The following is a 71,921-nucleotide window of genomic DNA, read 5'->3' as shown; positions in this document are numbered from 1 at the left end:
CCATACTCTCCCCCTCTGCATGCCTCCCCGCGCTCTCTTCGCTATTGCCGTCTTTCATCCCCTGCAGCTCTCCGCGTTCGCTGTTTGCTCCTTCACTGTTCTCGTTCGCTCGGTTACGCCGACGCCGACGCTCGCCGCAAGAAGGGGCGCCAGATAGTTGCGCTCTTAAATTGCTCGTTACTCCCCTACTTTTCTGTCAACAAAAGAAGCACCAGCGCATTTGCATGCAAGAAGTTCGCCATCGTTCGGGTGATACAGGATCTAGCGTTCTCTGGTTCCTCGAACTTTTGTAAGACAACGCTGTCTTTTTTGACGACGAGCTTTCCTAAACTGCAACAATACTCGCTACACGGCGCTATCCTTCTTTGTAGTGGTGAATCCGAGATCTTGTACGTCTTGCTTACCCGCAGTACGACTGACTATGCCGTGAACCGCGCTTTACAGAGCGCACAAGTGTAGTTGTTTTGGGCGATTCGATACGTTTCGCGGCGTGCTCCGCTGAACACAGCGGTGTCAATATCAAACGACTAGAGGCCGTATTCTATTGCGCCTGAGTCAAACAGTGCTCTATTGTGGAATATAGGGTCTGAACAGGCTATCCAGGTAGCGAAACTCCTGCAGTTTTGGGGGGTTTAATAAACTACATTACAGGCCACAAACTCCTCTGTCGTATATCGCAATTCTCCAGAGCATGTGCACAATGCAATGAAGAAGTACTTTCGTGAATAAACTTATTGGTGAGAGAAAATTACGAGAGTAATTCGCCAGGCACGAGTATTCCATATCACCTGCCTCTTTGCTCATACCCTGTGAAATTGAATTCCCTCATATTTTATGTGAAGTTGAACGCGAATCGCTGCACCTAGCTGTCTCCAAACTTTAAAAAAAGAAAGAAGAAACGTTAATGAAATAGCTAAAAGTAATTAAACAAAGCACAAAGCCGTCTGCTCTGGTTTCAAAGGGCAGCTCATGTCTGAACCGAAGCCACCGCGCACCAAGTAACGTCTCGTGCCTAGTCCCTACGCCACAAATCAATGGGACTCCAAAGTGGAACTGACGTCTCAAACTAGCGTCTCAAAAAGCCACCCATGCGGCGCTTAGCCTTGTAAACGGCGTTTCAGAACGATCTTTCTAGTGGCGCATGTACAGTTGTATCCGCGTGTTGTCTTTCTAGCCAAACATCCTCGGATGTACCTTGTAGTTTCATTTTAACTTTTCTGTTTTCCTTTGCATTCCGAGAAACAGTGGCTAAGAGAAAGTCTCGCGGCGGTTTAGGGATGCTGAGTTAGACAAAGACTGTGATGCGCGACGAGTCTGTCTCACATAATACAGCGAAGTTGTTAGCCTCAAGTTGGACTGGATTTTTCGTGGCGTGTTCAGCCAAAAAACGGCAGCTGGAAAATGGGTTTGTGCTTGAGTTACCGCGTAACAGAAATATCTTTTGTCGTATATTCGAATTACAATCACATGTTGTTATGTCTGCGTGTTGTGGGTAAGTCGTACTTTACGAATTTTCTGAAGCATTTTACTTTGAGAAATTTAATTACTTAAATAAAGCACTTGCGCTAGGCGGAGGGCCTACAAGAATGATGATGTATGCTGCACTTCCTCAAACGTGCGTGCGCAAGTGACGCACTTTATCCGGCCATTTCTTTTCATCCATGTTCCTGAGTCTCTCTTCAAAACTAATCTTGCTCTGCGCTTCTCCGACTTCAAAAGAAGCCCAATCCCGGTCACCTTGCACTGCCTCGGTTGTGGCTGTGCCATGGGCCCCCAAAGCCAGTTGGCCCACCGCCCTCTAGTTAATTTTTAACCCCAACAAGATTTTTATTTATAGCTCAGAATTGCATTTGGGCGAACGATAGCGCTGGCACCATTAAATTTTTCCGAATTCCTCGCACCACCATCGCAATTATTGTAGCCCCAAATTGCTCTACCTTTTATTACTGCTGCATTGATTTTTCCTTTGATTTTTAGATCACCTTGGTGGACGCTTGAGTAGGTCTTTTGTTCGTTTATGTATCACCCAGGCACTTATATTGCTTTACGATGGATATGACTTCCTCTTGAATCGATACCACGTCATTACTCATCTGTTCATTGAAGATCATAATTCCCTATTTCTCTGTGCTAAACTTTAGGCCTACATTCGTCGCTGCATTGCCACTTATATTCACCAGTCTCTGTAAATCCCTTGCATTGTCCGCTAATGGCACTATGTCATCCACATACAACAGCCCTGGGAGCTCCTGTTGCACCTATTGCCCATTACGGATCTAAGATAAATCAAAACCTAATTCACTGCTTTCCAATCGTCTTTCTATGTCCTTAACATAAAACGTAACAAAAAGGGAGACAGAGGGCACCCTTGCTTCAGTACTCGATAAATTTCCACAACTTCATCGTATTCCCGACCTTCCGATACAACTTGTGCTATATCTCCCTGGCCAGCTCCACGAAATCATCTATTCCTTCGTGCATAAACCATAGCAATTCGTGCCATAGCAATTCCCTGTCTACGTTGTCGTAAGCTCCATTAATATGCAGAAATGCTATCCATAAAGGTCTATTCTGAGATATTGGAATCTATATGCACAAAGGTATTATCTTCTAAGTGTCTGCCTGGTCTGAACCCATTGTGTAGTTACCCCACTGTATAGTTGTTTTTCCCCACTTCGACAGCTTTAATTTTATGGCTTGCATTGGCATTCTACAGGTATATAGCACCGACTTTACTGTAACTGGCCTGTACGAGCTCATCTTATCTATATCCCCTTTGCCCTTATAGATAAGGTTCATCCTACTTTCAAGCCACCCAAATGGAATTTTCTTCGTTTTGATCACTTACTCTGTGGCATTAGTAAGTAGTGCCCCGCTCTTTGGACCCGGCTGTCTAATTAGTTGTATTGGGATTTCATTGGGTACTGTGGCCATGTTGTTAGGGACATTTTCTTCGGCTTTTTTTTTCAGTAAACAAAATTTTACGCTATATTTTAATCTCTCAGGCTTCTTTGTTGCTGGATCTCTTTGAGTCTGAAATAGGCTCTGTTTCTTGCTGAAGCTATCCCTAACAACGTCTCTGATGTACCGCCGTGCGTCGTCTCCTTCGAAGATGTTACCGTCTTCATCCTCTATTGCCATTCGCGAATGTTTAGTGGGAGGTACTGAGTGCTCTAACAAGGTTCCAGAATCGCTTTGGTGTGCTTTTATCTTTTTTTATTGCGTATGTCATGTACTGAGTTTTCAGTGGTACCTTTAATTTTCTGAGGCACTAGTTCGCTCGCCACTCTTTTCCTTTCGTTGTACTTGTTCCATCTAAGTAGTAGCCCTTGGTGATGCAATCCGAACTTTTTGGCTTCTCGATGATCCCAAGACGCCTGCTTACGCAATTCTATAGATTGCTTTATTTCCGTGTTCCATTACTTGACTGGTTTTCTCTTTCCACTCCAACGGCTTTTTTAGTCGCGCTTCTCTTATCTCTTGCTTCATGACGTCTACGAGTTCCCTGTAATCCCAGACTGCTGTAGGAGAGCCTCAATTTTCTTCTCTACACATTTTGTCATTGCAGCTATTTGCTTTTCGTTTAGCTTTAAGTAATCTGGGGCTGTTGCTCCTGTCTTGTGTCGGTGTCTCTCCCAAAAGTTAAGGTTATGCGCTTATTATCGGTAACCAGGCTAGCTGTTCCGTGTTCATATACGGTCATTTGGTCTAGTCGTTCGTAAACCGGTTCTGAGACTAAGACGTTAGTCGATACACGGACTGCTTACTTCCGCATCGCCATGTTGCTTGTCCATGACATTTTTTTTCTTGTTATACTTCCCTGTTGACTACCTTCCCTGTCACATGATTGATGATGAGAATTTAATGGCGTCCCCTTTGAAACGGGGTGGCGACAAACAGTCACCTAGCCTGTTTGATTTAATCAGGTATTCTATACATGTATTTATCTAGCATTTTTGTATACATCTCCTTAAGCTTTTTTTTTCTTCAATATCTACCTTGTATCGCTACTTATGACTGTAAGAGATCCGGTTGTATCAATATCTCTTCCCTGATTTTTGTCACCAATACTTCAAACGTCTCTTGCTTATCTCGTCTGCTGACCGCTCGACGCTTTCGTCCACTTTAAACCCAACCACCTCTGGAAGGTGTACGTGACCTGTGGTTCTCACTGGGTCTCACTCCGCGTAGCGTCCTTACGTGCACACTTTGTATTGCAGTTGCATGTTATTAAACCAAGTGGAACGCCATGTAGAAGTTGCATAGGTAGTTGTACAAGGTAGATAGAGAAGGTGTGAGGAAGAAAAATAGATTAAGAAGGTGAGTACAAGAATGCTAGAATGAAAAAACATGTATAACATACCCGCCAAGAGCACTTCTTCTTTAGAGTGAGATGGAATCTAATCGGCAAGAACCCAACCAGCCACTGACCCGCCCACTCTCCCAACCATAGGAAAACATGGGAAAGTAGGCAAAAAACCGCTTCGCTTTAAAAGTGAAATGCTTGGGTCATCATCACCAGCCTATATTTATGTTCACTGCAGGACGAAGGCCTCTCCATGCGATCTCCAATTACCCCTGTCTTGCGCTAGATGATTCCAACTTGTGCCTGCAAATTTCCTAACTTCATCCACCCATCTAGTTTTCTGCCGTCCTCGACTGCGCTTCCCTTCTCTTGGTACTCATGTTGTAACTCTAATGGTCCACCGGTTATTCATCCTACTCATTACATGGCCTGCCGTATCCGTTTTTTTTTCTCCTAATGTCAATTAGAATATCGGCTATCCCCGTTTGCTCTCTGATCCACACCGCTCTCTTCCTGTCTCAACGCTAGTGCTAACATTTTTCGTTCCAACGCTCTTTGAGCGGTCCTTAACTTGTTCTCGAGCTTCTTTGTTAACTTTAAGTTCCTGCCCCGTATGTTAGCAGCGGTACAATGTAATGACTGTACAATTTTCTTTTCAATAACAGTGGAAAGCTCCCAGTCAGCTAGGTTATGCCTGCCGTAGGCGCTCCAAGACATTTTTAAGTCCGGAGCACTTTAGGGGCCCGGGCTGTCGGCGTCGGCATCTGTCGCGTGATCACGCTCAAAAACAAGTGCTCAAAACAGGGTCAGAACAAGTGCAGAATTGATCAAAACTGGTTAAACATAAACTGACATGATTCAGAATAATTCAAAAGACAGGAATAATTAAGCATTAAGCGCATTAATTAACAGAAATTTGTTAAAATAGTTTCCAACTATCATCAGCAAAGGCTTTGGCTCCATGTGCGCTGCGGTTTACGGCCAGTTGTGTCTTAGCACAGGTGTCAAAATGGATGATGGATTGATAAACACAAGATAAACACAGGATAAAACAAGATAAACACAAGGGAAACACCGGCGGATCACTGCTCCGCACTTCCCCAGCTTTCACGTTGAGTGGAACTGCATTACCGCCGAGTTTACCATTGCATTAGTGCCGAGTTTTTTTTTTTTTCTGTAAATTTCCTTCTCATGATCAGGGTCTCCTGATCCTAGGAAATACCTACAAAGGTTCCACAGCGTAAACTATTCTAGGGGAATCATTTGTGGATCTGCGATGGACGACATCTACCACCGAACTGCATAGGCAATGTCCAAAACATGGCGTTGATTAAGTGTATCCGTTCATGAGTGTATTGCGCTTAGTGGTACACTGAGCGCTATACACCTGCCTCACTGAGGCCTGTAACACTACGCGCAATACAATCATGAACGTACACCAACTAGCCCCGTTCATTGCGTTACTAAATGTTTCCGGCGCGTGCAGGCAGCAAAAGCATAGCCTTCGAGATCTGTTTTTGCTACCGGTGGTATCCGCCGCCGCTGGTCCCTGGATTTGGACGGCCGCTATTGTGGGAACGAAACCTGACGCTCTGCTTCGCCGCCATCACGACGCTCGAGTGTGGCGCCATTTTGTGGCGTGCTCTAAACAGGGCGGTGGTGGTCCATGGTCTCCGAGGTACTGCGCGTCTAGAACGCACGGTGCCACGCGAAGTTCAGCCAGTGGTGTAGTGCCGCTGCTCTGCCTCCTTAACCCGACTAAAGGACGGCTGGAATGGTGCTGAAATACTGCTAGTAAACGTCTACAAGGCGACTAATTGGGTTTATAACGCAGCCCCAGCTTCCAAACCTCGCATTTGCCTCCCATCCAGCACCCTGCACGTCGTATCGGACCACGTGTCTCAACAACAAGAACCTAAACTACCCATTCCCAAACTCGTTAGCATTCTTTTCCATTTCATTTTTCTTATTTTATATTGACCTACCCGGCCACTTACGTCTCGCCTCTGCATCTACATTGGCCAATCTCCCTCATGGGTACGTGCCATACAATAAGACAGCAGCAGAAACACAAACGAGCAGTAGGAAGAGACGTAGGCGCGGATCTAGTACAGATCAGTGGATGTAGATGCAACCAAAAAAACATTTCAGCAACACAGTTACCTGTACATCATTAGATATAACTCATTCTCATTACATAAGGTTTTTACAATACAAAATTTACGAGTAATTTGCTTTTTTTTTCGTGAATACAAGCTCAGATTTGGGTTTCTTTTTCTGTCTCCTTTCGAACGTGCAAGCCTTTTTACACTTGAACGTTACAAAAAAACCGTTTATAGTATCAAAGGCCAACGCGAGAACAAAGGCTACACACGACAATGAAACTTTCACGATCCAATCCCCAGTAGAACTCCAGTGGCCGCCTGGCTGTATAGGTGAAGCGGTATATACCTCGGCTCAAAGCTTCCACCCACCCGAAGCATGACGCAATTGGTCGAGAGTGGCAGCAACAGCGCATACGATTGCACGGAACGAGACGGTTCCGGGTCATCTAAAGAAAGTAGCTCAATCTCGTTATCGCGGCGGCTGTAGGACGATAAGAAGGAGGCAGCAATCTCGGAGATAATGAATAGACGGGAGAACTAAGCCACCATGTGCCGCAAGTAACAGCGAGATTGCTTGGATTGCTGTGTAGGAGCACACCGCAAGATTTATCGTAGAGCTTGCGTCACCGAACAACAATGTTTCTTTCTTAGTTTCGTTTTTTTTTTCTTGTCACTGGCATCGTCTGTGCCTCGGTGGAAACTACAAAGCACCGCGCTTGTTACTTACCGCTCTTTCTCTTAGCCGCGTCGTGGTCATTTATTTTTATTGCTGTTTATTTGCGTCACATGTGTTTCTATGTTGCCGTTCTTATTCCTTCATTTCATTTCAGTCGGGTTTTGAGGTTAAGATGCCGCTTTGTACAAGCTCCGAAGTCGAGATTCAAGTACGTGTGAACGTCGAAAAGCTCTTACTCGGGACTGCTTTTTACGATTTGAACGAAACATGCTGTATTTAGGACATGCATTCAAATTCTACTTACTGCGATGTACCAAAAGTTTTTTTTTTATTCCGAGCTTCCAATATAAGAAAGGGATCGGCCACTATCTCTAAACTTTAAAGAACTTAAACACCGGTTTACTGTAATCACTGTGATGCTGCCTCCAACGCGACAAGACGTGCCCTGTAGTTGCTCTGCAACTGCTGCTTTTATTTCGTGTGCTTACGCTTCCACGTCTAGTAGGCATTGCTAGACCCACTTTTGTCAATGGCTCTTTCTTTGTGAAATAATTTTTACTAACAATCATATTAAGACATAGTCAATTTGATTCCAATTGTTAACACGAACATGGCGCGATCCAACGTCGTACAGTCATCTCGCGGGTACCGTTGGAATCATTGAAGAAGTAACTTCGTTTCTTTCAATTGTTGTTCAAGACCTTATAACACAACGCGTGCAAAGTAAACGCATAACTATAGTCTCATCAGAACCTATCATGCGTTTCTTATGCATCAGTTACTAGAGCAATTTCGAACTGTAGTCCCACTCATCTATTGTATTTTCTTTATATTGCCACAACTGTGTTTGAATGTATCATAAAGTCTTGCATAGTGTTGCATCTCGCTCATATTACCGCTGCATGGGTAGTGCTTTTACAGTGCTTATATTATGATTTCAATGCTCTCTATGTCGGACCGTTTTACTTTTGCGTGGATACGTAACCATAACACGTGATACGTTAGGCCCTCTGCGCTAGCGACGCCTCTTAGGGGAACCGCGGATTACATGCTGAGAGATCCACGGTTTAGCATACCATCATCATGTACAGGCCTAAAGCGCCGAATCAAATTAACGCTGCGGCGAAGCATTTGGCTTCCAGATGGTACCGCATCGCCAACGCTTCACTAACGCTAACGCTGTGGCACCATCTACTAGGCGAAAGTACAAACAGCTCACCAGCTTCATGACGTCCAGCTAAGCATCGCAGCATCGTAACACAACAAAAACCTCCACTGGAAGTGCCTAAGTATGCACAAACATAGTACCAATTTTTTTGACCGACATCTAAATTTTTTGGCCCACCACCAAATTTAAGTTGGCCCACCCCCAGATTTCAAGTTAGCCCATCCACAAATTTCAGTTGGCCCACCCCGAAATTGAAGTTGGGCCACCTCCAAACTTAAGTTGGTCCATGTCCAAATTTAAGCTGGCCCACCCCAAATTCTTAGTTGGCCACCACAAGGCCCACCCCTACTATATAAATGAGCTTCCCATACATTTTCTATAGAGCCCTGTTTCTCTGTGATCAACTTTTTATGTGTAAATTGTTCCTTATGAGTTATAAAGCTATCATCTCCATTTACACTATTATAACAATTAAATGTCTTAACTTTGGAAATTACGCATTTCTGTGCAGATACAAGGCATTATAGTTTTCGCGTGATGGGGTTGGGGTACTTACCACAGAATGGTTACGCATTAATATTTCGATAATAACGACAATGCATCGCTAGTACTGTGCCCTGACATTGAGGTGGCACTATGCGATGGCTGATTTTACAATTTATTTATGTCGCAACCAATCGCAGTAGCAAGGGTGAATCCGACTCGAAGGGGGCGGTCTTGGCTGGTCTAGACACTGCCGTGTTGTTACGCAATCACAGCAACCAGCCACGGGAGCCTCTGGTAGAAGGCGCGCATGCCCATTGGACCTAACGTATCACTCATCAGGATAACGTTTCACGCATTTTGTTGCGGTTTGTTGCCACGTTACAGTGATGATAAGAACCAGAAACACTGGGAAAAGTTCGAGTTTCGAAACTAACTCTTTATAGGACGACCTTTTGCCCAGAAAAATAAGCAACACTCTAATCACGGCAATAGCGACCATAGCGGCGAACACATCCGTGGGTCGTTTGAATCTAATCTCAGGGCCGAAGGCCGTCCGGTAACTGTACAAGTGTCAAGGCAATCACTAGTGCTCACGAAGATTTTAAAAATGTACGACGCTGTTCGTGTGACGCGCGCAATCTGATTAAACATGCATTCTCGCCATCGAATTCGTGATAACGTTGGCGTATAGTTAGGGATACAGAAACCGCTTCATTCGCGAGAGAAATAACCCAAAGAACAACCCGTTAACAGCGGCAGTTCGGATAAATAGTCATTCACAAAAACTAAACCCATGACGCGTGCTATAAAACATGCATTATCGTACAATTGCATTATCCCCTGCTATCTCCCTCTTTCTTTGCCATGTCTTCAGTAGTCCAGGATCAGTAGGCCAGAGACGCGCTCTTCCAGACGACATTTCCTCTTTCTGGTTCAATGAAGCTTCTCTCGCTTTCATGTCATATGCAATGCGTGTGGCCCTTTAGTATGCAATAAATGAACTAAAAGAATTGCGTCCGAGTACGTTGCTGTGTAACCTATTGTTAGTATAACTAATACTCGCAACATGTATAGAGAACGTGAGGTTAAATGTTCGATTACGTAAGAAAGAGCTCACTTGTAAAAGAATTACAGGCGTAACGATAATACACCGCTATTGTTTGTGCGCTCATGCAGCATTGATTACAGAACATGACGCAGAGGCTGAAATATTTTAATCACAAACCTGTAAGCAGCCCACTCATTAAAACTACATGGTCTGAGACTCCGCCAGAGCTGCTCACAAACAAGCTAATTACCTGCCGCGCAAGTCTCTTGCGCAAGAATACCTTTATTTGCCGAAGCTGCTTTCCAAGGATTCAAGGGTGCGCAGATTGATGCTGTAGGTTGCCTGCATCTGTGGCTGCGTCGGTGTAAGAAAAATATTGTAATTGCACCCAGTCGTAACCGCAATCATTCTTGTGATACAGCTCGCCCATTTTTTTTAATAGCCGTCTACGTTTATTTGCGGACGTTTTGAAGGCGATTCGAAAGAATACAAATTACTATGGTAATCCAGATTAGTAAATTTACGCCAGCATACGCCTATGAATAATGATTGACTCTACGAAAAAGTTTCGAAATGAGTATCGATAATAAATGTATCTTACGCCACAAGCTAGAAGCTATTTATCTTTTACACGCGTGTTCAGAGGTTTGGAACCGTTTGGGGGCGCTAACGGCACTCCACGCAGGAGAGTATCAGTGGAGGAGGGTAGCCGGGAAAGGGAAAATGGCGCTACCTTCAAACTTGTCTAGCGACCTTGTGCTACTGTATCAAGTCTCACGCTGCTGCGTTTACGGCCCCGGTAAACCCGTTAATCTGTACACGGCAAGAAGTTTACGGCCAACCTAAAAGCTCTGTAGTATGAGTGATGAGCGAGATTGAAGCGTTTTTGCGTACCACAAGACGAGGACGAGAAGCAGACACGAAACACACGATACGCTGTAGAACTAATTGGCTCTACAGTGCTCGTGTGTCTCGTGTCTACTATCGTGTGTTTCGTGACACGAAACACACGATGCGCTGTAGAACTAATTGGCTCTACAGTGCTCGTGTGTCTCGTGTCTACTTCTCGTCTTGCTGTGCGCTAAAAGCTTCAATCATGTCATACGAACATGGCCAAAAGCGGTCACGTTCGTGATGTGCGAGCTCGAACACGTCTACACGCTCGGGCAGGAAGAAAGGAAACGCTCGACCTCTTCGCGGGTGTGCTGAGAGGATGGTCTAATCAGGCACACGGCGCTCTGCTTCACCGAGTCTGCTGTTTCGTGAAACGACCTGAGAGAAAATCCCTTGATTATAATGATTAGCGCGGGTCAAAACGATGCAGACAAAGCAACCGTTTCGGCAAGCACTCTGTAATTCCAGCAAGCACCGCAGCTCTGTAAATTGCGATGATGGCTGTTCGTAGAGGGAAGGGTCGGAGGCGGACCGGCATCTGAGCGGATTGTGTCGACGGAGAAGTTGGAGCTATAGCGTGACCACGTCGGAATTAGTGGGGAGGTGAGTGGGCCGCCCGAATGAATGAATCAATAATGGAAGGAATAACCGAACGAAAGGTTCAGTCGCGTAGTGAATTAATCAGTCAGCGGAACGCGAAATGCTAGTGAATGGAGAAGCAACTGAAATGCACGCACAAATAATTTATTGTGCTTCAGAACTCTAATTAAAACTTGTTATTACGACGGTACGCTGGTGTATACATTATAGCTTAAATTATGCATTAGAGCTGTATGCTGTAGGCATACGAGGGTTCCTTGTCCGAAAGAGTGCAATTCGCCCCCCAATGAGTGTTATACCATGGTAAAACAGCGTGACCGGTATGACCAAGGAGAAGACATTTCCTTTTAAAAGATTCTACGAATAAAGGAAATGCAGGCGTAAAACGAATATACGTAATTTGCAAGATTAAAAATAAAAAGGATGAATGTAAGAAGAGTACAACATGGAATCACTGCTATGTCTTGCATAACAAAGCAAGAATACTAAAATAATAAATACGAAGAAAACGACGCCGAAGTAAGCTTATATAGCAAGCAAAATCAAGGCCCTGATGGCTTACTTGAAATGAGCTTGGAATATGATGCTCAGTGGTAGTAGTGAAGTCAGTTCCCGCAACCAATTTGTGGAGTTTAATAAAGAAAGGAAACGGAGATGGCTTATGTGAGTGGAGACGGAAACTATATCGCAGAAAGGCAGTGATGGTTGACTCTAGCGGAAAGCTGATTGGTTTATTGATTGATTGATTGATTGATTGATTGATTGATTGATTGATTGATTGATTGATTGATTGATTGAAGTCCCAAACCAACCTCGGCTATGACAGATGCTATAGTGGGAGATCACTGTTGAACGGGTGTCTCGTTGTTTTGCATGTACCCAGAGCTCTGTACACAAGCATTTATGCAGGCCGCTCTCATCGAAATACGGCCGCCGCAGCCGAGAGTCCAATCCCGAGCTCGTGCTCACCAGGACAACGTCATAGCGACTAAGCAAACGTAGCGCGTCAGTCGGACAGCAAACTCGTCGACTGAAACGTGGGCAAATAATGCATTTGGAGATATGAACACTTAGCATTTCAAGGCGACGTGGGTGGTTGCAGGGACGAGGTTCAAATCAAGAAGAGTAAAGGCTCAGCTTACAGAAGAAGCCCTTTTCATTCCTTCAAGCTCGATATATTCGAATTCAACATCGTCGAAACTCCTCCTACTCGACTCGTAACGTGTTGGTCTTTCTTATCCGCCGTTACCCGTGAGATGCTATGAAAACTTCCCCGTGGTGGTCAGGTTTCGGTATACTGACCACTGGAGTCCTTTCGTCCCTATACCTAAGTCATCACAACCGATCATCCAAACCACGAAAAAAAAATTCGGTAGAGACATGAGTGTTGTGCCCCCATCTCTTCCCACGCATTGGTTAATGCGCGCGCGACAACTTCAGTGTACACCTTCGCAAAGGCTTACAATTCCCGGGCAGTTAGGCTCAGCGGTGGTGAAAGGTCGCTTTGTTGACTCAGCCGATCTACTGGGTAAATCCATCGCAGCGTGTCGTCAGCGTGCAGTTATGAAGCATAAAAAAAAGGAAGCCTGCTCGCAGCTTCAAACCGACCAGGCGTGACACAGCCACGAGGCACTCGACAGGCTTAACTGTGGGTTAGGACACAGTGTCGTCACGACGAAGTGAATCCTAAGTCGTAGCTCGTACGAGAGCCCTATTTACGTAAGCAGGAATCAAGTTCTTCTTACTGGAATGAATTCAACGTTTTCGAACGGTGAGAACAAGTGCCACGTGCATGGGCTTAATCGACGTACCTGTGCTCAAGAAGATGCCGGTTCTTTTGGGCTCACTGCGCGAACGGGGGTGTCTGACCGTTTTCTTTAATTCGCGCAGAATATTTTTTTTATTCAGGAAATCGTCTGTGACATAGAGCGTTGCTCCACCTATTCAGGCGGAAAGCTATTCTTCTGGAAGGCGCGGAAATTAACTTGATAAATAGCAGTGGCCGGGTAACGAGAAAAAAAATATTAGGTGAGTAAATCAGTAGCCCCGTATATAGGGAGCTATGATAAAATTTAATTATTTACTTCAGAGGACACGTAGCACTTGAGAAATTGAAGTCGAACCACAACGAAAGACATGTAAGCTTAGCGGAATTCCTAAGAAAAGCGCTGCTTTCCAAGTATGCGTTAACATGAGCTAGGAAGCACATCAGGTTATCATCGCAAAGTGACACTTTTAGTGGGCAGCTTCAAAGAAAAATCACTTTGGCTAAATTTGTTGTAGATTAACTGTTCTATACTGTAGAAGCAGTCTCGGTAAGAAATTTGCTTTCAGTAACTATTATATTTTTGCTTACTAGCAGCTTCTAAATAGCACCTAAGCGCAACATCCAATAATGCTTACGGCAGCACCTCTAATGAGATAAAAAAAGCTACCCTCATTTGCACCTAAATAGGATGCCGTCGAACTATTGAAAACCCTCTCATCAAAGCTAACCATAACTGCCCGGCATAACATTGATGTAGAACACTTTTATGGAGTGGTCGCAGCCGTGAGTTAAAACGTGCCCTGGGTTGAAGACAATTCGCGAAAGTCTACTTAGAGATGTGAGATTGAACATTGACCAAGCTGAAGACTGTGAACGATGGATTATGAACAGCACATTCTGTAAGTCACTGCGGCATTATCTGCATGAAATGGGGCTGCAAGCTTATATTTAATTTCCTACTGACGTTATGCCACCTGGCAACCCAAGCGAGAAAAAGAATGGAGCTTATAATTTCCGTCTGCTGCTTGGGTCAAATCTTAGATAATAACGACGTCCTTAAGAGCACCCGCAGCCCCCTTTTTCCAGTTTCCACGCATCATATAGTAACCGCGCAAGTTATACCTAACGTCCCAAAACAGCGTCCACGAACCTGGATTTGAAGCGACCTCTTGTGCATTCGCCCTCCTCCTATGGGCTTTCCACTAGGGGTAATGGCGACAACCACAATGATGACGACGACAACAACAACGGGAGCCATGTTTAGATCGGCAACCGGTGATCTGAACCCGGTGGTGTCGATCCTTCTGCACCACACGGCAGCTTCTGTCGACTCCTCAATGCAGCACACCCAGCACATTCACGAAGCATCCACTTTTTCCCAGGAACACCTGATGTGTTACAAGCGATGAGGTTTCGGAGAATGTGCCGTCGGGATAATTAATTTGATGCCTCTCTCTTATGCGAGGTAACCGTTTTTCAGCGGCGACATGCGGCGGTGAACGTAGGACGCCACAGACTTGGTTGTGCGCCGTCGCTGTATTTTTTTTTTTTTTTCGATGCAACCAACTGGGAGCAGGAAAGTAACAACCGGGAAGCTAATGCACGCAACCCTGTGGAAACTATAAAAGGGACCGGTTCTTCACACACAGCAACGTATCGACGAGTTTCTGCAGTGTATAACGAAATATCAGACCATATATAGCCTCCGAGATTTTCAATGCACCGTGGGTGTCACCCAATCTCGGAGGTCACGTCGAAGAAGAGTTCTGCGTCTTTTTTGCTGAGCGCCAACGACGCCATTCTCTTTTTTTTTTTTTTTTTTACTTTGTATCACAGGTTTACTCTGTGTCAAAAGTGTACATTCTTGCGAGCTTTCTGTGACACATCCGCTCGCATTTCAAATGCTTGATCTCGCAGGGGGGCTGCTGTTTATCGACATTTTCTCAAACTCAGGTTTTTACGTCGTTCAACCGTCGCAATTGGCTTTTCGTGGAATTTTTTCTGCGAACTTCCACTGTACAGCGTATAAGCTAGAAGTATAAGTAACATAGATGGAGCTATAGGAAGGGCTACGCCATCGAGGGTGGCAGAGAATGATGAGCATTAATGACATTAGGACGTCCTTCGGGCATAGGACAAGTTTGCTGGGCGGGACAGATGGTATGCTTCGGTGATCTCTAGGAGATGCCTTCACACTCCGTAGATTTGAAATATAGGCTGATGATTGCTGCTAATGATGATTATGATAATAACGAAACCGAAATGCGGTAAACGCTGCATCGTAGAAACGAGGAAGAAGAGCTAGAACTCGCGAGGCACGCGGTTTAACCTGCTGGCTCGTGAGCGAAAAAGAACACGACGGCATCGCCGAAGACAGGAACGGAACCAGAACCAGAGTACGGTGAGCCGGAAATGCACCACAGTTCTTCGGTTTTCCTGGTTCCACTTGTAACCCACCTGTCCTAGGAGAGACGACAGGGTGAGTTCTCCTCGCGAACTAAGATGTGCAGTCGATAAATTGTCGGCAGCCGGCACAGCTTCTGCGGGAAAGTGTTGGCAGGTTGTTACGCGCAGACGCGCGCAATTGCTCCTGGTGGTATTTCGAGCAGCGGCAACAACCTTTAATTAGTCGGAGAATTAAGTCACCACATGTTGTCCGCGTTGGGTCGTGTTATGCTCCAAGCCCAACTTCGCGGCTGCGGGCACACCATCAATACTGTAGCAACATGCCAGCCGTAGTCACGTGTTAAATATGATCTAAATTGCCGCAATAGCGTACAACGCTTTGTCAGCACTACTCTACTGGCTGGCCATACAATTGGCCCACTCGTAAGGATGCATGCGCTGATTCACTTCAAGGAAGGAAAGCCTTAAAAATCTGCTACGTGTAGCTATTTCTCTTATGTTGAAGAGCCGAAAAGCACAGAACAAAGCAAGAACAGGGACGACAAAGCGCTGTTCTTTCTTTGTCCTGCTCTATTACGCTGATATCAGTTAGATATTTACCGGCTATTCTGCGTCAACGCCCTTCTTCAATCCACTTTTGTGCCCTTGGCGTGCTTCGGCCGTCTAGAGAGAAAGCCAGTCGGTGGATGGAAGCTTAAACCATCTGTAAATTTAGGCGTTCTAAACGCGTCCTGTCTTAGTAACTGAACGGTGCTACAGGCCCGAAGTCGTGTAATATGAACCAGACGGCTATATGCACGGTAGGAAAAAAATGAGCGCCGGGTCAGCAACCGGAGCAAGTGAAGCGAGTTCTAGTTTGGGAAGCGTTTCCGTAAGGATAACCTAATCAAGTGGAACCTAACCTAACGTAATCTTTCTTCGTCGTCATTTCAGGGTATTTTATTTTAACACGAAAGTGTTTTATGCCGGGGTCCACCAAGACTTCACTGACGTATTTCCGTCACGGAAATACGTCATAGAACATAATACAAAGAAAGAAACCAGAAGAAAAATTTCCACAAACATGCAAAATTTGGGAATCGAACCCACGACCTCTCGGTCCGCGACGATAGATCGCCGAGCGTTTAACCCATTGCGCCACAAACGCCTTTGCAGAGAGCTACACAGACGCGCCTTATATATCTAACACTCCTCCGTGTACCCGCGCTCTTGTTCGGGGCGGTGCCGCCGCCTACGAGCAGAAAAGAGAAGTACTGCATTATGACACTAACGCGCACCGACAGTGAACGCTTCGGTGGTCTCACCACTACGACGCCTCGATGCCAGCATTCGAAGGGACGCTGGCATCAAGAAGCACTACCAACGCCACCTAGGTGGCGTTGGTAGTGGCGTTCACCGTACTCAGCACAGCGCAGCGTGGCCTCCGCAATTAGCTCTGAAAATGTTTCTGAAGTTGATCGCGGAGGCTGCAATTACGACGCGCTGTACGCGCTGATTTGACTCGGTGACGATTCAGTTACGTGCTTTGTCTTGCGCGTTGTATTAGTGTGTCAGTTACGTGCTTCGTCTTTCGCGTTGTGCTAGCGTGTGCAGCGTAGTGCAGCTTCCATATGCACGACGGTTGCTCATGGTCATCGACGTTGGTAGTCGTGATGGAGGAGACGTGCCACCAGGCGTCAGCGTGGGTGCATCAACGCCTAAGGGCGCTTTAGCCACAAAACACCAATAGACATTATATATCAATGTGCAATAAACATTACACTACTTCTGTGAAGACACGTTTCACTTTCGTGTTCTATACCGATTCCTATATAAGAGGGATCAACCACATTTTTTTTTCAATCACTCTTCGGCTATCAGGGCTCGCGCTCACACGAATGGCCATGTTGAAGGCAGCGTCTGCCCTCTGCGTGGAAACATGCCGTGGGCTGAATGACTTGCAGAAATTAAATTAAAATAATTTATCGCGTTTTACGTGCCAATACCACAATTTGTTTGTGATACGTTGCGTCTGGTACATAAAATAACTACATGGTGAACGTAGAAAAATGGAACGTTTATTGCTCGCTCCAAAGTGGCATATATAGGAGGCTCATGACGTACACGTCACGTGCTTCGAGTCCCGGACGAAGGTCAGACGCTGCCGCAAGGTTGCTAGCCGAAGACACATCAGCTTGTAAGACGCATGCCGTAGTGGGGGGCTCCGGATTAATTTTGACCTGCCGGGGCTCAGTAACGTGCACGCAATGCACGGTACACAGGAATTTCTTTCTATCCGCGGTCTCCGGGAAAAGCGGCCGGGTTCGAACCCGGGCCCTCGAGCTCAGCAGCGCCACGCCTTAGAAGGAGCGGCGCAAGAAGAGTCGCAATAATAGCTTGGTTCTTGTGAGTTGGTTGATTTTTTTGGCCGCGTTCCCACGAGCGCAAAGGACGGTAGGGAACGCATAGATCAGCGCCCGTCCGGTCGTATGTCTTCCTTTCAGTCCTTGTCCTTTGCGCTGTTATGAAATACTGCCAGCAAGCACAGTCGTTGTCTGCTGTTTTCCACCTGGCGTCGTCGTCATAAAAGACCTAGGTAGCTTATCCCATCGTGCATACCGGCACTACACGATGTCGGTCGTACCTACAAAGTTGTTCTTTACGACCTTTCAGTATCCCGCCGTTTAATGCGCCGCATGAAGCAACCGGTACTTTGCTTTCCCTGTAGAATGCGTTGCTTTTAAGCCTGCGATGCCCATACTATAAAAATATGCCTTCTAATAGTTGTTACGCGGTGGGAATTTTTGCCCGTGTCTTCGCAGTATATGCGGGAGAATTCTGGCACAACGAGGACACTGAGCAGCGTACAACAAATTGTTTTGCTTTTGGCGCAGCCTTGCAAGGGAATGACCACCCGTTCACCATTCTCCCATCCGATGCGGCTGCCTCTCATTGGCCGACCGCTGACCACAGGCCATCCACGGGCAGCTCGGCGTGCTGCCTCGCCACGACTCGCTCATTCGGCAGTCTTTCAAATTGAATACCAGGTAGGCCATCGCCTCACTTCTAATGTCGGTTTTGGTGGTGCATACATCGTCAATGACATTCTGTGTGAGGGTTTGTAAAGTACGCCTTTCAAACATTCCACACGCTCTTTTTGGCCCATGCGGTGTATTGACCCTTTTGGCGGCGATCCCGTGGGCGCTGCCATGTTTGATCACGTGGTGACGCGTCCATTGCTTGCCTCAACTGCCTCCATTGCCTCCTTGTTTACAATGGAAGTGTATGACGCTGGCGCGGCTGAAAAAACCTCTGTTTTCGGAGATATCGTAGACGGTGACTAGGTGGACGACACGAAGCTTTGATCACAGCTTCAGAGAACATGCAAAAGTGCTTTCAGAGCTGATTAAGCTATGTTGAAACGGCGCAAGCAGCGTATATGGTGCTTGTTCTAAAAGCGGGGCTAAATATGTATTCCAAGCTATCCAAGCTTTACGATTACGAATTCAGTCAGAATTAGTGTGTTTTGCTCTTTGTTCTTTATTCGGCAAATATTTTGAAGCAGTGGCTTGTCAGTTTCGGACTCAGTGAAGTTCCTCGGTTGCGGCCACTATCTGATTATTTTCGGCCTTATCGCTCGCGGCTGTGCTCAGTACCGATAAATTTGTTCTTGCTGCGCACAAGGCTTGAAACGTAGCTGTTTAGTACATTGTAATACCTTGTAGCAAATATACAGGTTGTTTCAGCGAACGATTTCAAAATTTATTTAAGGTTGCCTGTGGCAGATAGCCCAATTCTAGTTAATGAGTTGGTCTACTCGAAGAGGCGGACATTACTTGCACAAGAAATTGAAATGCATAATCGAATCATTAACAATAATTCACTAATTAAGTTTTTAACTAATTACCTAATGGCCCGTATTGCAATTTACAAATTGTAGTCGGGGAGTTCGCAAGGCGGATCCACTTGGAATTAATTCTCAGGGTGACACCAGTTTCAAGATATTAATTCTCGAACTTTGCGGAGAAATACATTGGCGTTCCAGTTAATATTGTGCTTGAATGCATAAAGCGACGTTTGCTTAAGATACTAACTGGAACGCCAATGCATTTCTCCGCAAAGTTCGATAATTAATATCTCGAAACTGGGTGTCATCCCGAGAATTCGTTCCAAGTGGATCCGCCATGCGAACTCCACGGCTACAATTTGTCAATTGCAATATGGGTCATCAGGTAATTAGTTAAAAACCTAATTAGTGAATTATTGGTAATTATTCAATTATGCATTTCAATTTCTTGTGCAAGTAATGTCCGCCTCTTCGAGTAGACCAGCTCATGAACTAAAATTGTGCTATCTGCACAGGCAACCTTTAAGAATTTTTGAAAGTGTTCGCTGAAACACTGTATATTACAGCTAGTAACTCGCTTACTCTTGTGGACCGTCACGAAACATTCAGCTTCGACCATTCGTAGTGCCATAGGTGTAGTCCGTCATTTATTGTGCGTATACAGCGCGCATATATTCAAGTGTGCGCCCATTCACTTATTCTTGATACGTCGGCGATAGAATGGGTGTAATTTTTCCTTCCATTTGGGACAGATGCGTATAAATAACGTGCGCGAAGCTTACTATGACAGGTAAGCGGCGCTACTCCCTTTGTCATTATTTAACGAGTGGTACTCACTCTCGCCGACGATCTAGGGCTGAAGCCCTTTCTGTGAAGGTTAGCGATACAACGCTGGAGGATGAGCAAATTTCTGTATCCTCGAGGAAAGCCGTACATCACGAAGTGCTGGTAACACGTTCGAACAGTTGCAGCAGCGGTCCGCGAACTCGGCCGCGCAGATTCATTCCATTCCTTAACATGCCAGTCACTATTTTTGCAGCCAACTACTGCACACGTCTCCAATCCACACGATTCAATCTAGCATGATTGGAGCACAGTGTGTTAGCGAAAACTCAGTTGCATTTCCGACAGCTGTCGCACAGAAGCAAGGTAGAAGCGGTAATGATTTCGTATTCGCGCGCGGTCGCTGAGGAGAGGTATGGCGCGCCGCCGGGAGCTCCATCTCGTTTCTCTAAAACAAACTGCTCCGTGAAAAGGGTCAATACAAGCACACTAAAATGAGGTACTGGAATCCAATCGGGACCGGGCAAGTTGTTTATTAATTTAATAGCCGTGGAAGTGTTAGAACGAGGTGGTCACTCCCAATACTGGTACGCAAAAAAAAAAGGTTCATATTGTTAAGGCGTCATCTTCTGACTTTGGCGCCACTCGTGGCACCAGAGTCAGCAGATGACGATTTGACGTGTCGAGGTGTAATCGGTCTCGACAGGCATCTTGGTTGTATATCGTTGCCTTCCTTGTAAATAGTCTAAATACACCTTTATACGTGACTGCCGCGCCGTAAAGATATAAACACACACAAACCTTGTTTCTTAGCATGCTTGGTGAGCTGTAAGGCTCCTGTAAGATTACTGTAAGGCTCCTGTAAAACTCATGTAACCGGTGTGTGATAGTCACTCCAAGCGAGTATACCTTAACCACTGACAAATCTGCTTTCTTAGTTCATTAGCAATTGTCAAGACTTTCAAGTTAGAAAACTAATAGTAAGCTTTGTTACTTATGCAGCTATACAGCGGGAATTTCAACCTTGCGATTCAGAAACAATACATAGTTTGCAAAAGTTAGGTGCTCTAAAGAGCCATCAAAGATACACCGTAAGCCTAACGACACCTTTACACGTGTAGTTCACACGTGCAGTTGAGTTTCAGCCTGTTTGTCGCTATCTATGAGAAGACATATTTATTTGTGGTAAAAGGCTATAGTTAAGTTAAGCGGCGTATAAAGTATCAATTTTTTTTTCGTTGCTGAGCAAATAGCATAAATAGGTGGCTTCCACGGCGCACTCTCCCGCGACGAATTTTCGAGGGTAACAGAAGCACATACTTCTGAGTACTACAGGTGAATGAAGCAATTGAAGTCGCCGAAAGTGATGTCATGACCGCTATGTTCAGAGCACCACCTACTAAATTTGTACCAGCATTTTTGCACACCGTTGCAGGACTTACTTTATTCGTGGTTACTATATAATGACGTCATACTAGCATGAGTGTTGGACGAAGGCGATGTTGATTACAAGAAACAACGAACACAGTGATGGGACACATAAGGCAAATGTCTTATGTGTTACTTTAGTGCATTTGCCCATGTTTACTGTCATCACCATCGTCATGATCATAATTATCGTCATCAGCCTATTTATTGTCCGCTGCAGGACGAAAGCTTTACAAGCTTTCTCCTGTTACAATTGTCTTGCTTCACTTGACTCAATGTATATGTAAATTTTCTAATTTTATTGCGCCACTTAATTCTCATCAGGCTCGACATGCCCTTCGTTTAAGACTATTTCCAACGATACCAATCATATCTTCTGTCATGTAACAAGGTTGTCAAGTACGGCAGTTGGTACAGTGTAAATAAAGCTCGTCTGACGTGGTCAAGCAGATGTTCTTGCGAAAAAAATGCACAGACCATCATCATTCACGCATGGCCATGCTGAATGCTCGCTAGATGCACTCGTAACCAACACATCCCGAAACAAGCAGCTACTGCTAGGCGATGCTACACAACCGGAGAGCTGTAATTTGCATTCTACGTGAATCGTCCTTTATCAGCGTTTCGTGTCAAAAAGAATGCAGAAATTGTACTCCAGTTGTCGAAGTATGGGCAAGCAAACACCCAAATGCTAAGTTCGCAGACCCCCAAATTTAAGTTGGCCCACACTGAATTTCTAGCTGGCCCACCTCCAATGCTTAAGTTGGCGCACACCCGAAATTAAGTTGGCTCACCCCGAAATCTATTTATTGATACTGCGATCTTTTACAAGACCTTAACAGGGCCTACCCTAAATTACGCTAAATTAACTTGGCCTACCCCCGAATATAAGTTGGCCCACCCCAACATTTAGGTTGATCCATCTCCACATTTCAATTTGGGCCACCCGCGAAATTTAAGTTGGCGCACCCCCAAATTTCAGTTGGCCGACCCCCAAATGTCAGGTGGCCCACCCCTACTATGGTTTCTATGGAGCCCTATGCATCCCTACGGGTATTCTCTGTGATTAATTTTTACAGCACAGCTGTTTATGGCTAGGGTGCAGTGAATTTTTCAACTCCCTAAGCAAAAATGCGGACCGATCCTGGTGATAGTACAGAAAGGGCCCAAGCCACATATACCCCTGTGGACTCCGGTTGGTGGGCTAGGGGACCTGCAAAGCGCCCTTGAACTACCCTTGTCCCCCCTGGGACCCAAAGAAGTCCCCAGCACAAGGGTAAAAAGAGGTTTTTCAAAAAAATTTGGTACAGTTTTTCCAGAAAGATCTGTTCATAAATGACACAAGACACTAGAGTTTTGATGCTTTACCCACCAAACCATCCTTGTGAAATTTGGTGTTGATTTTTGAGCAGGCATGAAGGTGCGTGTTTGTTTAGTGTTTGTTGAATATTGTTGGAAGTTTTTCGTCTGGCATAGAAGTATGTGTCGGCGTAGTGTGTGACCGCCTAGTGAAGTTTATTCACTTCGCGGCAATGAATCTTAGCCCGAAAGGCCGGCCCTGGTCGGCCATGTCTACGTTCACACCACCCTCTCCTTGTCTACGTTCCAAGAACTTCCGTAACCACCCTCTCTTTATCGACGTTCCAAGAACTTCCGTACCTAGTTTCCTTTCTTGCTGCTCTCTCGTGGTGCGGTGCCATCGAACCGTCACGCGTGTCTAGATTCCTCCGGCTCCTCGGGGAGTCGGTTGCATTCTCGTCTCTGTTCCTGCAGTCGCTCTGGGTAGGTGCGTTGCTAAATTAAATTATGGGGTTTTACGTGCCAAAACCACGATCTGATCATGAGGCACGCCGTAATGGGGGACTCCGGAAATTTGGACCCCCTGTGGTTTTTTAACGTGCACCTAAAAAGTACACGGGTGTTTTCGCATTTCGCCCCCATCGAAATGCAGGCCGCCATGGCCGGAATTCGATCCCGCGACCTCGTGCTCAGCATAGGTGCGTTGCTCTTCGGGGGTCCGTACTATAGGCTAATATGGTGAAATTAATATAATAACAATAGAGGTGATACGAAAATGTGTGTGCGTACCTATCGTTACGATGACCACCGACCAGGGCAAGAAATAAAATGTCTTCGCACCTCTGTTCAAAATTCTTTGTAACGTTTGTGTCATGTGTTAAGCAGCGTCGCTGGTCATCCACCTTCACAGAGTGGAATGGCTCCTTTTTTATGGTTTAAATGGTTCCTTATCGCTTATAAAGCTTCCCATCCTCCACAGTTACACTATTATAATGATTACATGTCAGCCTTGCCAATTACGCATTCTTGTACAGATACAAGGCCTTACAGTTCTCGCGTGACGGGGCTGGGGTAATCGCCAAAGAATGCTTACGCATTAAAACTAGCAGCGTATGTCATTCTACTGTGATGTAAATGCAGCCCGCTTGTTTGTGTGGCCGCGATTTATGCGCACTTCGATGGCAGGCAATCACTGATGGATTTCCAACTCACGGAGACGCGCCTGTGTCCCGAGCAGCAGGCTCTGTTCACGCGCATCGGGGCTCGTCCTGCTTTCACTGCCGGTGGTAATCACGACAGTGCCGCTCAAGTGCACCAGAAGCCGTGGGGGCTGGCCGCAGCGGCTGCGAGGGAGCGCCATCGCGGCCGAGCGCTTGGTGCTTCGGGCCGCGCAACTGCGCAACAACTCCCGCCGCGGGTTGCCGCAGCGGCTACGAGGGAGCGCCATCGCGGCCGAGCGCTTGGTGCTTCGGGCCGCGCAACTGCGCAACACCTCCCGCCGCGGGTTGCCGCAGCGGCTACGAGGGAGCGCCATCGCGGCCGAGCGCTTGGTGCTTCGGGCCGCGCAACTGCGCAACATCTCCCGCCGCGGGTTGCCGCAGCGGCTGCGAGGGAGCGCCATCGCGGCCGAGCGCTTGGTGCTTCGGGCCGCGCAACTGCGCAACAACTCCCGCCGCGGGTTGCCGCAGCGGCTACGAGGGAGCGCCATCGCGGCCGAGCGCTTGGTGCTTCGGTCCGCGCAACTGCGCAACACCTCCCGCCGCGGGTTGCCGCAGCGGCTACGAGGGAGCGCCATCGCGGCCGAGCGCTTGGTGCTTCGGTCCGCGCAACTGCGCAACAACTCCCGCCGCGGGTTGCCGCAGCGGCTACGAGGGAGCGCCATCGCGGCCGAGCGCTTGGTGCTTCGGGCCGCGCAACTGCGCAACACCTCCCGCCGCGGGTTGCCGCAGCGGCTACGAGGGAGCGCCATCGCGGCCGAGCGCTTGGTGCTTCGGGCCGCGCAACTGCGCAACACCTCCCGCCGCGGGTTGCCGCAGCGGCTACGAGGGAGCGCCATCGCGGCCGAGCGCTTGGTGCTTCGGGCCGCGCAACTGCGCAACACCTCCCGCCGCGGGTTGCCGCAGCGGCTACGAGGGAGCGCCATCGCGGCCGAGCGCTTGGTGCTTCGGGCCGCGCAACTGCGCAACAACTCCCGCCGCGGGTTGCCGCAGCGGCTACGAGGGAGCGCCATCGCGGCCGAGCGCTTGGTGCTTCGGGCCGCGCAACTGCGCAACAACTCCCGCCGCGGGTTGCCGCAGCGGCTACGAGGGAGCGCCATCGCGGCCGAGCGCTTGGTGCTTCGGGCCGCGCAACTGCGCAACACCTCCCGCCGCGGGTTGCCGCAGCGGCTACGAGGGAGCGCCATCGCGGCCGAGCGCTTGGTGCTTCGGGCCGCGCAACTGCGCAACACCTCCCGCCGCGGGTTGCCGCAGCGGCTACGAGGGAGCGCCATCGCGGCCGAGCGCTTGGTGCTTCGGGCCGCGCAACTGCGCAACACCTCCCGCCGCGGGTTGCCGCAGCGGCTACGAGGGAGCGCCATCGCGGCCGAGCGCTTGGTGCTTCGGGCCGCGCAACTGCGCAACAACTCCCGCTACGGGTTGCCGCAGCGGCTACGAGGGAGCGCCATTGCGGCCGAGCGCTTGGTGCTTCGGGCCGCGCAACTGCGCAACACCTCCCGCCGCGGGTTGCCGCAGCGGCTACGAGGGAGCGCCATTGCGGCCGAGCGCTTGGTGCTTCGGGCCGCGCAACTGCGCAAACCTCCCGCTAGCGGGTTGCCGCAGCGGCTACGAGGGAGCGCCATCGCGGCCGAGCGCTTGGTGCTTCGGGCCGCGCAACTGCGCAACACCTCCCGCCGCGGGTTGCCGCAGCGGCTACGAGGGAGCGCCATCGCGGCCGAGCGCTTGGTGCTTCGGGCCGCGCAACTGCGCAACACCTCCCGCCGCGGGTTGCCGCAGCGGCTACGAGGGAGCGCCATCGCGGCCGAGCGCTTGGTGCTTCGGGCCGCGCAACTGCGCAACACCTCCCGCGCGGGTTGCCGCAGCGGCTACGAGGGAGCGCCATCGCGGCCGAGCGCTTGGTGCTTCGGGCCGCGCAACCGCGCAACACACCCCGCCGCGGGTTGCCGCAGCGGCTACGAGGGAGCGCCATTGCGGCCGAGCGCTTGGTGCTTCGGGCCGCGCAACTGCGCAACACCTCCCGACGCGGGTTGCCGCAGCGGCTACGAGGGAGCGCCATCGCGGCCGAGCGCTTGGTGCTTCGGGCCGCGCAACTGCGCAACACCTCCCGCCGCGGGTTGCCGCAGCGGCTACGAGGGAGCGCCATCGCGGCCGAGCGCTTGGTGCTTCGGGCCGCGCAACTGCGCAACACCTCCCGCCGCGGGTTGCCGCAGCGGCTACGAGGGAGCGCCATCGCGGCCGAGCGCTTGGTGCTTCGGGCCGCGCAACTGCGCAACACCTCCCGCCGCGGGTTGCCGCAGCGGCTACGAGGGAGCGCCATCGCGGCCGAGCGCTTGGTGCTTCGGGCCGCGCAACTGCGCAACACCTCCCGCCGCGGGTTGCCGCAGCGGCTACGAGGGAGCGCCATCGCGGCCGAGCGCTTGGTGCTTCGGGCCGCGCAACTGCGCAACACCTCCCGCCGCGGGTTGCCGCAGCGGCTACGAGGGAGCGCCATCGCGGCCGAGCGCTTGGTGCTTCGGGCCGCGCAACTGCGCAACACCTCCCGCCGCGGGTTGCCGCAGCGGCTACGAGGGAGCGCCATCGCGGCCGAGCGCTTGGTGCTTCGGGCCGCGCAACTGCGCAACACCTCCCGCCGCGGGTTGCCGCAGCGGCTACGAGGGAGCGCCATCGCGGCCGAGCGCTTGGTGCTTCGGGCCGCGCAACTGCGCAACACCTCCCGCCGCGGGTTGCCGCAGCGGCTACGAGGGAGCGCCATCGCGGCCGAGCGCTTGGTGCTTCGGGCCGCGCAACTGCGCAACACCTCCCGCCGCGGGTTGCCGCAGCGGCTACGAGGGAGCGCCATTGCGGCCGAGCGCTTGGTGCTTCGGGCCGCGCAACTGCGCAACACCTCCCGCCGCGGGTTGCCGCAGCGGCTACGAGGGAGCGCCATTGCGGCCGAGCGCTTGGTGCTTCGGGCCCCGCGCACTGCGCAACACCTCCCGCCGCGGGTTGCCGCAGCGGCTACGAGGGAGCGCCATCGCGGCCGAGCGCTTGGTGCTTCGGGCCGCGCAACTGCGCAACACCTCCCGCCGCGGGTTGCCGCAGCGGCTACGAGGGAGCGCCATTGCGGCCGAGCGCTTGGTGCTTCGGGCCGCGCAACTGCGCACAACTCCCGCTACGGGTTGCCGCAGCGGCTACGAGGGAGCGCCATCGCGGCCGAGCGCTTGGTGCTTCGGTCCGCGCAACTGCGCTACACGTCACCGCCATCGCTGCCGAGCGCTTGGTGCTTCGGTCCGAGCAACTGGCCTCAAACCATCTGGACCCCGCGCTGGCTGAGGCAAGTGCATGTTTTCCTATTTTTAACACAGCTTCCACGTCAATATCGTGTAGCCATTAATGATGTCTTGTGTGGTCGTTTGAGAGTAATTCGGCAGCACTTCAATGTCACCGTATATTGCATTGAATGCTATAATTGGGGAAAGAGCAGGCTGTCATAGATATGTTAGCATTGATTACGCACATTGCACCCGGCTTGGTCTAGTATTATAGCGTAGTAGCTTCATCACGTGGGCTCTCGAGAGTTGACAATGCACTGTCCAACAACCAGTCAAAAATAAATGCAGTAATGGTAGAAAAACGATTTGTGGTTGGCGTTTGGGTAAAAGTGGCCCCTTGACTGGGCCAAAAACCAATCTAAGGCAACTGAAGATACCGAGCACACACTTGAAAAAAAACTTTGTGCCCTTCCACTCTGTGAAGGACGACCAGCGAAGCTGTTGTGTGGTTGTGTAAAATGATGAAATTATATATAGGGTCATTTTACTCGTAGTTCAGACGGCTTTGCATATATATGCAAACTCACCGGCTGCAGTTCCTAAATTGCATTATGTGCCGTAATATTGTTACGCGAAGTACGAGTCAATTAGACGAGCAACTATTTACAGATTATATTTAAAACAGCGGTTGCAACTCTGGCCGGTTGGATTCACAGCGCGAGCCCAATTCGTTATGTCGAGTGATAGCGCCCGCGCGCCTCGTTCAAACAACCAAATACAACACGCGTGTAGCAATATAATTAGGAGTTAACGCGTGAACTTAATTCATTGAATATGTGCTTCGATTTTTCGCGCTAGTAACGTCCATCTCTCTGAATAATACAACTCAGGAACTAGAATTACGCTATCTGAAATTTGAAAGCTTCTTTTCTTGAAACTTAAAACTTCTAAAGGATGCCGGGACGAAGGGCATTTGATTCACAGAGGTGTCTATTCTCGCATTTCCAGTAGTTCCGCATATTTGAACAAAACTTTTGCAATAGAAGAAAGTACAAGTACTTATAGAGTGTGCAAAATATGATCATTACACAACATAAATCACTCGTCAGAACACCAAACAATGCATTTCCTAAAGCAACATGACAAAGCATAAGCACATCGCCAACATCTTGGAGAAACAAAACTCAAAAACACATGGTTCGGTATGTACAGTCTACTTCGACACTTAGGGGAAATCTCGGAGCGCATTGCATCGCGATGCGGCGAGCGCTGGAGTCGGGTGCCGGAAGTAGATCGCGCAAGCGCAGACGCTCGAGGAGCGTTATCTTGAACCTCGTCGACTGCTATACGGCGGCGCGCGCTGGCCGCATGGTCGGGAAGCGTGCTACTGTCAAAGGCAGTGCGCGGATTTCATAGTTACTGCTGGAACTGAGCCGATATTCTTAACTAAACGTTGTGCGACGCCAACTTCTGAGCCTTCATTGGCGATAATGGGGTTCTACAAACTTCTTTTGACAGCATCCTTCGTTTGTTCTATCGAAAGGCCGGGGTACTGAGTGCCTGCACGTATATTTCTTCACTGTGTGTGCTGCCGTACTACGCAGCGACAAGAAAGAGATACCAAAATGCGCGCGTAACGTTCTCGGTCTTTATTTCACGCGAAAGGAAACAACGCACTCAGCAATAATAACTATGCATGCGGGTCTAACCCGATGAAACAAGCGGATAAGAATGAAGGAATGTTTTAGGTTAGGACGATAAGCTGGAAGTGATTCTTCTCGACAACAGTTCATTAAACCAGACAGGTGTTCATCGTGTTGGACCCGCATAGTTATTATTGCTGAGTACGTTGCTTCCTTTCGCGTCAAATGCAGACCGAGAACGTTACGCGCACATTTTGGTGTCTCTTTCTTGTCGCTGCGTATTACGGCAGCACACACAGTGAAGAAATATACTCAGTACCCCGGCCCTCCGAAAGAACAAACGAAGGATGCTGTCAAAAGAAGTTTGTAGAACCCCATTATCTCCAATGAAGGCTCGGAAGTTGGCGTCGCACAACGTTTAGTTAAGAATATCGGCTCAGTTTCCGCAGTAGCGATGAAATCCGTGCACTGCCTTTGACAGTAGCACGCTTCCCGACCATGCAGCCAGCGCGCGCCGCCGTAGCAGTCGACGAGGTTCAAGATAACGCACCTCGAGCGTCTGCGCTTGTGCGAGCTGCTTCCGGCACCCGACTCCAGCACTCGCCGCATTTTGATGCAATGCGCTCCGAGATTTCCCCTAAGTGCGAAACAGACTGTACATACCAATTCAAAATGGCACATGTAAAGCACAACATGATCGTAAAGAAAATCGTTCACGTATTAAAAAAAGCTTTATGAAGCAGTAGTTTTCTTGCGTGTTAAACGCTATGGGTCTTAGACAGAAGTCTACATTACCTTCAGTTTTATTCATGAGTTCTGTGCGCTGATATAGAGAACATTGTTTACAGTAAGTTGCCCTAATCTCCAATACATGAAGTTTTTGTTTGCAGAAGAAGAATCGGTCTGACCGTTAACTGACAAATAGCGCGACACACATCTCTGCATGCCTGTATTAAGAGTTTAAAATAAAGAATTTGATCGACCCGAAGCGTAGCCAAATCAGTAAACAATGTAGGAGTTCACAGATTCTTTACAAGGCCAATATAATTAATATAAACGCGCAACAGGCAATTCCGGAAAACCTAAAAATGATCACCCGGTACTACCAACCACTAACACTGCTGCAACCACTCCGCTAGAAGCACCACTACTACCTTTGACTGATGTGGCTTTACAACTGTCTACCCTCAGTAAATCTATCTCTTCAACTACTACTACTACCATTACTGTTATCACTACCACCAACTAACAGGCGTAGCTGGCACTACTACTAGTGTTATGGCACTACTAGTGTAAATATTGTCTCGACAGCAATCTCGTTTATGTATCGTTGCCTTTCTTCTAAATATTCTAAATACATCTTTGTATGTGATTTCTGCAACGTAACAACACACGGGGCATGTGCTGCTATTCGTATGATTGTACAATTGATGAAAAGTGGTCGAACAAGGCATATTGTGAAGAAATCAGGACAATACGCTCGTGCTCCTTCGACTCCTCCTCTCCCAATGAGAGTGGGCAAGAGTGAGCTACGAGTGTATAAACGCTGCTAAGGAAGGCAGTTGCTGGCCTATTGAAGGCCAAGTCCTGTTCTCGCAACGTCGGCTACAGCAGCACTCGCTCTACAGCCACTATTGGCCGCATCAATGTCATGAGCAACAAAATGAAGAAAGAAAGAAGAAGAAAAAACCAGAAGATAAGAAGAGAACAAGAAGACACGAGGAGTTGGTGGCAGAAATAAAGAAAAAGAAGTTAGAACATAAGAGCGGCTGAATAAAAGGAATGCAATATGAAAGTAGAAGAAGAAGCGCAAAAGTGCACGCGCAGCTACGTGGCCAATGGGAGAAGGGACACGTAGCAAAAGAGAGCAGCCCAGCTACGCTCTGGGACGACGAGGGGCAGAAGGAGCTGGAGGCCGGGAAGGACGGTTGGATCACGGAGACGGCGGCAACTCGCTGGAAGCTGTTCTTCAGCTGCCGCGGCCACGACCCGCGAGCTGAGTGGACGTCCCACCGGAAGCCGCAGCTACAGGCTGACGGCACCGCTTCCCGGATTCCCTGCGGCTACGATCCGCAGGCTTGCGGAGTTGACCGGGCGATCCAGGCGCCTCGGTCACCCCACCGTCCTGACCCCCGAACCAGGCCAACCGTGGACCGAACGTCGGACACAGCGACTTCGAGTCTACGACGCATCGACGGGCCCAACGACGTGTCGCTGGAAGCCGTGACGACGAGGTGACGTGGCCTCGTCGATGGACTTAATGTAAATATTTTGGACTTATGAATTATATTATCTGAGGATTTTGGGGATTTTCTAGATTTAACTCGTGTTGTAAATGGTTTGTTTTTTTGCTGTTTTCTTTGTCGCTTGTTTTTTTCAATTATAAATGTTTGTCTTAAACGAGCGACTTGTCCCTGTCTGTCTTTAGTCCACCGAAATCCGTGACAATCAAGTAGTCAATTGTCTTCGCGTATATACCCTCTTGCATGTGTTTATACTGCAATTCGTATTACTGCCTGCGTGCCTTATACTACTGCCCTATGCTTGAAATAATAGCAGAAGAGTATGGTGAGAACATATCACACTTTTTTTTTCTTTTTGAATCGGTCAGTTAGTCTTTGTGATAACGGAAGTAACAAGCATGAAAACAAGGATGAACATAACAAGGCTAAAATGTGAAAGCTTACGGTGTTCCGCACGTGGCGATTCGTTTCATTGTTTGATTCATTGCTTGTAGTGTGCGCAAAGTTAAGTTAGCCCTAACTTACGGCACGGCTTGTCTCACGCCAAGCACGGTCCCGTTATGGTATCTGCGCACTCGAAGCGCATTGTGTTCTTCAACTCATAAGTGTAGCATGTAGTTGTGGTCCCAAAGCCCTTGACAGCTGGCTCCAGCCGTGGCTAGACCATCCTCTTCTCATCCTATAGCTACGATACTGCTTGGACTGGCGCACCTAAATGAGATCACTGCCTACCAAAGCAGCCGTCCCGAGCTTTGCCACGCTCTGAAATGCCACTTTTTGACGTTAACAAATACCACAACGTTGTCACGGTCGCGCGTCAACGTTGTCGCGGTCGCAGTCAGTCGTTGTCACAGTCCGGCCTGTGATTTTGAGCCACTCAGGGAGGCTGAAGCAGCCCTGTGAGCCAATAATGATGGCCAGATAATATGGCGCAATTCTGCCGACGTTTACAGAGCGGAACAGGAAACCAATGATACAGTCACGTATATACAAGGAAGTGGATGATGATGATGTGTGGTGTTTTATGGCGCAAGGGCCAGTTATGGCCAAAGAGCGCCATGCGATTGTTTGTGAGTGTGCAGTGGAGCGATGAATTCTGAGAAATAGATGAAGTGTGGCTGTAAAGGGGCCTAAAAATAATCGCTGTAAAATGCGTAAAAATATACATGCACTAAGATCATGGCAATGACTAATGAGGTGTACTATGAAATGGAGAATGCATTGAGAAAGAATGACACGATATTTAAAATATTGAAGATGTAGTAATTGGAAAGAAGCACTACTGCCTAAACAGAGCCCTTGAACCACAAGGGCCTGGAGGCATGTGCTTATACAAAACTACTATCACAGCAGCATCCTCTGGAGGGAGGATGCGCTATGAATTTATTGGGCTGATAACATGTAGCACAACATCGTTCAAAAAGCCGAGGATTGCTTTGGCGTTAAAAAGTGGTTCTTCACCAATAAACATCATGGGATGAAGAGGGATATGATAGCGGTATGCTACAGGAAAATATTTTCTTCTCTCCGTTTCGGCTTCCCGACACTCCAGCAGGACGTGGAGCACGGTCAGCCTCTCACCACATCTACCACAGGTTGGTGGTTCATCACCAGTGAGCAAAAAATTGTGGGTGCCGTACGTGTGTCCTATTCGGAGACGACAGAATAGGACATCAATTCGTCGTGTTTTCGTAGCTGAGGGCCAGAAACCTAACTGTGGTTTAATCATGTGAAGTTTATTATTTGTTTCAGCGTCCCACAAGTGTTGCCAGTGGCTTCGTAGCTTCTTTCGCAAAAAAGGTTTCAAGTCTGTTGCAGGAACAGCAGTTGTAGGGTTAATAGCCTGAGATGTAACTGATGTGGCCATTTGATCTGCTCGAACATTACCCTCAATGCCTCTATGACCCGGTACCCAGCATAAAATCACATGCTGGTTAGATATATACGCTTTACACAGAATGGAATAGAGCTCATTAACTACAGGGTTTTTGTGTTTACAGAGTGATTGCAATGCTTTCACAACACTTTGCGAGTCCGTAAATATGATAGTCTTTTTGAGTTTTGTTTTCATTATAAACTTTACAGCCGATAATATTGCATAGGCCTCAGCCGTAAAGATACTTGTCTCCGGGTGCAGTACACCGGTTTCCGAAAACGATGGACCGATGGCTGCATAATAAACCCCGGCATGTGACCTAGAAGCGTCCGTGTAAAACTCTGTACATGAGTACTTGGATTGAAGCTCTAGGAAATGCATTTTAATGTGCGCCTCTGGAGCGTCTTTCGTGACCTCTACGAACGATGTGTCGCACTCTATGATCTGCCACTGCCACGGCGGTAACAATTTAGCAGGAGCCATAGGACGATGTTCAAGCACTGGAACACCCATTTGCTCACTAAGATTCCTTACACGTAAAGAGAACGGTTTCCTCGCTGCAGGTCGGTTATGGAAGAGTGCAGCGGCGGTCATATCGTTTATGGTGGAATAAGAAGGATGTTCGTTGTTTGCTTGTACTGTCAGAAAATATACGAAACTGCTATATGAGCGCTGCAGATGGAGTGACCACTGGTTCGACTCTACATAGAGACTCTGGATCGGGCTTGTTCGGAAAGCACCGGTCGCGAGGCGGATACCCAAATGGTGAATGGGGTCTAGTATTTTTAATGCACTTGGCGTTCCGGAGTTATAAACTATAGCTCCGTAATCAAGGCGCGAGCGGACAAGACTGTTGCACAAGTTTAGGAGGCATTTTCGATCACTACCCCATGTTGTGTGCGAGAGAATTTTTAAAAGGTTCATAGTCTTCAGACACTTTGTCTTCAGATATTTAAGATGGGGGATGAAGGTAAGCTTAGAGTCCAGAATTAAGCCCAGGAATTTATGTTCACTGCTCATGGATAGTTTCTCTCGATTGATCGTGAGATTTGTCACCGGTGTCACGCCTCTTTTGTTTGAGAAGAGTATGCATGTACTTTTCTGTGCGTTTATTTTGAACCCATTTACATCCGCCCATTTAGACAATTTATGCAATCCAAGCTGCACCTGTCGTTCACAGATAGCGATGTTACATGATTTGAAACCTATCTGTACGTCATCGACATACACAGAATAAAACATGCTGTGTGGAATGACTGTATGCAGGGAGTTCATTTTTACAATGAAAAGTGTGCAACTAAGTACACCCCCTTGTGGCACGCCAGCCTCCTGGGTGAATGTTCTAGATAAAGCATTGCCCACTCTTACGCGAAACGTGCGGTTAGACAAGTAGCTTTCGACTGTGTTAAACATATTTCCGCGGACCCCCATCGCAGAAAGATCTCGCAGAATTCCGAAGCGCCATGTCGTGTCGTACGCTTTCTCTAAATCTATAAACACAGAAAGTAAAAACTGTTTATGAATAAATGCATCTCTGATGTTTGCCTCGATGCGAACAAGGTGGTCTATTGTCGACCTACCTTCTCGGAAGCCACACTGGAAGGGGTCTAGTATTTTGTTATTTTCTAGGAAACTGATTAAACGCCGGTTTATCATTTTTTCATACAGCTTGCACAGGCAGCTTGTTAGTGCTATTGGCCTGTAGCTGCTGGCTAAGGACGGGTCTTTGCCTTGTTTAAGTATAGGGATGACTATGGCTTCTTTCCATGAGGACGGGATACACCCAGCCGCCCACATGGCATTAAACAGAGATAAGAGTGTTTTCAGTGTTTCAAGGTGTAGGTATCTAACCATTTCATACATGATACGATCACCACCTGGCGCCGAGTTGTTACAACAAGCGAGAGATGCTTTAAGTTCGGCTAAGTTAAATGGTTGATTGTAAGCCTCACTCGAAAAACCTTTGCGGTTAATAGGCTGCCGCTCTTCGCGTTCTTTGAACTTCAGGAAAGTGTCTGTATAATGCGATTCACTTGATACATATTGAAAGTGTTCACCTAGACAATCCACCTGATCTTCCAGGCTATCACCTTGGCTACTTACTAAGGGTAGAGGATGTGACTCCCGGCCTATTAGTTTATTTACCCTACTCCAGACTTTTGTTTCGTCAGTGTATGAATTTATACTGGCAATGTACCTTTCCCAACTCTCTCTCTTTGCACGTCGACGCGTTCTTCTGCCCTGTGACTTTGCTTGTTTAAAATTTATCAGGTTTTCAGCTGTTGGGGAGTTGCGAAACAATCCCCAGGCTTTGTTTTGCTTTTTACGTGCTTTCCGGCATTCATCATTCCACCAAGGCAGGCGACGTTTATTATCTAGTTCATTAGTTTGTTGTATGCACCTTTCAGCAGCGTCAATGATAAAACCTGTTATATACTCCACAGCATCGTCTATGTTAAAAGAGGCAATGTCATCACGGCTTAAATATGTTATTTGTCGGAAAAGTTCCCAGTTAGCCGAGTCAACCTTCCATCGCGGAACGTGTGGCGAGCATCTATCATGTTCTGTTAAGCCTAGCATAATTGGGAAGTGGTCGCTCCCAAGGGGGTTCTTGAGAACAGACCACTCCAGGTATGGCATTAGTGTACTCGATGCTATACTTAAGTCAATGGATGAATATGTGTTATGTGTAATGCTGTAATACGTAGGCTCTTTCTTGTTAAGTAATGATGCGCCTGAAGAAAACAGAAAATTTTCAATCAGGCGACCTCTCGCATCGCAACGTGAGTCTCCCCACAAAGTGTTATGTGCGTTGAACACAAGGAAGTGGAGAGAACGAACGCTGGTACAGCGCTCGTACTGTCCACTCTTTCTCGTGTGTACCTGCCTGCATCGCCGGTTTCTTCTTCACAAGTACGTATGAACTTGCCCAGCAGGAAACTCTGCTGAAGTTCAGAAGCGCCGGTGTCCAAATCCACGCCGCGGCCACAGCTTCCTGTGTGCAGCGAAAGCCAGTCTCGAAGGCCATGCTTTTGGTGGATGTGCGTGCGCCGGAAACGATTTGTGCAGCCCGAAATATATACGTCATTGTCTCAGGTTTCAGACATCGCCTACATCATCCACTTTCTCGAACGCGCAGGAGACGCTGGGCAGCGGTGACAACCCGTGCGACAACCTGTACGAGCACGTCTGCTCGGGATGGCTGCCACGAATCTCGGTCGTCAGCACAAAAGACAGGCAGACGACGCTGTCAAGTTGCACGCGTATTCGGTGCTCAAGCACCTAGCAGAGCACGTGATCTGTATGACTCCCTACTGTGCCATAATAAGCCAAGATTGCGTGTTAACACATTTGCCCTTCTCCTTGGTTCTCTCTCACACATCTGCCTACGCGCTTGCCGTTCTAAGGCTAGAGAGTTATAGCCCGCCGTTACCACGTACTGTTCCTGTACCGATAGTGTTGAGAAACTTGAGTGTAATCTCAAAGGACTAAGATACACACAACATCCTGCTGTAATTTTATGTTAAACATAGATTGTTTACGTTGCAAAACCAATACGATTTATATTTTCTCTTCTGCCACTTTTAAAAACATTCAAATTAGGCCTCTTGTGTTTACTGGTTGAGTGGTTTGGAAGGGCGTATTCTCTGTACACTGGAGATAGCGTGAACATTCACTGCAAGCCTACTTCATACCACGTACGTGTTACCTTTTGTTATTCTCGAAACAGCCGTGTACACATGACGCAGATTCTTTACAATTCGATACTGAGAAAATGAGTACTAATTATACGTAGATGTTTCTCTTCTATTTTTAAAGACTTTTTTTCTAGTTGCATGGAATGTATACGGCAATTCGTACTACTCAGGTAAATAAACTGCAGAGGTGGACACTACTTGCCAAAGATAATCGCACCGTCCGGAAGCTAATTGAAGATATTCTCTAATGAACTCTTGAAGTATAATGCGAAATTCAAGGCGAGCAGTAATGAAGTTATGTCTCCTTAGTATAAATACTAAAAAAAAATGCGAACCTTGCGGCGGAGGCTGATTGCTAAAGAGACAGCGGAGCTGATGGGCACCTAGCTAGTCCTGGCTTTTGGGCTAGGCTAAGCACTGCCAAGTCATCCCCAGCATTTCCCGGAATTTGTCTATTATCGATTAGCTATCGATTGGCTATCGCAAGGTATCGGCCACGTATTTGGCCTAGGCTAAGCACTACCAAGTCATCCCCAGCATTTTCCAAAATTTATTGATTATTGATCAATTATTCATTAGCTTTTTATTCTCTATCAATTGCCTATCGACGACTGACTAAGCTTAAATAGTCCCAACCATGCTTATCTAGACTTAGCCAGGCGCAGCTTCGCTAGTTCACAGGGTTATGTGGCATTGCGCTTGGACCCTTTCAGCACAAACGCCAGGATCGGCCCACATTTTTGGATTCAGCACACACATTCATCATCATCAGCCTATATTTTATGTTCACTACAGGACGAAGGCTTCTCCCTGCGATCTCCAATTACCCCTGTCTTGCGCTAGCATATTTAAACTTGCGCCTGCAAATTTCTAACTTCATCATCCCATCAGGTTTTCTGCCGACCTCGACTGCGCTTCCCTTCTCTTGGTATTCATTCTGTAACCCTAATGGTCCACCGGTTATCCATCCTACGCATTACATGGCCTGCCCAGCTCCATTTCTTCCGCTTAATGTCAACTAGAATATCGGCTATCCCCGTTTGTTCTCAAATCCACACCGCTCTCTTCCTGTCTCTTAACGTTAGTCCTAATATTTTTCGTTCCATCGCTCTTTGTGCGGTCTTTAACTTGTTCTCGAGCTTCTTTGTTAACCTCCAAATTTCTGCCCCATATGTTAGCACCGGTAGAATGCAATGACTGTACACTTTTCTTTTCAACGACAGTGGTAAGCCCCCAGTCAGGATTTGGCAATGCATGTCATATGCACTCCAACCCAATTTTATTCTTTTGTAAATTTCTTTCTCGTGATCAGGGTCCCCTGTGAGTAATTGCCCTAGATAAACGTACTCCTTTACAGACTCTAGAGGCTGACTGGCGATCCTGAATTCTTGTTCCCTTGCCAGGCTGTAGAACATTATCTTTGTTTTCGGCATATTCATCTTCAACCCAATTCTTACACTTTCTCGATTAAGGTCCTCAATCATTTGCTGTAATTTGTCTCCATTGTTGCTGAATAGGACAATGTCATCTGCAAACCGAAGGTTGCTGAGATATTCGCCGTTGATCCTCACTCCTAAACCTTCCCAGTCTAAGAGCTTGAATACTTGTTCTAAGCATGCAGTGAATAGCATTGGAGAGATTGTGTCTCCTTACCTGACCCCTTCCTTGATAGGTAACTTTCTACTTTTCTTGTGGAGAACCAAGGTAGCTGTAGAATCTTTGTAGATGTTTGCTAAGATATTCACGTATGCCCCCTGTACTCCTTGATTACGCAATGCCTCTATGACTGCTGGTATCTCGATCAACTGAATCAAATGCCTTTTCATATACTATAAAAGCCATATAGAGAGGTTGATTGTACTCCGCAGATTTCTCGATTACCTGATTGATGACATGAATATGATCCATCGTAGAATATCCCTTCCTGAAGCCAGCCTGTTCTCTTGGTTGGCTGAAGTCAAGTGTTGCCCTGATTCTATTGAAAATTATCTTGGTGAATATTTTATACAATACTGAAAGCTCGTAATCAAATTGTGGTTTTGGCGCGAAGCCCCAGAATTCAATTCAAACACCAGGTGGTCTAAATTGATTCGCGGTCTCCTACTATATGGCATGACTCTAATCGGATCGTGCTTTCGGCTTGTAAAACCCCAGAATTTAACTTTCTTGTCAATATGTGCTGTAAATTAATCAAAAACCTAATTAGTGGAATTAGGTTAATTACTCCAATAAGCAGGTTAGTGGCAGTTTTGTGGCAGTCTACTGTGCATATGCAGCCAGAATTTTTTTTTTTTGCGAAATGATGCTGTAAAAGTAGAGATGAAGGCGTTCGTGGACGCCTACGCTGCCGTAGCGATGTCTGGATTGTCGTAGTTACCGTTCCCGTCCCTGTTCTCTGAATAATTCACTGTACGCCGTCTGGCCAAACACACTATTTGCACGTAAATAACGCGACCCTAAATATAACGCCAGGGGCACTTTCCGTTTCTCGGAAACAAAAACTATACGTTTTCGTTTCCACACGTATATTACGCGAAGTGGCGCCGCAAATACATAGGACAATACGCGTAAAAGCGGATGACTACAGGCCGCTTTATTTATCGCTTCTGCGAACTACCTCCACAAAATACAGTGAAAAGACGAGTGAATGCACGATTTACTCTCTCTAACCGCTGAAGTCTTTGTCACGATCAGCGAGTCGTCCTTCATGCCACCAAAGTTATTGGACAGGCAGCGCTTAGAAATCGCCGCGACGCAATCGAACGCGGTAAGACCATTCACACATGGTGCGTTGATGCAGCGCGCGACTTCGAATACCACTTGCTTGACGTGGTTTCACAACAGCGCCGATCGTTTTTGCTCAAGGTTGTCACTGTAGTACGCCGTAACCGTAACAATGCTGCACTAACGTTATAAATCGGAACAAGCAAGATAGCGCGAAATACACGGTGGCAACTCCGAGCTCACGCGTTCTTGCGCGAGGCCAAGTTGCAGCGATAGAGAGAGAAAAAAACGCGTAATGCTCATGCCTCGAACCGGAATACGTATAACGCGAGACTCGTTACACGCATTATACTTTTATACGGGAGGAGGTGTTCGCGTGCGAGATTACCTGTCCAAGATTCTCACTTTTCCCCCCAACAATACATCATGCACACTTCACCACATTTCCCAACGGTAATGCGGCCAAGCTATGTAAGCCTCTTGCCGCGATGTCTCCCTTGGTTAGCTCTTCTTTCCTATCGAATATTTCACCGCGTACACAGTACCTTCGCCTGCCACATTTATTCTTTATCTACAACATGCTTAAGGCAGTAAAATGACACTAAAATGACTGCCGAAGTTTCCGCAGCATGCACACTAGCAGCTCGCAACCGATAACCACAAAAGATCCAAGTCATAACTTTGAAGTGCCTTCACGTTCGCATTGGCGGCAGCTGCCCGGCGCACCCTCTCACCAAAAGATGCCACCAGGGGAAAGCATGGCGCAGGCCGTTTCTAAACATTTCCATCCCATGCAGTGCAGTGAGAGCTACGGGATGTATCAGCCTACCGGCATAGAGAGGGGGAGGGAGAGAGAGAGGGAGAAAAGGCGGGGGGTTAACTAGAAGCGAGTTTCGGATTTGCTACCCTGCACTGGGGTGGAAGATGTCGAGGTTGGAAAGACGCCTACCAGCATGCATAAAGAACGAGAAGGGCTTCCCTCTGGGCGAAGCTTCACGAAAGGATCTGCGCAGAACAATGGGCGAGACCCACCCTTTCCCTTTTCAGTGAACACAGCAGGCTCTCGTCAGATCGGCGCTCTTGTCTCCTATATAGCATAAGGCCGTGAACTTTGATCCATGACATCATACTACTCTATCCGACTGCCTTAGAATCTAATGGGGATCATCATCATCATCATCATCATCATCATCATCAGCCTATATTTTTTATGTCCACTGCAGGACGAAGACCTCTCCCTGCGATCTCCAATTACCCCTGTCTTGCGCTAGCGTATTCCAACTTGCGCCTGCAAATTTCCTAACTTCATCATCCCATCTGGTTTTCTGCCGACCTCGACTGCGCTTCCCTTCTCTTGGTATCCATTCTGTAACCCTAATGGTCCACCGGTTATCCGTCCTACGCATTACATGGCCTGCCCAGCTCCATTTCTTCCGCTTAATGTCAACTAGAATATCAGCTATCCCCGTTTGTTCTCTGATCCACACCGCTCTCTTCCTGTCTCTTAACGTTAGTCCTAAGATTTTTCGTTCCATCGCTCTTTGTGCGGTCCTTAACTTGTTCTCGAGCTTCTTTGTTAACCTCCAAGTTTCTGCCCCATATGTTAGCACCGGTAGAATGCAATGATTGTACACTTTTCTTTTCAACGACAGTGGTAAGCTCCCAGTCAGGATTTTGTAATGCCTGCCGTATGCACTCCAACCCAATTTTATTTAACCCAATTATTTTTTAATGGGGATACTCCATAGTAATCCGCGGTAATTTTGACGTCACGACTTTCATCACACCGCGAGTAGCATGACGCCATAAAGCAGAGGCGTGTCTTGCCTTGTCAATCGACAGCTCTTTACAGTGGTGACGTCACGGCGATGCCTCGTTGGCGTCACGACGTGCGAAAAAAAAAAAGGAACCAGAACCGCTAGGAGATGAGCATGGAACTGCTTTCTTCGATTTTCCGCCACGCAGAGCCAGCTGCCCAGTTCACCAGGGATAGTGGTAGCGGCATTCTGCACAAGACACGCGTATTTATTTGATGTGTTCGAGATATTCAGGAAGTGGTTGGTCTCGAAGTTAAAATACGCTAGACGGAGCTCCTGTAGTCGTAAACATTGAAGTAGGAAAGCGAATAAGATGGAACAAGTTTAAAATTAAAATAATTTATTCGGCAAGAACGGAAACTGACACAAAATTACAAATGGCTTATTTGATTACGAGCAAGGCGGTAAAAGAACCCGACAACTGTGATCTCGCAAACACGAGAAGCAGGAAGCAAAACATCGTGCTGCGAAGCACTGGCAGTGCTGACAATCAATAAGTGCTTGAGTCCAAGGACTCATCTATATAGTCTAGCAGGATCTCGAATATTATGCTGTCGTTTTTCAGAAAACCACCGTTTTTCAGAACATCCAAGTCCATATTGAACTCTCGGTGAAAATGCTTCATTGAGTCGAGATCGCGAGGGCATACGCAATGACCATCACTCGGACCGTCTAAAGAATAGTCGGTGCCCGGATGTCGCACATTCACGCACCAGTCATTCAGGACACACTGAGAACCCGCCAGCAACCCGTCAAACACAATCTCCACAACGAGGTCACAACTTCCCCAACACCTGCGCTTGCAGACGGTTATCGTAAGATAAGTGTCCCTGGTGTGCCACAAAGTGGCCTCGGCAAACTTTCTGTCGTCCTCCTGGCAGAGGAAAATTTCGTTCCCGTTTTCGAGAGTCAGCACGTAGCATGCCCTGGCAAGTTCTTCGCCCAACCCGTGTTCCAAGGACAGCGCGCTGGTTAAGCGCCGAAACCTGTCCAAAGAGTATACGAGAGGCTCAGAAGACGCAGTCACCGGGTTTTGGCCATGCCGCGTGACATTTTGCCGCAAGTACTCCAGCGTGTTCAGCGACATGTGGGCAAACTGCTCCAACTTTCGAAGTATGAGCCCGTTCTCCGAGCACAATAATAGCGGCGACGGGCTGGGTTCGTCCGCCGGATGTCGCGGAGACCGAGACTGGTACGACAACGTCGCGCCGACCGCGGTCGCGATTACGGCCAGGTCATCCTTTAAGTTCTGCTCGGATGTTCCGAGCGCGTGCGTGAGCTCTGCAAACATAGCTTGCCGACTCCGGCCGTTTTCTACGAGAGCAGTTATCAGGCTCTGAAGTCCAGACAGCAGCTCGTCGTGACGAAGGTCCTTCAACAGCCCCTTTAGGTCTTCCAACGCGTTGCCCAGGTCCTGAAGCGTCACTCCTGCAGCTTTCAAGGACGGTTGCTTCGCGGCCACGGAAGAACCAGCTGCGCCGCATCTAGCTACGTAGTGCACCGACAGGTCCTTGTGCAGGACTCCCTCGCCACAACGCGAACATTCCACGGTATGGAACGTGCATTCGGTCTCGTAATGACGCAGCAGCTCGTCCATCGTGCCCTCAAACTTGCAGCCTTGCGATTCGTTCCAGCAATGAACCTTCAAATGCAGGAGAAAAGAACCAATGTAACAGATTAGCAGATTTCTGAAATTTGCGCTAAGAGACTGCTGTAGGGGGGCATCGTGACATGGCACAAAACCGGAATGCGGCCCGACGGCAGAAATACCCGCCCTGCAAACCATCTCTGGAACAGGGCCAGCTGAGATGGGACCTGTCAAACCATCCGGAATTTTCAAATTCAGTGCTAGGTCCCTGGGGGCTGTCATTATATTCGGGTTATGAAATTTCATTGCTTGCAAAGGCATAAATGGTATCCTACAATGGGTCTACCCGCAGTGCGTAAAGTTTAACGTTGAAACTAACCTTGAAACAAACGCGAACAACCGGTAGGTAATTCTGCAATGAAATGGAACGTTAAGGAGCATGCGTTCTCGTGTGAATGCAAAAATTGAATATACAAAGACATAGTCACAAAAATTTGCAGAAAAATAAAACTAGCAATCAAGGATTTGAACCATTAGAACCAAACAGCACATTCCAGGGTTGTTAAAATGCTCAGGGTGGCCGGCTGGTGCATCTGCAATATTTATGCTTTTTTGGTAGAAGACATTACTTGACCCAGGCAAAGCGAAATAACAGACAGACAGCGCAGACAATGCATCCTTGCCTAAGTCAAGAATGCATTACCAACTCTGCCAGCAAACCACCCTTCTGAAGGCTTTACTAATCTTCAAGGATAATTTATTCGTGTGCATTAGCAATACCGTGTTGCATTCAATAACTAATTCTAACCCGCACACTGCGTCTGCAAGTCACGATGAATTTCCAACATTAACCAATGTCATACAGCTCGGATTAGCCTAATCGTAAATGTAATGTTGACATTCGCATGTTTGTGTTGTCCTACCTGTAAGTATGCTTTGCGGGTATCATTACAGACTTGCTTATGGGCCGATGACGTCGGGAATGGGTCGTCACAGTAGGTTATATGAGACTTCATTGAACGTCACGCTCAGCCGATCCCATTAGCTCGACAGGGCTTCCCAATTTCGCGACAGCCTTCAATCATTTCGGGCATCATTTTGGCAGGCATAATTCAAGGAAATCGGTGCCATGAACAGTCGTGAGCACAGTTCATAATGCCGAACGAACGTCGACATCGCAGCATGTCCTTGTTAGCTAAGCCTCATACCTACCAGAGGTGGTGTAATCTGCGACAGTACACTAGCATAATTGACACCCTTTAAAGTGAATAAAGGCGTAAGTCTGCCTATAACTCACACCCTTGCACCCAAAAAAAAACGGTGTAGGGGTGGGAGTATATTTACACATTTTACACTTTTAAGGGTGTAACTTATTTTATAGTGTAGGAGCAAGCGCTGATGTGAACGTTGTGCGATGCTATACGTTCTCTTTCGATACATATGCCCTGCCACACGAGATGCGCAGGCCAACTTTTATTTTACGACGAGGCGACGGGAAGAACATTGAACGAATAAGGCGCCATCCGCAATGCGCCTGTTATTTTACGTCTCGGGAAATTAACACGACAAAGAAAAATACCCGATTCATTACCTTGTCTCGCGTTTCTAGAAGCTCCCGTTTTACCGCCCACTTGAGTCACAAAGCGCGCCACGAAGTCGCTAACATTTGGGTAAGTGGCAGCTTATCAAACATTTGAATATGTATGCAGCAATGCCCTCACTGTGCAGATAACAGTGAATCTTCCACATGCTCCACGCTTCTTTCCTAACTGTCGCTGCAGCCTCCCGAGCACAGTCACGTATATAGTGATACGCCGACGCATGAAAAAAAAATCTAGCAGTGAAAGCAAAGATAGTATTAGCGGTACATGCAACACGCGGTTAAGTCCTGGCGATATACGGTAGTGCATCGCATGTAGCAGGCGTACAGCGTGCGTTTCCTGACGCAACAGCGTAGCACGTGATGCAGAGCAGTAGCGTATACCCCGAGCGATAACGCGCGTTATTTGCACTCTTCTTAGATAGAAATTAGAGCACGTATCACGTTTCACTTACGATTTTACGATAATCTGAACCCGTGTGCGATAGTTATCTCTTACACAAGGTGTTGTCTCATTCACCAGTGTTTCCAGCGCGTGCCACTCATGTTAGCGACGCTGTCGGCGCTGCGATTAGGAAATTCTGGAATTCTTCTCAAAGCACTTCTCTGATCTGCTTCGGTAGTTTGCGGCACAACAGGCATGTATTTTACGGTAAGAAATGGCGCGCTCCCGTGCAGGCGAAGTGCCGCTGCAAACTCGTGAAGCGCCAACTTTGGGGACAAGGTTGGCATATGTCGAGGACACTCGAAGCGCTATTACGATCGGTGGCTGAGAATGCGGGGACTGGCCAAAAGAAACGAAGGAACAACCGTACTAACAAACGATCTTTTATCGCCTGCTTGCTGCCAGTGTTCGCAGCTTAGCATGCCCTTGCCATCAGCTGCCCAGTGCATTTGTTTTAAATGGCCGCGTGAGAGTAAAATAAGGCACGAGGTTCCATGTAGGGACTGGAACGTTTCGACCTATTGATCGAGGCTGTCTGACAACCATCGTGACACACACACACGATGGCATTCGACGCGGTGGCGTAGTTTCTATGACGTTCTGCTATTAAGCCCGAGGACGGGGGGGATGAAATCCCGACCCTGGCGGCACCATTTCGATGGGGGTGAAATGCAGAAACGCCCATGTACCGTGCATTGGATGCACGTTAAAGAACCGCCAGGTGGTCAAATTAACCCAGAGTTCCCCACTACGGCGTGCCGTCCATGAAATCGGCGATTTGGCACTTAAGACCACAGAATTTGTGCTGCAAAACCATTACAGAAATCAAAACCAACGCAACTAAGTCCCCAGAAACGAACAAAAAAAAGAAACAAAACTCATTTGCTGGGCCCGTTTACGAACCTAGCATTTACAACCTATACTTCCACATTTGTTCAAACTGCAACTTTTGATTCAATATTTCTTTCCCTACCCCCCTCCGTCCCCCGTGAACAAACGTGTATAAGGATTATTGCTTAGCATCACCCGTATCTGCTGCTTTCTGTACATTAGGGACACTAAACAAGAATGCTAAGACAAGCTGAATCGGTACATCGCACTTCGGCAACAGGAAAACAGCCACTTTTACTCTTAGGCGTGCAAATACCCATAAGTGCAATCATTGCAAATGATGGACGTTTTTGCAAAGGACGACCATAGCCGTATCGTTTTTGTTTTTTTTCTCACCTTAAACCTGTTCGCTTCCCGCGCGGACAACTCGACAAAGGCGCATTGCGTTTCCTCGAACGGCTCTTGATCCAAGGGACACAGCCCAACGAAGCTTCCTTGGGAGTTGGCCGCGTGGCAGGATTGACACAGGACGTGCGAGCAAGGTAACACCACCGTCCGCTTCGGAATCGTACGACAGAGGCCGCATACGCGTACATTGGGCACGTCGTCGACAAACCGCGTCGGTCGCCAGTTGACGCCTGCGACCACGTGATCGCGAAAACGGTGCACCCGTCCCAGTTTCGCATCCGGCATGGCGGTGTCTGCAGCTATACTGATCCTGAACTCGCACGAAGTCGGTGTGACTTGTCTTTGCTTCTTGTAGTACGATAGCTACAGCGACTGGCGCGTGACAAGGGCACATAGTGTCACGTGACATCACGTGACACTATCCACGAGCATGGCGGCCATGATGACGTCGCTGAACCACATCATAACACGTCCATTTTTGTGCGTTTTTTTTTTGACGGTGACCGTTTCTAGCCGGATTATCTCCGTTTTTCGATTTGTCGCTTGACGCAAGACAACGGCTGTCGTGCTGTCAGGCTTTCTGTCTACGCTGCAAAATATTTTGCACCCTGAAAAGTAAATAAGGATGCAAATGTTTCTGTACGTCACGCCCATATGCCCTTTTTGGGTGTTAGTATGTGAGTTATCGACAGAATTACACCCTTTTTTCAACTTTTAAGGCTGTAATAATTTTAAAGTGCACGCGGCTTCGGTAATCCAACATGGCGGCCATGATGCCGTTAAAGAAATTCAGGGTTTTACACGCCAAAACCACGACTTAATGGGGGCAAAGTTAATTCCCATGGTTTCGAAACGCTTGACGAAAAGCTGTCCAGACTCATTTGTCAGCGACCTCAACAAGGGGGTTTATGCGAAAAGTGATTGAAGCGCGACTAGGTGACGGGGGCGACAAATCCTAATAAGAAATAAAAAATCATTTTAAGATAAGAAAAAATACATGACAAACTCTATTCTATTCAAACAAAATGCAGTTCTTAATTAGTCTTAAACAGACGCGACGTGCAAAGAAAACACGATTGCATTTTACTTTAGGGGTAATAAGAATACAGGGTGTTTCAGCGAACACTTACAAAATTTATTTAAGATTGCCTGTGGCAGATAGCCCAATTCTAGTTAACGAGCTGGCCTACACGAAGAGGCGGACATTACTTGCACAAAAATTGAAATGCATAATCGAATAATTAACAAAAATTCACTAATTAAGTTGTTAACTAATTACCTGATGGCCCATATTGCAATTTACAAGTTGTAGCCGTGGAGTTCGCAAGGCGGATCCATTTGGAATTAATTCTCAGGATGACGCCAGTTTTGAGATATAAATTCCCGAACTTTGCGGAGAAATGCGCTGGCGTTCCAGTTAATTTTGTGCTTCAATGCATCAAGCGACGTTTTGTTAAGAAACTAACTGGAACGCCAATGCATTTCTCCGCAAAGTTCGGGAATTAATATCTCGAAGCTGGTGTCATCCCGAGAATTCGTTCCAAGTGGATCCGCCTTGCGAACTCCACGGCTACAATTTGTAAATTGCAATATGGGCCATCAGGTAATTAGTTAAAAACTTAATTAGTGTATTTTTGTTAATTATTCGATTATGCATTTCAATTTCTTGTGCAAGTGATGTCCGCCTCAGTAGACCAGCTCATGAACTAGAATTGTGTTATCTGCCGCAGGCAACCTTTGAGAATTTTTGAAAGTGTTCGCTGAAACACCCTGTATATTTTCTTAGCGCCCCTGGTAGAAAAGGGTGGCGTTCACGCCGCTATGGAAAAAAGCGCGCTCGTAAGGTTCTTCTGCTAGGATACGCCCCCCTCAAAATGTTTTGGTGTTTTGATGCACTGTGCGGGATTTCTGAATACCAGTGACGCGCTGTTTACGCTTGCTCAGCGTGGTGTTTCCGAGGTGTGTTAACACGAGTAAAAGTGTTCAGCGAAAAGTTTTCACGCGATGTGAGTCGGGAACACCGGACAACTGGCGAGGTAAGGCCTAGTCAGGAGGTTTAAGCCCTCCTTTTGCCTTACCTCGCGGGCAAACCTTGTACCTGTTTTGCCCGAATAAAACAAAGTGTAAGCTGTAAGCTGTACACGACTGGACATGCTTTTGGTTCGCTTCTGGCCTTCCATGGGTCACGTGACTTTCTGTATCTCGCAACGCTACCTTGAAACATAGAGATCTAAGGATTTCGCCTTAAAAACATTACTTGGACAAATGATAATAGGAACTTCGAAAGCCACGATCACAACACCTTGCCACCAGGGCCGGTATTTTGTAGCGATGCCTTTCCGGTAATAATGCCTTTTCGTGCTTATCGCGCTTTGCCAGTGGTCAGAGCGACGGTCCGCACGCGTTATCAACGGGATCAGCCAGCCGTGAGCGGTAGATGATAAGACTACAATAGAATAAGTCATAAGGCATCCCTACAAAATCGCGGCCCAGCTATTATGTCGTGCGAAATGGCGTTGCTCACTTGAACGCGGCGGTTTCACCCGAGCTTCTTTAGTTCGATGCGTGTTTGTTCAAAGTGTGGCGTGCGCTTCCCTTGAAAGTTTGCGTGACCTAGTGTATGGCATTCATTGGCGAAAGGTGTGAGTGCAGGTTTTCTGTTATTGTGCAAGCTCACGCTGCGGCATCCGACGCGCTGTGTCCGTCGTGACGATAAATGCGGAAGGCTCTGCGAAGAACCGTCGCGCTATGTTGGTTCACTGTCCGTAACACAGGCTCTGACTGTCCGATAGGCAGCAAAATTAGTAAGTCGAATGTTTTCTAAATGATAATGTGGGACAATGTTGTCTTGTCTGGTAACTGATGGATTTACATGGTATCGCATGGAATTGCGAATGATTCTGTGAAAAAGTTTCGCATATGTCGCTATACATTACGACTGCGTGCTGACCATACTACTTTTCATCCACTGAAACATGTTTTCTTTGGTCAGGTAGATTGGTTACATTATTCTAGATGAATATCAGTGAAAATGCTTTTGAAACCTATGTGGCACTGTCATTTATTTCCATCCTATTCGCTCACCTTCCAAAGGAACCTACTGGAGCAATTGCCGTCAATAACAGCCTAACTGTGTTCACATTAAGACATAGGCCACTCTAGTTTAATGACACGCTGGCGCTTCACCCTAGGCGAGTCGCAAGCTTGCCTCAGCCTGAAAAAAAAAAAAGATAACTGCTCGCGTGGTGGTCGAAATGCCTGACGCTTAAGAAATTCAAACGTTCGCGCCAAGCAGCATAAAATCATGACGTCATGGCCATCTGCGGTTGTGAGGTCACTTTTAAATGCAAAGCATTTCTTGGCGAACATTTGCTAGTTTGACAGTATCTATCTATCTATCTATCTATCTATCTATCTATCTATCTATCTATCTATCTATCTATCTATCTAGCCGCCTACGTCTTGGTGGTCTCAGGGACGTATCGTTAACTTTGTACTTACCAAAATTGGCATACTATGACAAGAGTGTATGACGAACATAAATGATAGGTCACGACATGAATATCATGATATGTGTGTCACGTAGGTCATAAAACAGCTGCCTACGTCTCGGTGCTCTCATGGTCGTTACGTTAACTTGGTAGGTACCAAAATTGGCATAGTATGACAACAGTGTATGACGAACATAAATGGTAGGTCATGACATGAATGTCATGACATGCATGTCATGTAGGTCATAAAACAGCCCCCTAAACTGACAATGACCCCAACGAAAAAAACATTAACACCCAAAACCACTGATATGGCTTCGGACGTGGTACTAAGTGAAGGCAACACTAAAGGATGATGCTAGAAGTCATAGTCATGAGCATGACTAAGCAAAAATGACAATGACTCAGCGAAAAAAGATTAACACTCAAAAACCACTCAAATGGGCTTAGACGTGGGTACTAAGTAAAGGAAATGCTAAAGAATGGTGGTAGAAGTCATAGTCATGAGCATGACTCAGCAAAAATGACAATGACTCAGAGAAAAGAAATTAGCACTCAAAAACCACTGAAATGGGTTCTGACGCGGGTACTAAATGAAGGAAATGCTAAAGGATAATGGAAGAAGTCATAGTAATGAGCATGACTCAGCAAAAAAGGGGTTAACACTCAGAAACCACTGAAATGGGTTCTGACGTGGGTACTAAGTGAAAGAAACACTAAAGGATGGTGGTAGAAGCCATAGTCATGAGCATGAGTCCGCAAAAATGACAATGACTGAGCAAAAAACATGAACACTCAAAAACCGCTGAAATAGGTTCGAACGTGGGTACTAAGTGACGACAGCACTAAATGATGGTGCTAGAAGTCATAGTCATGAGCATGACTTAGCAAAATTGATAATCACTCAGCGAAAGAAGATTAACACTCAGAAACCACTTAAATTGGTTCGTACGTGGGTATTAAGGGAAGAAAACACTAAAGGATGGTGGTAGCAGTCATAGTCATGAGCATGACTCATAAAAATGACAATGACTCAGCAAAACAATTAATACTCACAAACCACTGAAATGGGTTCGCACGTGGGTACTAAGTGAAGGAAACAGTAAAGGATGGTGGTAGAAGCCCTAGTCATGACCATGACTCATAAAAATGACAAGGACTCTGCGAAAACAAGGTAACACTCCAAAACCAATGCAAGGGTGCGGGTGTGTTACTAAGGGAAGGAAACACTGAAGGATGGTTGTAGAAGCCATAGTCATGATCATGAGTCTGCAAAAATGACAATGACTCAGCAAAAAACATGAACACTCAGAAACCACCGAAATTGGTTCGGACGCGGGTACTAAGTGAAGGAAACACTAGATAGTGGTAGCAGTCATACTCATGAGCATGACTCATAAAAATGACAATGACTCAGAGAAAAAAGGTTAACACTCAAAAACCAATGGAATGGGTTCGGGTGTGTTACTAAGGGAAGGAAAAGGCTAAACTTCAATGGTTGAAGTCATACTAATGACATGGCTAAGGCTTTCGCCTTAAGGTCTCCTAGGCATTGCTAAAGGGAGTCCTGAGGACTCATGAAGTGAATGTCATGCACGTCATGTAGGTAATGAAAAAGCCGCCTACGTCTTGGTGCCTCGTGGTCGTTTCGTTAACTTGGTAGGCGCCCCGCACGCATGACATCGGTTCCCACAGGGCATGGGATATGCCGGTTTTTTTTATTCTTTGCTTGCCGTTAGTTGTCTCCCCGATACGTAGATGGCGACGGTTGTACCGAGCCGCCAGTTTCGATACATGTGGGCTTCTATGAAAGCTTCGCTACCAGTATTAAATATACGTACCTTGGGGCCTGACACTGCCCCTGCCGTGATTAACTCAGTGGAAGCTTCCCTGATTATCAGAGACACCGTGAGATAGAGAACAAAGCGCGCAAGGAGAAATAGTTGACGCAGCAGATTTGAAACTAGGCGGTAAAGTTGATAATCCCCTCTTGTGCAACTGCTTCTTGCCCCTATGATTGCAGCGTTCCACGTTTCGTTCATTATGCATGCGCACTAGAGCAGCACGCCCTAAAGAAAAGTAACAAAAAATGAACCCAAGCCAGGTAACACGCTCCTGCTATCTCCAATAAGCCGGGAAGCTTGCACCTAATTAATCGTGCCAGGGGCGGTGTCGTGCTGGTGGGAAGAGCCTAGAAGACGAAACTTTCATTTCGAGTGAACTTGGTGCGCATGCGCTATTGTTGCTGCTCTCGTCGCTACGAGCCATTGTAGGCGTTGGCCGGTTGGCCAGTCGACGCTCGCGTGGGAGTATTATAGAATCGGTGGTCTTTACATCGACCCTAAACGTAGATCTACATCGTTTCCGCCAGCCTGCTGATAAAATTATTTCAAAAGGCATATCTTTGTGACAGATACGCAAGGCAAGAATCAGCTGTCGAAGTTGCATCTACATTCTGGCTGTAAGAGCAAGTCACGGTACGTACAGTCGAGTGCAAAATATTAGAGACCACGGGAGCGGTGACTGAACTGCATGGCTGCGCCTTCTGACGGCTGCACGCCGAAGTTCGAGAGCGCGTACTGCGCACGCGCGTCCTTTCTTACCTGCCAGCCTGCTCGTTCGCTCGCTTCAACCGCGCGCGCACCGGAACGCGTGAGAGAGCGCAAGGTGTCACTTCTGCAGTCGCCGTCGAATCGCCCGAATGATGATGTCGTCATATCGTGACGAAAACATTTCATTTGCACTGGCAGCGCTCGGAGCGCGCCACTCTCTGCACCTTGCTTCTTGACGTTCCGCGGCGCGAAAAACATGCTTCGCGTCACTTTTTTCTGAAATCGAGTTTTATGATAAGGTCAGAAAGCAGCGATGTCTTTTGCGCTCCACTTCCAGAAATTTAAGCATGATACAATTATTTGTGGTACTCAGTCCAAATATCATGTGCCCAGACACATGCGTGAAACCACTGAATATCGAGCAGCTGGAGAGAAGAGCCAGGGAAGAGAACGGTGAATCATCGCAGAAGGCACGCGGGCAAGTACCGAGTGTCCGATCTGCCGGGTTTCAATGCAATGCAATGCATAGTTTATTTGGGAAGAATAAAGAGTCCCGCTCAGCTACGGGCTGTGAAACGCCAGACACGCTTTGTACCACAACACGGATATGACCCACGCGTCACCCACGCGCTGGCCTTCGCGATCTCCAAATTATGCGACGCATCGCGCACACTTCGATCGTTTGCAACGCGCCGCATGAGGCAGATTGTCCGCGCCATCCAGACAGCAGATTGTCCGCGGCAAAATGAAAACACGTAGTAGAGGTGCGCTCAAATTTCGCATTAGGAATTCTCGTAATGGTCGGGGTTTCCTTTTCATTACTGTTTCTGAGAACAAAATCTGCGATGATTCCCCTTTCTCTCCCTGGCTCTTCTCTCCAGCTGTCGATGTTCGGTGGTTTCACGTATGGTCTGGTACATAATATTTGGACTGAGTACCACAAATAATTGCATCATGCTTAAGTTTCAGGAAGTGGAGCACAAAAGACATCGCAAAAGACCTTATCACAAAACTCGATTATAGAAAAGGTGACGCAAAGCATATTTTCGTGCCGCGCAGCATCAAGAAGCAAGGCGCAGAGAGTGGCGCGCTCCAGCGCTGCCAGTGCAAATGAAGTGTTTTCGTCACGATATGACGACATCATTACTCGGGCAATTCGACGGTTACTGCAGAAGTACAGTGGCTAGCAGAAGTGACACCTTGCGCTCTCTCACGCGTTCCGGTGCGCGCACGGTTGAAACGAGCGAGCGAGCAGGCTGGCAGGTAAGAAAGTACGCGCTTGCGCAGTACGCGCTCTCCAACTTCGGCGCGCAGCCATCAGAAGGCGCAGCCATGCAGTTTAGTCGCCGCTCCCATGGTCTCTAATATTTTGCACTCGACTGTACATTGTATGTAGATGGATTCTAGTAAAAGGCGGGAAAATAGTCATTTTTCGGGGGCGACGATTTATGCCGATTTCCAGTCTATGGTGTGGCCCATGTCCACAATGTGTTCGGTCAATGCATTGTCTGAGACGGTGTATAACATTTCTGAATTCACCGATGTCTGATGCCTCACAGTCTCTGCAATCTATCTTGTAAACAACTCCTAGGAAACGTGTCCATTCCAAATCATATCATGTGCAAACAAAACTGCCCCTCAATTTATATGAAGGCACGTGCGCAATTTAAACGGTATGTTTTGCATGTTCCAGGCACGTATGAAAGGGGCACAACGCTTTTTTTTTCGGGGCTTTGTCTTTATGTCTTACAAGAATGAAAGCGCCGCCAGCTTGAATGCCGGCGCTTATGACCACAACCAAAGAGTGATAACGCTTGCGCCACTACCTTGGTCCTTTGACCATCCTTGATCCACGGCAAAAATTACGGACGCGCATGAAGTCTCCTTCGCTGAACGTAGTCGCACGATGCCTGTGCGACTGGTGTCCTGAAACTGTTTGCGGGTGACCCGCTCCTCAACGGAGGGCCTGACGAGGTCTAGCCTAGTCCTGAGGCGCCTCCCCAACAACAAAAGAGAGGGTGCCTCTGCAGTAGTTGCTTGCGGAGTATTGCGGTACGACAGGAGGAAGTCTGCGAGCTCCGATGGTGATGTGGGTCGGCTGGACTTCCGAAGTGCACCCTTCAGCATCTGGACGAAATGTTCTGCCAGACCGTTGCTGCTGGGATGATACGGAGCTGTTCTCACGTGTCTGGTTCCTACTCGCTGCAGCTACTCCTGGAAATATGCAGAAGAGAACTGAGTGCCGTTGTCGGACACTAAAGTCTCGGGGAATACGAATCCGCATAACAGTTCATGTAGGCATGAAATGGTTGCTTCAGTGGTGGTTGTCTGCACACTTCTGGCCATTTTGCATGTGCATCAACCACCACGAGGTACGTCACTCCGTTTTATCGGGCCAGCAAAATCGACATGCAACCATTGCCAAGGGCGCGTACGCCATGCACAAGGATGCAAGGGGGCTTTAGGTGCAGATTGCGATTAGACGTGCAAGCGGTACAAGACGCGGTGAAACTCTCTATGTGACTATCGATAAAAGGCCCAAACATAGCTCCTTGCTAGTTCTTTGGTGCGAACAACACTGGGATGACCTTGGTGCAACTCGTCCAAAGTGAACGTGCGAAATGTTTCAGAAACAAGCATGTACGTGCATTCCCAGCATAATGCATCCTCGATGTATGGACTGTTCTAGTCTTCTATAAAGAACAGTTTGATCTCATCCGTACACTATGCGGCCAGCCTGACAGGATATGATGGGTCACAGTACGGAAAGTGGCATCATGTGAAGTTTCACGAGCAATATGATTGCTGTTGATTGGCATAGTGTCAAAGCGTAGGTCATAAAAAGATTCTTCCTGCTCTTCGAACCGTCGACTGTATTATTGGCAGCCTAGGCAAGCATCTGTGTCAGCGTTCTGTGCAGAAGGCCGGAACTTTAATGAAAAAGAATAGGCCGACAAACCTACTGCCCATCGTTGTAGTCTTGCGGCGGCAATTGCTGGTATGCCAGTCTTGGAACCAAAATTTGTAGCCAAAGGCTTGTGGTCCATGAGCAAACAAAATGCCTTGCATACACGTAGTAATGGATTTTTTAACACTGAACACAAGAGCTAAGGCTTTTTTTTTTCAGTTGGCTATAGCATTTCTCAGCACGACTCAAGGTGCGTGAGGCATATGCTATTGGCCTTATCTGACCGTTGGAAAAAATGTGCGACAACACTGCACCTACCCATTAGCAGACGCATCACAAGATAACTGCAGGGCAGGCCTGGATCATAGAGCTCCAAAAGATTGGAGCTGATGAAAGCAGCTGCTTGATGTGCTGAAAGGCGCAATCACAAGCCGTGTTCCAATTCCAGGCGACGTCTTTCTGCAGGAGCCTGTTTAAGGGAAAAATGGTGGATAAGTTTGGAACGAACTTTCCATAGTAGTTTATCAGGCCCAGTAGCAATTGAAGTTGGTGCTTATCAGTTGGCACCAGTGCATGGTTATCGCGCCAGTTTTGCGTCCGTTGAGTGGATGCCGTGTTTGTTGATTACATGGTCCATATAAGACAGCTCGTCACAAAAGAATTCGCACTTCAATGGTTTGATGCGAATTCCACGTTCTGACAGTCTTTTGAGAACTGCGTCAAGGTTCTGCAAGTGTTCTTCCTTTGAGCGACCCGTAATTAGGATATCGTCAATAGCAAAACATGAAGTTGAGGCCCTTCAAGACATTATCCATTATTTTTTGAATATTGCAGTTGCCGAAGCAATTCCAAAGGGTAGACGATTCACGGCGTAAAGGCCTTGTGGGTGTTAAGCGTAAGGTACCGTTTTGACTCTCGATCCATTTCTACTTGCTAGTATGCCCTGTTAAGGTCAATTTCAGAAAATTGCTGTCCGCCAGCGAGGGCTGCAAACAGCTCGTCGGGCTTGGGTAATGGGTAATGTTCTACGTCTAGTATGGGGTTCAATGCCCGTTAGTAATCACCGCATACTCTTATTGACCCGTCCCGCTTCAAAACTGGCACCACCAGAGTGGCGTACGCTTACTCGTTACCGGGGTCAATATGCCCATCTGTTCTTGTCTAGACAACTCTTGCTCAACAGTACTTGTTAGAGAAACAGGAACGCTTCGAGCTTTGAAAAATTTTGGCATCTTCCCATCTTTGAAAACAAGAGTTGCCTTCTCACCTCTCGAATGGTGCCTAGCTCGTTCTTGAAGAGGTCCTTATAGCGGTAAAGCAAGGGTAGTAGCTCGGGAAGTCGTTGAGCGCTTAGCGATGTCTCACACTGTAGCTGTTGCAGGCGACGAACTTGACTCCAATCAACGCGCACTTGCTGAAGCCAGTTGCGCCCAAACAGCGCTGGACCGCTCTGGGGAAGCACATACAGCGGCAAGCGCTGGCACTGATTGTTGTGCTCAGTCTAAGAACAAACAACCGCATGGCTCACAGGTTCACTCGTGTAAGTCCTGAACGTCAACTTAGTTTCCTTCAAAAGTACTGTCAGAAAAGTGAGCAGAACTGACCCAGGGACATTACCGAAACGGCGGCTCTCGTATCAAGCTCCATTTGCAAGGCAACACCCTCAACAATTAAGCTGAGCATGATGGGGGTCTCCTGTCTCTACATCTTTCGTTGCAACACTTTGCAGGGGTGGTTCTGATGGTTGTAACACCCAAATGTTCTGAACTGTTCGCTTTCGCTTCGGCTGCATTTCTCCTTGCCGCCTTAGGCAGGCTTTCTGAATGTGCCCTTTCTTGTTGCAGAAAAAAACAAGTCGCATTGATGTGCAGACACGCCTTGGCAGTATGAGTTGAGTTACAGCGGAAGCACTTTGTTGTTCTCCTGGTGGGCAACTGATGCACCCCAAACTCGCTTTCAGGCTTCGAATGAGCAGCTGTAGCATTAGTGAGTACAGCTTCCAAGCTGTTGCACGGTCAATGGCCTGTTGAAACGTTAGATTCTTGTCTTCCGAAAACAAGTGTCTTTGAATGTCAACTCTGAGCAAACCGCACACAAATTTCTCTCGAAGCGACTCGTCAAGAAATGCACCAAACTCGCACGTTTGCACCAATGCCCGTAACTCCACCACGTACTGTGGTATCATTTCATGTTCCTTCTGCCCTCGGCGATGAAACTTTGCTCACTCACCTATGACTGACCGTTCAGGGGTCAAATGTTTACGAAGCAGCTCGCACAAGCTTTCCAGAGACTTCGACTTGTAGAATTGTCGAAATGTTCTACTTTCCCCAGCTGCAGACTCGTGGTTGCTTTCGCCATACTGTCCCAACCAGCTGCTTCTCGACTGTCCATGCGTAATCTGTCAGCAGGTGAATTCTGTTGCCGTCAGGCAGGAGCTTGTTCCCTGCTGGCAGCATCCCTTCCTCGTCGCCAGTTAATGTCGTGTCTGACGGAAGGACAGCGCAACGGTGGTGCGAATACAATACGGCTTTATTTAGCCATCAACTTAACAGCGGCGGGCGAACCACTGTTTGGTTGTGTTCAAAAGCGCCGGCATTCAAGCTGGCGCGTGCTTTCATTCCTGTAGCATAAAACCGGGCAGTTCGCCCGCCGCTGTTAAGTTGATGGCTAAATAAAGCTGTAATGTATTCGCTCCATCGTTGCGCTGTCCTTCCGCCAGACACAACAATATGTCAGGGCTGATATGTCCGCAGAAGTTGACGGGTGTAAACCGATGCCTGCAAGATGTGTGCAATTCTTTTTTCTGAGAACCTTTCTCTCGGTACAGTCGAAATGCCTGGTTGAATAAGGATGCTGCCACGGAGTGCTTGTGGCCCATCAGTTGTAGCGAGTTGAAGCTGAGGGATCTGCCTGTGTGCATAGGCTTTCGGCACACAGACTTGTCAAAGCCAGTAGCTGTGTGCTCCACACGGACATCCAGGAATTCAATACGACTATTGTCCTCCTTCTCCAACATAAACTGAATGCTTGGATGAACAGAGTTTAGGCAATCAAGAAAAGGCAACATGTCACAGCGGCGCACCACACCAAAACAGTGTGGTGCACAGCACTGTTTTGGTGTGGTCGCCCAAATGTAGTCAAAGCCGTACATTCTGTGGTCTCCAGAGCTCGGTTGGCACAGGTTATGGAGACAAGAGGCTCCGATGGCTGTGGTGAAAACTTGCTGTAAATTATTAATCGAAGACGAAGTAGGTGTTGCCCAAGCAGACTCGTCGTCTTTCATGATTGCCGATCAGCCTCTAGAAACTGCGCAGGAGCAGGTTTATCTAGGTCAATTACTCACAGGGGACTCTGATCGTGAGTTGGAGCGTGTATGGCAGGCATTACCAACTCATGACTGGCAGCTTGCCACTATCCTTGAAAACAAAGGTGTACAATGATTGCATTCTAGCGGTGCTTACTGAAACTTGGAGGTTAACAAAGAAGCATGAGAAGAAGTTAAAGACCGCACAACGAGCGATGGAACGAGAAACGTTAGGCGTAATGTTAAGAGACGGGAAGAGAGCGGTGTGGATTAGAGCGAAGATATTCAACTAACATTAAGAGGCAGAGATGGAGCTGGGCAGGTCATGTAATGTGTAGGGTGGATAACCGGTGGTCTACTAGAGCTACGGAATGGTTACCGAGAGAAGGGAAGTGCAGTTGAGGACAACAAATCTTAGACAATGTGACGAATTTAGTAAATTTGCAGGCATAAGATGGAATCAGCTAGAGCAAGACAGGGGTAATTGGAGATCGCTGGGAAGGGCCCTGGACCTGCAGTGAACATAAAAATAGGCTCCTGCTGATGATAAAATGACCTGGGCATCATCAGCAGCAATACCATACTATAAGCTTTCTTTCAGCAAGGAAACAGTGGCGCCATCCATAATTGTTAAAGACTGACACTGAAGCGCCACTGATAGTGTAGTACTGATGGATGGCCTTTTACCACTAGTATGACTTTTAGGACAGGGTTTGCCTACATCTGTTGGGCTTTGGCCCATACATGATGGATTTATGTAGCAGTATCCGTCATCTGTTCTAAGTGTTTGCGGTACATTCTTTACAGATATAATGAGTATTATACTGAAAGAGCTCAAGACGATCAGGCAGCAAAATGAACAAATCCTGACAGCCCTTGGTGTGACCAACCAAAAGGAAAGTATGGCACTCGCCAAGATGAAGCTGCCTGTAACCGACATAGACAGCCTGGATGCCTTGGAATTAAAGTTGACAACGGATACAGTCTTTCGGGCTTGCCTTGTAAGTACATGCTTCATATTATTCTCAGTGTTGAGCAAGCGAGTCTGCACTGTGATCCTGTTTAACAGCAGAACATTGGACATCATGTGCTTGTTCCAACTAGGCTTTCAGCATTCAATATACAGGCTGGCACACATAAAGAAGATGCATATATGCGACTTCTTTGGTTAAACTGCTGGCTTATTCATGTAATGCATTTCACAGTTGTTTTTTAAGTGGGTTTACATGGAGTGCCTGCCCTTTTTGTCCAGAATAAATCAGAAGTTCTTATGCGTCATCCGCAGCGATGCCAGACAATAAATGTTAGTTCGAGGGAAAGAAGCCATTTCAGTATATTGAGCGCCTATGCCTGCACTGTTAAACACTTGTAGCATACCACCTTTAAGGGATAAAATACCACCTTTAAAGGGTAAAAGGGTATGAATCACGAGAGGAAAGAAAGGAGGAAACAAGGAACTGTCGAAGACTGTATGTTTGAGCACTGTCACACATGCTCTGTCAAAGTGTCACACAGCCACGGTCTGCCGCACAATCTTCTCTTTCAAGTAACACGCTAACACCTTCAGTCTCTCCACATCTACCCATGTATAACAGAACAACAGTACCCTAGAAGCCAGTCGTGCTGATTTCATTCAAGGCCAGTGTCCGAGAGTCTTGAGATCGGATAACGGCCAGTTGTTCGGCTTGAGAAGAGTGGAGGCGAGCGCAACCCTTTGCTTGCTAAAACGAGATAAACAGAGAACTTTGACAGAGGAGGTGTGTGATATGTGATCATTTCGCCGCATCTCCACAAGTCTCGGGGTATGGCAAATCATTCTGCAGAAGCCCACTAGGTGGAGGGAGGTTCATGAAAGGGAAAATTATCATCCGCCCAACTATAGCATGAAGCTACAATGGAAACCCAAATGGGTTTCTCAGAAAAAAAGCTTCAGTGTTGAAGAAAGGTTTGTCCTTCTTCTGGGAGCAAACCTAGGACCAATGTTGTTCCGAGGCAGTGGATCTACTGAGCTAACCAGGATATTGTAACCCGAGGACATTGTATTGCCCTGATAGAAGCTACAGGACGGGTAGAAAGCTCTATGGGACCTGTACATTTTGCTGTTGGACCTATACTTCTTGCTTGTATAGTACCAATAGGAATTTCTATTGCAATTTTCCCTAGGGTTATAAATCCTTAGAGTTGTACATCAAACAATATTTTCAGGTTTGCTCTGATGACAGGCTTTTAATCTGTAGTTTTTTTTTACCTTTCTTTTTTTCCAGACGCACCGACTTTCACTTGTTGGAGGCCCCAGTTTGAGGGCTTTCGTAGCGGGTGTCCTTCGCTTCCTGTTCAGTGATGCCGTGGGGCAGCAGTTCAGTATGCTGGGCCAACGCAAGAAGAGAAGATTGAAGGACATGGTTATTTACAGCGTCGTCGAACGTAAGTTTATATCCATGCAGCAGTCATTCAGAAAAAAGCAGCAGCACTCGATTTCTCAAGTTTCGTGTTCAGTAGTACCTCGCTGCAGTCGCCGAGCGATATTTCGCATTTGGTAGAGATCACTTAAGAGTCTGCATTATTGCGAGTCCAAAGAAACGCATTCACCCCAGAAGGGCTTTTATTCCACAGTTGGCTAGCCAAGCTTTTCAAAACATAGCAGTGTGCACGTGGGCTTGCATGCAACCTGTTCAGTCGGTCATAATCAAGGAGTGCAAGAAATAAACATGGCACGAAAAAAAAGGAGGTCGACACAGGACATGTAAAATGTTGTGTACAACAATTTCGTACACAGGGCCTGAAGGGTCAATCTTTATTTCGACCATTTTCCTGCTGTCGCTATACAGATAAGAGTATGGTGGTCAGTGCGTGCCCTTGTAACTGGAATAGAGGTTGACTGCATTCTGCTGGCTGAATGGATATCTGGCACTTACCTCGCTTCATCACTCGCCACGTCACCGACATCGAGGGTAGAGTTGGCGCCATCTCAAAACGCTTAATATCTCTCAGCAACAAGAATTTGCAACACCACGCAACAAAATTGCCCACGACTGTGTTGCAAATTAACACAACTGCTGGATGCGCGGAACATGCCTGACAAATGTGCAAAGGCTGCCTTGACAACTTAGCGGCTTGTCTCATAGCTTGGGGGCACTTTGTCACTAGCTCGACTAAGCCGTAGCAATCCATGCTTGCGTGTTCGAGTTACTGGGCATTTTTGCCGATTGGAATACACATAACTTTGACGGAACCACAGCATCAGTTTAAATAAACCGGAAGTTTGAATTAAGTGTGTTCGAATTAACGAGATTCGACTGTAGCAGCATCCTTCAATACTTTTGGTTTCAGTTCAGTGCATTCACTGTTCCCTAAGCTCCGCTGAGACAATCGCTGCCACCAAGAGGGTCGCTATTGGGGTCACCATATGGGTCAGGTGTGTATGCGTGCTGACTGATTAAGTTTGAATTATCCGGCGAAGGCTAATTTTAGGATCGAAATAATGAAAGCTTGAGCCCATGTACATGCGTGGGTGCCGGCCGGGATTAACTGGAGTTGAATTAACGGAAGTCTACTGTATTAATTAAGTTAAGGTGCGTATTTGTAAATTCTGCTTCTGTAATACCATCAAAAAAAAAGACAACTTTTACCCTGAGAGCAGGCTTCACAAACCAAGAAAGACGAGAACAAAAGGCAGGTGGCAACGCTGTTCTCAAGTTCCCACACCAGCGCACCGTGGATTCAAACAGTTTCAACTTGGATCTAGTTATATGTTTATTGGGGAAAGAAAACTACGTTCTAAAGGAACCAAACACTTGAACTACCCTTTTACAGAGACTTCTCCAATGCCAAGATTGCACAGGTGCAAGAGAATATGCTTTGGTAATTCGCAGCTTCACACTGACAACCAGGTGCTAGGGCTTTGGCACTAAATTTTCAGAGAGGCTTAGGCCACCCTCCATTTTTCTTTCTCTCTTTTCTAGAACTCATCTTTTTTCTTCATTTTTTTTTTGGGGGGGGGGGGGGAGAGAACGAAGGACATCCAAATTTTTATGGAATAATTTACGAGTTTCAAGCCGACTGAGTGTTGCTCTATAGTATACCTTTAAGAGTTTCTTTGTTCTTATGTTGCATTCAAAGCATACAGGTGGGCACCTGTCAAGTTTCTTTAACGCAAATTGAACGTGAATGCTTAGCCTTGATTACTGAATAACGAAATGCAAGTACATGCATTTATTTCCTATGTTTCATTTCATTTTAAATTGTGCAAGTGTTGCAGTTATTTTGGCAAGGTGAGCAGGTAAGCAATTGCTGTGAAGGTTATTTATTTAATCCTTGTTACTTTGCAAATTTAATTAACACTTTCCATCTGGCTTTGCCAGTGTGTGTGTTACTCTGTGGAACGCCACTGGCCAACACTGAGGCATTCGCCGACCCTCCTATTGCCACATGACGCACTCATCGCCGCGTGGCAAGCCATGGGAGTGCGCCAAGCCTCGCATATGCCACAGTGACAGTGCAAAGCAGAAGCAGATATACCATCTTAATAAGACAAAGTGATGGAGTATGCATAAGGTCCTCCGTTCTCAGGTGTTATATATTTATATACAGGGTGTTTCAGCGAACACTTTCAAAATTTATTTAAGGTTGCCTGTGGCAGATAGGCCAATTCTAGTTAATGAGCTGGTCTACTCGAGGAGGGGGACATTACTTGCACAAAATATTGAAATGCATAATCGACTAATTAACAAAAGTTCACTAATTAAGTTTTTAACTAATTACCTGATGGCCCATAATGCAATTTACAAATTGTAGCCGTGGAGTTCGCAAGGCGGATCCTCTTGGAGCGAATTCTCGGGATGACACCAGTTTCGAGATATTCATTCCCAAAACTTTGCGGAGAAACGCAATGGCGTTTCAGTTAATATTGTGCTTCAAATGCATAAAGCGACGGTTGTTAAGAACTTAACTGGAACGCCAATGCATTTTCTCCGCAAAGTTCGGCAATTAATATCTCGAACCTGGTGTCATCCCGAGAATTCGTTCCAAGTAGATCCGCCTTGCGAACTCAACGGCTACAATTTGTAAATTGCAATATGGGCCATCAGGCCATTAGTTAAAAACTTAATTAGTGAATTTTTGTTAATTAGGCGATTATGCATTTCAATATATTGTGCAAGTAATGTCCGCCTCGTCGAGTAGACCAGCCCATGAACTCGATTTGTGCTATCTGTCGCAGGCAACCTTTAAGGATTTTTGAAAGTGTTCGTTGAAACACCCTGTATATATATTCTTAGTTCGGGGGGTAAAAATTAAGTGTTACTTTTAAAGAGAAAAAAAAGACGAAGCAGAGTTTTTGTTGTGTGGCAAAAAAATCGGGGTGAAATCAGCCGGGGGGTTGTTGTCGGGCAGCCAAAGTTCGTAATTTTCCCGTAACTTTTGCAAACTTTGAACACAAGCAATGGTCTCCTTTTGGACACAAACCTTATATTTAAACAAGTGAAACCACCCAGAAGAATGTTTAATGGCAGATAGAGTTGCTCGCAAATCATGTGATTAAACTCGACTTTACAAATCCTCATTGTCAGGCATTATTAGTAGTAAATTTAAAAGAAACCACGTTAACAAAAACAAGTAAAGACGGTTTTGGCAATTCCTTTACTATGTTCTCTGCTCTTTCTTTAACAAAGAGGGAAAAAGGACACAAAGTAGTCCACACGGGCATGCTCTTGTATGCTTTTCCTTATCTTGGCATACGTTATCATATGCATCATGTGATAACAATGGCAATGTGATACCATATGATACCATGGCAATGTGGCAACATGCCATAGCGCAGCACCAACACTCTGAGCAGCTTAGCTTACAGTACGTACATGGAAAACATCATATCATTTTGTTCACTACTGTATGTTACATGTGTTCCCGAAAACATTGTTAACATTCGCAATGCCACAACCTTTCTGAAAAATTGTATTAGATCCACATCTTAGTAGCCATTGTTCTGTGGTGGTTCATTTTTCAGCAAATATGGGAATCACTGAGGTGTTGCTTGTATCTTCAATATAACCATGCATAACTTTATGGTACTGTAGCCATTGCACAGATGTGAATGCTGTTCTTTCAGCTAACATATGTATAGTACTGATCGCAGCATAATTTGGCGCTTCTCACTTTAGTTTTGTTAGTTGTGTCAGATGTTGAAATGTTGTAATGTTAACATGCCCCTTTTGGAAAAAATTGCGTAACCTCCCGACAGCCCCTTCGTGCACACAATGCTTTATTAATACATTAATAATTCTCGATGCCCCACATGCAAGTCTCAGTAGGTGATGCCATGTTTCAGAGGCCGTTAGGAGCAACTGTGCTTATGACAATGCGACATCCCACTCCATCCGTGATGCGGCGGGATCCTGGCTCAAGAACTGCACCACGAGGATGATGACTGCTAAAAAGTAATTCTTTTGCATATTATCGATGTGGCTTAGTTTTAGAGAAAGGAAGGAAGGACTAGGAGGGAGCATCACATGATAAAACTGAAACCAGAATAAGTTGGCCAAACACATGTTCATGTCACGGTTCCTACGACGGTAGAACTATGTAGCTGTATTTTCGGACAATTTCGATTCATCTTCACACTCGCACTCCATCGAAACAAACTGGATGCTGTTTAAAAATGAAATGCATAGACTTACAGCAATATTTGTTTCCATATTATGCTGTTAATGAGCAAGCATAGTCCCTGTGGTGTAATGCTAACTGAAAATGCCTAATAAGAAAAAGACTATTTAGATCTTTCAAACATCTTAAATCTAACTTGGCGTGTACGAAATACTATTCTGCTGTAAACGAGTACATTACATTGATTATGCAAGCCAAAAATAACTTTTACAATAACACTCTATGATCTGTGCTATGCAACAATCCCAGACTGTTATAGAAAACCATTAAACCCGACGATTCAAATGTCGTTTCTTTATGTGATACTAATTGCTGCCCTACCTAAATACAAAATACTACTATGTTTTGCTCTGTCTTCACCCACGAATCCACTCAGAACCTTCCTTTTTTTTTGCCATCCAGTGTGCATTCCCTGATGAGCCGTATCTTTTGCCCGATTGGTATTGCTAATACTATTGATAAACTAAAGAAATTGTGGCTAGCTGAAACTGACAGTAAAAATGCCAAAGTACAACTTTTTATAAAGTTACTCAATGTCACTTACTGCTCAAGCTATCATGCCTTAACTTAGACCTGCCTGTGTTCAACTAGATTTTAAATTTTTTAGCTGTTCGCCAGCAGTTTGATGTTGCTAATTTTTGTAGGCCTCCATTCTCTCGTACACACACTGGCATTCCCCAAGGTACTGTACTAGGCACGCCCTCCTCTTTTCAGTTTATATTAACAACCTGCCGCTCAGCATCAATTCTAACACAGGCTTTTTGCCGACAACTGTGTTCCATACAGCTTCGCGACTAAACCCACTCAGTCTTCCCCTCTTGCAGAATGATCTTCTTAAAATATGCGACTGGTGCGGCAACGGGCTAATGTCCATCAATATTAACTAAACCTTTGTAATGTCTTTTCACCGACGTCATGATTGCACAGCCTCAACTTGCACCCTCTATAAATGTCCTTCAGCCGCTACTAACGCCATTAAGCACGTAGGTACAGCCAAACCTAATTATAATGAAATAATAGATGTAACTAAGTTGAATTGCCCTCAAAATCCTCATGGAGGTTCATATCGCAGTACATGCAATAATGGATATAATGAAGTAACAGATATAGCAAAGTAATTCTGGCTTCCCCTTCAACTTTATTTTAGCGAGGTTTTACCTCGTTCAAATTACCTATTCAAATTTCCTGTGATCTAACATGGTCGCAATGTGTTATCAACATTATTAATTGAAATTCTTCCGACTGAGTCCTGGGTTACCTTCGTCGTAACCTAGTGTTGGGAACGATCACCACAAAACTAATAGGTTATAAAACACTTGTGAGGCCTAAACTTGAGTTTGCTAATGCCACATTTGTGCATAATCGAGCTAACCTTATAAATATGCTTGAATCCACCCAGAACCCTACTTCCACATTCATTAACTTTAATTGCTTAACAACATAGGTATATCTGCTGTAAAATCTCAGCTTGGCCTTTATCCTCTTGCCACCCATCGTAAAATTGCACGTATGTGTCTCTATCATGAATTTTTCTATTCCTTGCCACCAGGTAATAGTATGTATTCATGAGACCAGCCTTTAGACATTTCTTCATTGCCATCTAAATGCTGTATATTGCGAACGAATCCATAAAAAGACCTTTGAGTAGTCTTCTTTCTACATACGGCACAGGGCTGGCACGACCTTCCCGCACACATTCCCATGTTAACAGATCGCACCCAGTTTAACACGGCCATCGAGAGTCGTTATTTAACATGTTAACTGAAAACTGCAGTTTTCATTGCCCATCCCTCATGTAACGTCCCTCTGGGACCCTTGAGGTATGAAGAAAAATAATAGTGTCCGCCACCTCTGCACTCGGAGCACTCTTCTGAAAAGATAACAGGCACGACGGCAACATGCGGTTGCCACCCACGCATGTTGTGATGGGGACGATGAACGTATCTATTGAGAAGGGAATGGAACAGCACAAACGACAGGACACAGTGAAGGCAATGCACACAGTGCTGACCGATGTTTATTGCATATCACCTGCAATGCATTAAAAGAGAATCTGCGCAGAGATCATAAAACATCAATTTATCACTGGCCATGGTTGTAGGCAGGCTATCACACATTCCATAAATAGTGTATTTCACTACTATTGGGACGCTAAAACAAAAATTGCCATGTTCGTTATTCTCACGGGCGTGTTGCTCCTTGTAGCATCCCAAGAACATTCAGTTTTCAAGATATGGTTCACAACCACATTTTTACGATGTTCTGCCAAATGACTGGCAACTGAGCCCTTTGCAGTGAATTACTGCAATATGTTGCAACAAACTACTGAAGTGGCACAAGCATATCTGGAGGAAAACGGGCACACAGTGGTTGGCAAGGCATCCGAACAAGGGTACATTGATAAAAACCTACCGGGAACCAAGCACACTGGGTTGAGTACGCCGAGCGCAGGGTCACATGTTTGGTTGATCTTTAGAGTTGTGAGAGAGTGAAAGGTTAAGGGGACAGTTTCATGGAGTGTTGGCTTGCAAAGGCATGACGTCCAGTCCCTGCTCCATGGGCCTGGGTATAACTTGGTCATTAGTGCACTCTTGGTAAATGGTTAAACTAATCAGTTAATTTTTCTAATAAGGATTGTGGAAATCTACAAGGTGGAAGATCTAGGTAAGGAAAGGTTGCCATCGTCATTAATGTAGCAAAACACTGCAAGGGACTTAATTCAGTGTCAGTAAACTTCAAAGTCAAGAAGAAAAAGAAAGCGTGCATGCATGCAGAAGCTTGTGCTCGGGAATAACACAGTCATGAACAAATTGCTCTATGATGGGTATCTGTGGGCTGTCACGCAGGTCTACACCATCATAGACAAGAGAGAATTGAAAAAACCTTGAAAGCCACAGGAGAGAGTGACCAATCTTCTATGCAAGGTGATATGGGTGCTCCCTGCTGCATGCAGTGGAATAACATTTGGCTCATTTGTTCATATCAGCATTGTCTGCAGATGACAGATATTTCCTTGTCATGCTTAAAAACGTGTTGCGGTGCCCCTTTATTGCTAGTTTTTCTTTTTTTTATGTAGCTTGTGAACCTGATGGAAAATAAGAGAACTTTTTTGAGTTATAATTTGTTCTCAGTGACTCAAGACTGTGCTAGAAACTTTGTAAACCTTTTTTTTTTTTTCTTAACTTTCAGGAAAGTTGGGGAAGATACCAATGACTCGAGCTCCTGTGACTAAGCACTCAGAGTGGCAAATGGTTTTTTTTTTTTTTTTATCGTCTTCTGGCAAAGTTGTCTCTGGATTTTCGTGCATTTCCTTTTATAGGGGCCCCACAATGCCTTTAGAAATAAAAACGTGGAGCATCTTAGTTATGAAGGAGACAGTTTTCAAATAAAGATTGCGTATTTTATGAGTGGAGTTGTTAAACATAAAATTCTGCCCTTTCTGAGCACTCACAGCGTGATGCTTCTTTTCCTTGTTCCTACTACGCTCGAAGCTGTGACCGCAGGAAACAATGGGCTGCCATGTTCTGCCAATCGTTATAATAAACTTTTTTTTTGGTTTGCTTAATCAGGCTGTGCAACCTTTGTTGAATCACGGAAATCAGCGTCATTCTTTGCCGCACCAGATGGCACCAACACCATATCAAGGAGGCTGCAGAAAATATCCAGACTTGGCACATTGCAATGGAATGCCAAAATATACACCCCGCCAGAACTATATAAGGAACGTTCGCTTTCCAAAAATGATGGGGTGCAAAGCTGATTGGAGCATTATCTGATCGGCGCGGTCAAGGTAGGCAAGACACATTCAGAGTATTTGTGAGAAAAGAAAAGCAGGGAAGAGATGGAACCGGGGTCACTACAGACGTAGATAATTTTAAGAGATGGGCAAAATGCTAGACTGCAGTAGATATAGTAAAACCTGATTAGCTGAAGCAGGCTAGGTGACTACCTGTGTGTCATCACTTTGTTTCAGACGCAATTCTATTAGAAATCGTCAGACATAATCGGAATGAGTTACTGTATATGATCCAAAGGAAGCAGAGTTGCACATTTGTTTTTTCATCGAATGCAGTCAAGTGGTTCAAAAAGCAACCGTGTACTCTGGAGAAGTTGTCACTAAGGAACAGCTAAACAATACTGGCGATGGCAGTGCCACCTCCAGGTCACATTGCAGCATTAGTTCAAACATTGAAATATAAAAAAATAAGTAACAATAATTAACAATACCCATTCACAATACAGTCATTTATTTTTAATGAGCTGGAACAACTTGCACACTAATTCGTAATAAATGGTTAAATGGTTATTTGCCTGCTAAGTAGAGCTTATATTGAAGAATACAATACAAAAAGTTGCAACATTATAACAGAGCCCCCAAAACTCGTCCAGTACCAGAACTTCGAGGCATCAAAAATATCAGCCTATCAGAAAGAGATCACATCTCAATGTGCACGGAAACAATACTGAAGGCACCATTGACACAGATGCAGGAAAATTGTCAAACGTACAGCCACTAACAAAAAGTAATATCACACATCCAAACCAGGGGACATAGTGCAGCTGCAAATGCCAAGTTCTTCGGCTGCCAGCGACATTAATCTTGGCAAAGAAAAAGGGGAAACAATAGTGTTATCAAATGCGAACTTCCCCGGCAAACACCAAATCACAAATTATGTGCACGGCCCTTGTCAAAGAGACAGCCTTCGTGTAAACAATGGCAGCTTAATACGAGAAGTCTCATTAGAATTTTGCTGCAGTGGCATCACACAAGGCACCTGAGAGGGACACAAGCCCCTTTCTTCACTCTTAGCAGCTTTCCAACACCCATAATTCATCTCTTCATTGAAGACTCGTGATCACTTGCTTGATGCCCTTTGTCCAGACATGGCCTTTGTGCCCATAAACCTGAATAATGATTAACCATTGATTAAAACATCAGTGTTAGGCATAGCGTTAGATTGGAAGAGAGCGGTGTGAATCAAAAAGCAAATGGGATAGCCAATATTTTAGTTGACATTAAAGAAAGAAATGGAGCTGGGGCAGGCCATGTAATGTGTAGTGCAGATGACCAGTTGACCATTATAGTAACATAATGGGTACCAAGGGAACTGAAGCGCAGTCGAGGATGGCAGGAATTAGGTGGAGTGATGAATTTAGGAAATTTGCAGGCCTAAGTTGGAATCTGCTAGCACAAGACGGGTAATTGGAGATTGCAGGGAGAGGCCTTTGTCCTGCAGTGGACATATAGGCTGATGATGATGAATCAGATATAGTCACTAAGGTATACCACAAACTGTTACACCGTGACAAGGGTTGAGCGCAGCATCCAAGACACACCAAAGTAGGCTGTCAGAACAAGACCAAAGTACGATAAAGCACAACTCGGTGCAAGCGTGAACAAGCACTATCACGCGACAGCACGTAGCTATGCATGCGCTCTGATAGTGCAATCTACTTTGCAACAGTCCTCCCTCCTTATGGTGGATATTGCTGTACTGGTTTGCAAACTCGAGACAGTGAAGCATAAGTGCCAGTGGCTCTTCGGTATTTGAGACTTCATTAGGCTCAACTTCAGTTTCAGCTGACAACCCAGCCATTGTTTCACTTGTAGCAGTCGCAGAGCTCTCTCACAGACGAACCTGGTCTATGGCTGACATCTCGACTATAACCATACAGGCTCTGCTCGTTCGCTTGACTGTAACATGCAGCCACTTCTCCCTGTCTCCGAAGTTTTGGGCCCAAACTGCATCGCAAGGACCAAATTTCGTTGGCGTGTTTTTCTGTGAAAATAAAGGAAAAGACAAAGATTCAGGAAGACATGTCTAGGCGAGAGCGAAATTGGTAGTTCAGAAGCCTCTGTGACGGTGATTTGTCTCCTTGCGGTGTTTTTCAGTGGTTGAAAAGAAGTCATGGTCAGTCGTGTATAGCTTTTTCTGCGAGCTGCACTTACAATAGGAACTGCCTCAATCCATTTGGAATGTGAATCCACTGCGAACTATGGCACCATTTGCTGGACCGAAAAAATTAAAATGAACACGGGACAAGTTTTTTTTTAGTCAACGGAACGGCGTTTTCGGAGGAGGTAACGGCCTTTACTTGTACACAAATGTCACACTTGTTGCTCATGCGTTCAATTTCCTGGTCTAGTACCAGCCACCACGCACTTGTTCGCACAACTGCTTTCATAGCCGAGACTCCCTGGTGCATCTTGTGTAGAATTTGAAGCATTCTGCCACTAGCTGCTTCAGGAATGACTACTCTATGGCCCCCAGAAGGTGACGTCGTGTCCAACAGTCAACTCAAGTTTTCCTGCCACATACACCTCCAAGCACGGTTCCACGTTTTTTGTTTGTTTTTGTCTTCCGGCCAACCTTTCAGTATGAACGACTTGACTATCCGCAATACCCTGTTGGCTTCAGGTCAGTTGGCTCATACGTGTTACGTCACAAGTGTCTCGTCAAGTTGCTGCAACGAGCACACGTACTCCGATATTTCTTCAGGGGCATCGTCAGGGGTCTGAGTGGAAGCCTACTGAGAGCATCTGCATTTTGGCTGTCTCCTCCGGGCTTGTGCTTGATCCTGCATTGGTACACTCAACAGCAAAGACCAACGCTGGATGCGAGCAGCTGCCATGACAGGTGTAGGTTGGTTCTTGTGGAATAAGCCAACGCCTTTGATCACTTGCAAGTATGAATCACCGCCTCAGTAAGTAATCATGAAACTTGGTTATGCCAAACACAATGTAAGGTCTCCCACTTGAGCTGTGAACAATGTAGTTCGGCCTGGGTCAGTGTTCGCGAGCGGAACCCAATAGGTTATCCACACTGGCAACACGATGGGAAGAAACGCTCCTTCCTATACCATGCGGAGAA

At 46.7% G+C, this 71,921-nt stretch overlaps 2 protein-coding genes and 1 long non-coding RNA gene across 5 annotated transcripts; 2 read left to right on the top strand and 1 right to left on the bottom strand.

The window, feature by feature from the left end:
• Positions 1-15,317: 15,317 nt before the first annotated feature.
• Positions 15,318-24,114, top strand: LOC125940972 (uncharacterized). Its single transcript, XR_007464126.1, has 3 exons — positions 15,318-15,530; positions 18,331-18,483; positions 23,979-24,114. It is a non-coding gene; the product is annotated as an uncharacterized LOC125940972 (long non-coding RNA).
• A 17,477-nt stretch (positions 24,115-41,591) lies between these two features.
• On the bottom strand, positions 41,592-46,468 carry LOC125940693 (uncharacterized). The gene is made up of 2 exons (XM_049657132.1): positions 46,123-46,468; positions 41,592-42,904 (listed from the first exon to the last, which is right to left on the bottom strand). The coding sequence occupies exons 1-2, from the start codon at positions 46,417-46,419 to the stop codon at positions 41,753-41,755; spliced, it is 1,449 nt and encodes a 482-aa protein (XP_049513089.1). The 5' UTR covers positions 46,420-46,468; the 3' UTR covers positions 41,592-41,752.
• A 12,693-nt stretch (positions 46,469-59,161) lies between these two features.
• LOC119466496 (uncharacterized) lies at positions 59,162-68,734 on the top strand. 3 transcript variants are annotated; one of them, XR_007463728.1, is made up of 5 exons: positions 59,162-59,390; positions 60,654-60,813; positions 64,715-64,823; positions 67,896-67,973; positions 68,239-68,734. XR_007463728.1 is itself a non-coding variant. In XM_037727008.2 (4 exons), exons 1-4 carry the CDS (start codon positions 59,202-59,204, stop codon positions 68,279-68,281), a joined length of 501 nt encoding a protein of 166 aa, XP_037582936.1. In that variant the 5' UTR covers positions 59,162-59,201; the 3' UTR covers positions 68,282-68,731. The 3 variants fall into 3 exon arrangements, 2 of the variants coding, with proteins under 2 accessions (XP_037582936.1, XP_049512743.1); XM_037727008.2 differs by lacking the exon at positions 67,896-67,973 and having other exon boundaries at positions 68,239-68,731; XM_049656786.1 differs by lacking the exon at positions 68,239-68,734 and having other exon boundaries at positions 67,896-68,155.
• Positions 68,735-71,921: the final 3,187 nt, after the last annotated feature.

This window comes from Dermacentor silvarum, chromosome 10 (assembly GCF_013339745.2).
Source record: "Dermacentor silvarum isolate Dsil-2018 chromosome 10, BIME_Dsil_1.4, whole genome shotgun sequence".
Taxonomy (NCBI): Eukaryota; Metazoa; Arthropoda; class Arachnida; order Ixodida; family Ixodidae; genus Dermacentor; species Dermacentor silvarum.
Note: the sequence above shows the minus strand (reverse complement) of the source record. Positions and strands in the feature narration are given on the sequence as shown.

Coding starts and splice junctions, on each gene's coding strand:
- LOC125940693 (XM_049657132.1), bottom strand. CDS start 46,419: ATGCCGGATGCGAAACTGGGACGGGTGCACCGTTTTCGCGATCACGTG. Junction 42,905..46,122: donor GGGAAGCGAACAGGTTTAAG/GTGAGAAAAAAA, acceptor CTGCATTTGAAG/GTTCATTGCTGGAACGAATC.
- LOC119466496 (XM_037727008.2), top strand. CDS start 59,202: ATGAGTATTATACTGAAAGAGCTCAAGACGATCAGGCAGCAAAATGAA. Junction 60,814..64,714: donor TATTTACAGCGTCGTCGAAC/GTAAGTTTATAT, acceptor GCCATGTTTCAG/AGGCCGTTAGGAGCAACTGT. Junction 64,824..68,238: donor AGGATGATGACTGCTAAAAA/GTAATTCTTTTG, acceptor CTTAACTTTCAG/GAAAGTTGGGGAAGATACCA.